At 49.4% G+C, this 60,948-nt stretch overlaps 2 protein-coding genes and 1 long non-coding RNA gene across 7 annotated transcripts; 2 read left to right on the forward strand and 1 right to left on the reverse strand.

The window, feature by feature from the left end:
• The first annotated feature begins 19,081 nt into the window (after window positions 1-19,081).
• On the forward strand, window positions 19,082-20,360 carry LOC134395514 (uncharacterized). The gene is made up of 2 exons (XM_063121679.1): window positions 19,082-19,562; window positions 19,861-20,360. Exons 1-2 carry the CDS (start codon window positions 19,082-19,084, stop codon window positions 20,358-20,360), a joined length of 981 nt encoding a protein of 326 aa, XP_062977749.1.
• Window positions 20,361-33,852: 13,492 nt separating this feature from the next.
• CCHCR1 (coiled-coil alpha-helical rod protein 1) lies at window positions 33,853-59,974 on the forward strand. 4 transcript variants are annotated; one of them, XM_063122292.1, is made up of 18 exons: window positions 33,853-33,932; window positions 35,748-35,834; window positions 36,409-36,613; window positions 38,702-39,212; window positions 39,934-40,076; window positions 40,329-40,449; window positions 40,583-40,693; window positions 42,534-42,683; window positions 44,031-44,141; window positions 44,424-44,530; window positions 46,652-46,764; window positions 49,057-49,135; window positions 50,576-50,706; window positions 51,377-51,586; window positions 52,525-52,626; window positions 53,362-53,513; window positions 53,596-53,707; window positions 59,790-59,974. In XM_063122292.1, exons 2-18 carry the CDS (start codon window positions 35,765-35,767, stop codon window positions 59,888-59,890), a joined length of 2,529 nt encoding a protein of 842 aa, XP_062978362.1. In that variant the 5' UTR covers window positions 33,853-33,932; window positions 35,748-35,764; the 3' UTR covers window positions 59,891-59,974. The 4 variants fall into 4 exon arrangements, with proteins under 4 accessions (XP_062978362.1, XP_062978366.1, XP_062978364.1 ...); XM_063122296.1 differs by having other exon boundaries at window positions 38,702-39,161; XM_063122294.1 differs by having other exon boundaries at window positions 33,866-33,917.
• Window positions 54,082-57,468, reverse strand: LOC134395993 (uncharacterized). 2 transcript variants are annotated; one of them, XR_010025241.1, is made up of 3 exons: window positions 57,292-57,468; window positions 56,764-56,871; window positions 54,082-54,117 (listed from the first exon to the last, which is right to left on the reverse strand). It is a non-coding gene; the product is annotated as an uncharacterized LOC134395993 (long non-coding RNA). The 2 variants fall into 2 exon arrangements; XR_010025240.1 differs by lacking the exon at window positions 54,082-54,117 and adding an exon at window positions 56,487-56,679.
• Window positions 59,975-60,948: the final 974 nt, after the last annotated feature.

A 60,948-nucleotide genomic window follows, 5' to 3' on the forward strand; every position in this document is an offset into this window, starting at 1 on the left:
TGGTGGTGCAGAATGAAATCCTTTCCCCTCCTCCACTCCAATCAGGTTCTTTAAGGTGGCGGGGGAATAACGTACTTTCTGCAGGACTCAGAAAGCTGCTTCCCCCCCCACACACACTAGGTGTCCTCTTTTTTGGTTTCCCAAATATGGTCACCCTAATACTAGAGTGACCAGATTTAAAAGAGGGCAGGGCACCTGCAGCTTTAACTGTTGTGATGAAGAGAAAATTTCACCAGTTTTTCCATATGTACAAATGATACCTGCAGAAATTGCTTTTTCAATACAACTGTTAAAGATACAGGAACCCTGTCCTCCTTTTCATATGGTCACCCTACAACAGCGTGGCTTTGAGGGGCCAAACACGCTCAAGGGTACTCTGTCCTGATATCACTGTTTTTGCAGAATCTGGGGGAAGCAAGAGCATAGCCTTCACCCTTAAGAGGGAGGGAGGAAGGGGAGGCATTCTGCACATGCCCAGAAACAGACCCGACAAAGGGGAGGAAGTGCCTGGCCCAGCCCTTCAGTACAGGCTCCTGATGGAGCACTTGGTGGGTGAGAAGTGAAGACCGAGGCAGTCTCAGCAGGACTTGGCTGGAGCCGGGCACGTCCACTGACAGCCGCTTATCTCCCCTCCTTTGAGATGCTATCCCTCGACACTCTATTGAGGAGCAGTATCGGGAACAAGAGGATGTCTCAGAGGACTCGGCTACCTACGGGCTGCCATAGGCATGCTGGGAGGTGTAGTACTGGTATGTAGAGTTGCAAATTTAAAATGAAGTATGGATGAGCAAACCAGGTCACTGTCTCTCAATCCTAACTCAGCTCCCACTTTCCTGACCTCTCACTAACTGTCTTTCTCCAACTGCCACAAACTCCACCCACCATTCCATTCTAGTCTCAGCTGTCACTCACTCCTCCATTCACTCTTCTGTTTCAGTGGTATAGTCAGGCTTTTACATAAAAATCATAAACTTTATTCAGTAATTCCTGCATCTGTCTTGGAATGTTGTGGTATAGTTATAACCGGGGGACGGGGGGGGGGGGGGGAATGCAGCATAAAAAATCTCATCAAGTTAAAAGGCCTTGGGAAATAATAATAATAATAATAATAATAATAATAATAATAATAATAATAATAATAAAAAATCACTTGGCACTAGAAAGCCATTAATGAAATCACTAGGCAAGCCTGCCTGGGAAAAAGAAATCCGTAAGTAGGGTGCCACAACTAAGAAGGCCCACTCTCCAATTGTCTCCCACCACACCTCAGATGGTGTTCAAAGATTAACGTGTTATTGAGGGAGCTAGGCTTGCACCTACAACTCCCAGCATGCCTTGGGTGGGAGGAAAGATTTAACAGCCTTTGGCAGCCATCATCTGGAAGTGGCTTGCCATCCTGGGCCTGAAGGGAAGTGCCTGAGGCCGGCTGCCTCAGTCACTAGGCACCTTCAGGAGCGAGAGGGTGCAGCTCCAGCCCTGTTGCCAACAGCAACGACCGAGCTAACAGTCAGCTGGCTGGCTCCCTCATGTAGGGTGACCATATGAAAAGGAGGACAGGCCTCCTGTATCTTTAACAGTTTCATAGAAAAGGGAATTTCTGCAGGTGTCATTTGTATATATGAAGAACCTGGTGAAATTCCCTCTTCATCACCACAGTTAAAGCTGCAGGTGCCCTGCCCTCTTTTAAATCTTGTCACTCTAGTATAGCTCCTGCAGCTTTAACTGTGGTGATGAAGAGGGGATTTCACCAGGTTCTCCATATATACAAATGACACCTGCTGAAATTCCCTTTTCTATGAAACTGTTAAAGATACAGGAGCCCTGTCCTCCTTTTCATATGGTCACCCTACCTCATGGCCTACCTATGAGCACCAATTGTGCAGTGCAGCATGGACTGGCTTGGCCAGACTTGCCGGCCCAGGTGCTTCAGTTCAGCCTTCTGCTGGAGCACTTGGTGGGCGAGAAGCACAGGCTGAGGCAAGCACAGGGTTTCAACCCAGCCACCCTCAGAGGCTTCCCAGCACCTGCCAAGAGCCCTGAGCAAAAGATGGTCAAGCGGTCCATGGAGAGCTGTGGCTTTAAGGCATCCCTGGCCTGCATCGGGGGTGAGAGAAAGAGAAAAAAGAAACTAATTTAATCTGTTTTAAAGTTACCTCACAGGCCTAGGACTGGCCTACCTTGTGGGGTTGTCGTCAGGGTGAGAGAGGGGAAAAAGAAATGAATTTAATGTGTTTCAAGGTTAACTCACAGGCCTAGCACCAGCCTATTATAAGATGATTACCTCATAGACTTATCTTAGGGGCCCTGAGCATCGCCGGCTATATCAGCTAGTTCCCTTCAACACCAAGCAGAATGCCTATTTCCTCCACTAGAAGGCAGCAGGTTGGCATGTATTTCCTCTAATTTTCCATACACGCAAGAATACAGAGCCGCTGCAATTTCTGTATGCTTATGGGTTTTTGTATGTTTGTTGTTGTTTTAACTAACATACAAATCATAGGTTATTGTGTATGATGTTTTCAACGTGGTGATGCAGGCTCTTTAGGCTATGACTTAATTGCCAAATTCTCTTGGTTCTTGCCTAGGGTGACCATATAAAAAGGAGGACTGGGCTCCTGTATCTTTAACAGTCGCAAAGAAAAGGGAATTTCAGCACGTGTATACCTAGAGTAAACAGATACAAAAGAGGGCAGGGCTCCTGCAGTTTTAATTGTTGTGATGAAGAGGGAATTTCACCAGGTGCTGCATGCATACAAATGACACCTGCTGAAATTCCCTTTTCTATCCAACTGTTAAAGATACAGGAGCCCAGTCCTCCTTTTTATATGGTCACCCTAACAAATCACACACAATATTTGGGGTGTTTCTTCATGGCTTACAGAAACTTGCTTTCCTCTTCCAGGCTGAGCTCCTTCAGGTGTGGCTCAGCAGCACTCCCATTTGCAGGCAACAGTGCTCTCATCTCCCTTTCAATGGCCTCTGCTCTGGCCTCCAGACCTTGCTCAAACTCCATCTTCTTCACCAGCACCAGCTCCTTCACTGCTTCCCGGGCCGCATCACAGCCTTCCGCTAATGCAGCTCGTTCGGTAGCCAAGCTGGGTTGGTCAGCTTCCATGGCGAGGAGGCGTCCTAAGCTGCTCACACGCTCCATCAAGTACTTCTCTGACACCAACGTGTAAGTCTCAGAGATCATGGCCACCAGCTGGGCCATGCTGGCAGCATTAAAAACATGTCCATAAACTAGATCTGCTGTGAAGGCTTTGGATGAGTAGGTGGTGATTTTCTGGGCACCGTCCACTGTATCGGCAAATTCTTTCACGCTCCAGACCAAGCAGGAGTCGATTAAGTTGGAGATCATTTGGAAAAACCTCACCATCTTCTCCCACTGCTCCTTCACCCGCCCCAGGGCTTCCAGCCCCTTTATGAGCATTTTCCGGGCGGTGTCAAAATCCACCTCCTTGACCTGGTAACCTCTCATGGTGCACAGGATCTCAGTCAGCTCCTCGTTTTGCTTCTTGAAATTCTCAAAGCTCCTCTGATACTCCTCCCTTGTGGACTTCAGTGCCTCCCGGCTCTGCTGCACTTTTAGATGAGCATTTTCCACACCTGAGCATGTCGCTTCTCCCATCTTGGACATGTTGGGCGGTTTGGGGGAAAAGGCTGGAGACCGAGTGTAGCTCTTGCTGTAAGAGTCAAACTCTGAGGCCTTCTTATGGAGTTGGTGTATCCCATCCAGAAAGCTCTTCCCCACCTTGCCAATGCCACCCACTGATAAGGCCATTTTCTCCAACTGCTGGCAAATATCCAATCCAGCCTGACAAATCTCTTGGGCTTTAACTTTGGGGTCACACCCTTCTTCTTTTTCAATGGAGTCCCTCAGCCTCTGCAAGTTCTTCTTCACCCAGTCTGTTTTGACCTCACCACTCTTCTCATCGAGGACCATGGAGGCCTTGAGGCCTCCATGTTCATCCAAGAGGTTCTTCAAGCTGGTGGCAAAGGTTAAAAGCTCGGCTGACTTGGAACATATGACACTAGCTGAGATAAATGGAATCATCCCTGCCAGTCCCTCCCCACCGCCCACACAGGCTACTTCTCCCAGTCTCCCCTGCTTCCCTGATAGCATCCGGGTAAACTCAACAGAGAAAGTACCCAGGGTCTGGGTGAGGGTGGTGACCAGCTCCATCCCCACTGCATCCCACCCTGTAGGTATGGATGCCATGGCTTCTTTATACTGTTGGAAGGACTCTTCTACCTGCTCCTTCATCTGGTGGTGGTACCGTTCAGCCATCTCCTTAGCCTCCTTAGCTGACTTTTCTCGGATCTTGGCCTGATCCAGAGCTATTCGCACCTCCGCCAGCTCCTTCTCATAGCCCTGTTTGGCATTGAGGCAAGCCTCAAGGAGTTCCTGGATGAGGTTGATCACATCAGTGAACTTGGCCCTCACTGCCTTTGCCAGCCCGCTGCACTGCTCTGTCACCAACTGGAGGTTCTTGAGCTGGTTAGGAAGCAAGGCTGTGACCACCTCAGCCTCCTGGATAAGAGTCCGTACAATCGTTTTCATCTGTTCTGGGATGCCGTTGGCAAGCAGCCTGATTTGGTCCATGTTGACATGGGCCTCATTGAAGGCCGTCCAACCTCGATTGCTCACTTGGCACAAAGAAGCCTTGAAGGACTCTGGGTACTTGAGGTGCTGGAAGCCACCCTCAGGTGGAAGCATGTTGATGGAGAAATCACCCTGCCCTGTTGAGATGAAGATCAGCTCGCCTAGGATAGCAATGGTGATGGGTGCCGGCATGAGAAACTCTTCCCAGTTGGCATAGGGTTTCATGAGAAGCTCAGTTTCTTTGCGTACGTCTTTTCCTTTACTGAGGGTCTCCACAGCCTTGACCAAAGCATGTGGTTTTCCTTCTGGTGCTGCCATATTGTGTAAACCTGAGTGATAATGAGGAGAGTGTCACATTAGAGAGTGGGCCCATCACATGCCATATTTTACTCACACATATTAACTAGCCTGACATATCCATACCTCAGAGCAGGGGTCCCCAACCCCCAGTCCACGGACTGGGACTGGTCCGTGGCCTGTTAGGAACTGGGCTGTGCAGGTGAGCTGCTTTCACCCACCCATCCCTACCCCCACCCCAGCATACCTGGGCGCGGGGTGCCATCTCACCTGCCCAGCTGAAGTGAAGCTAGGACACTGGGGTGGGGGTGGGTGGCTTCAGAACAGTGTGCCCAGCCAGAAGCCGCTCTGGGAGAGTGACTTCCAGGCGCGCCGTTCCGAAGCCGCCCGCCCGCGCCAGCGTCCTGGCTTCGCTTCAGCTGGGCGCCCACCCAGCTGAAGCAAAGTCCCGCCCGCCCTGCCCCCCACTCCAGCATCTCTCAGAGCCACTGTGGGAGAGCGGCTTCCGGGGGCGGCGGCGGGGGTGGGGAGGCTGCCGCATCTTCGCTCCTCCCTCTCGGGGACCAGGCGGGCGCGACCCTGGCTGCCACCGCCGCCACTTGCAGGCAGGATGGGCTGGAGGCACATGGCACCATCGGCACTCCGAACGTGGAGCAGGTTGCAGCTTGGGCTGATGCTTGGTGGGAGGAGGAGGAGGGTGGGAGGGTGGCTGCGGCTGGCAAGGAAAGGGGCGGCCCACCCCTTGGTGCCTCCCTAACCCCTCAACCCCCCCACCCCGGTCGGTGGAAAAATTGTCTTCCACAAAACCGGTCCTTGGTGCCAAAAAGGTTGGGGACCACTGCCTCAGAGCACCTGAAGGGATATGGATCTTTCACAAAAGGCAATCTTACCTTTTTGTAAACTGCCCAGAGAGCTTCAGCTATGGGGCGGTATATCAATGCAATAACTAAAATAACTAAATATAAATTAGCAGCCATATGTCAAATAAGATTAACAATTTCCTCTATTGCTCACCATGTGTACACTGTTGACAATGACTACAAAAGAAATATTGGTACTCTTCCCAAAAGGGAACAGACAGGACAAGATTTTTGAGTTCATTGTTGCTCACGTTCACCTGACGATGGAAGATGATAGCCCTTTTCACAATTCTTCTCCAAAAGCAAAGGCTAGAGGCGGAGTGACCTCTATTCAGAGAACCGGCACCATGAATGGATTTGTTGAACAAAACGCAGGCAGACATATTTTTGAGGTTGATAGGCACCATGCTGACAGGGTGGGGGTGGGATCTATATGAGGGGAAAGCCCGGGGGGCCTCCGCTGTGGCACTGTGTTGTTTATATGATGCAGCGTGTTATTTAAATTGTGGTGCCATCCCAGGGCTTTCCCCCCAAAGATCCGAAATTAAAAAGTCAAGGATTTACCCTGACTTTTTCCAATGTAGCAAGATGATGATGACGCATCTGTGGCTGAGCAGATAGTGACCCCTGATTGATCGCCACCTGCCCAGACAGGGGGGAGGTGAATGGCCACTGGAACACTTCCATGCTTCTCCAGCGTGGAAAGGTGAGAAAAGGTTTAAAAACAGGTTTTTAAAAGTTTTTTAAAAAGGCAAGGTGGGGCGCACGGACGCACAGCGGTGCCCATACAGCGATGCGCAGTTGTGCAGCGGTGGACGGGTGTGGTGGCGGCTCCTCCGGTGCAAGCCCCGCTCTCGCTCCTTAGCATGGGGACAACCCACAGTAGCGCAAGCAGGTTTTAGGGGCTTGCAATGCCAATGCGGCGTTGTGAAGACAGCCCCTGGGGCATGGTGGGAATTATACGACTGTTCTGTCTAAACATGCATAGGATTGCATCCAAAGTGACTTAAAGGACAGCAGACGAGGCAGGAAAGATTCCTAAATTCTCTTGGGAGTGGTTTGATGGGTTAAATCATAGCCAGCCGAGAGACAGGATTTCTGGATCCCCTGAAACGGGAGGATGATCTAGCAATCCATGGAAGGCAGGAATAGTTTTTAAACACACCAGATAGGTTTGTGCAATCTCTTCAGCAGACACAGTCCGGCATTTAGCTTGCAGAGGCTCCCTGCGGTTCGGTTGGAGGTCTGCTCCCTAGGAAAACGGTTACAACACAGTTTGCCATCCTCGCTTTTCGTTTATCCTTCATCAAAGATTGACAGCCCTGGATTGCTTTCGGATTTACAGAAACACACAAGCAGTTAATCAACCGCCCCTGGTCGTAACGAGCCAGGCCTGAGTTGGGAAAGGGCAGGGGGGACGCTGATAAGGGCTAACCATTAAGCATTTCAGTCCGGATGGGTTTATTAGTTCTTGCTTAACATCCCCTCATAAAGGCTAAGTCTAGAGGGCCTTCCTCCTCTGTTTTCAAGCTATAAAGATTTATCTTGCCAATGGGAACGGCCGCAAAAAATCGGGCCTAGTCAGTTAAAGGCCATATGTAACCATGGATGTCATTAACACTCCGGTGAGGTGTCCTCTCCACAGCCAAGAACTTCCAGCCCATTATTAATAATGGGGAAAGGTGCACCTATTTGCAGGGTTGAGAATTCACTTCCCACAAAATTCTTATCGATATGTCAAGCCCCTGTTCCCAACACACACACGCTGCCTCCCAGGTTGTAGGAATTCATATGACTGGCATCGGGGGCACAGCGTCCTATTTGTGGTCTTCCCACAGGCAGTTGCTTGGCCACTGTGTGTGTGAACAGAATGCTGGACTGGATTGGTCTAACACAGTGTGGCTCTTCTTAGGTTCACACTACAGTGGGGAAAGGTTAGACCCCCCCTCCATGTTGCAGCCTTAATCCTAATCTCACACATTCACAGCAGATACCTGCAAGTGCGTGTACAAAATGGGGACAGCCCAAAAATAATGGTATGGTTTCTACATACTCAAAGGACTCCTTAGGCATGTAGAAGCATTTAAGTTTTAAGGTGAAAGCAAATAAAGGCCCTGTTCAGAAGACACCTTAAACCACTGGGGTTAAGACTTTTTTGTTAACAAAAAAAGCCTTAACCGCTATAGTTAAAGCCTTAACCACGGAGGTTTAAGTTGTCTTCTGAACAGGGCCAAAATTAAAAACAAAAACAAAATGGCCTGAGAAACACATGTGAGCTTTGAGGGAAAATACTAGATCTTCCAGGTTCATATTGAGACCTTAGCTAGACCTAAGGTTTATCCCGGGATTGTCCTGGGGTCATCCCTGTGCATCTAAATGACACACAGGGGATTCCAGGATGATCCCGGGATAAACCTTAGGTCTACCTAAGGCCTCTGTCAATTTACCCTGAGGGATTTTCCAGGTTCATGCTGAATGCCAAAGCCAGGAACCCCTGCCTACTATTACCTTTTGGGGAGGAGGGGTATGGACACACACACTGCTGTCCAATAACAACTATGGCAGTTTTCACTTCTGTCCCAGGTCATAGAGTAACCCAGTAAAAAAGAGGATGGATTTCCTGCACCTTAAATAGTAATGCAGAAGAGGGAATTTCAGCACATATAGCTTGGCAAGCAAGCTACAGCGGCTGAAATTCCCTCTTTAAGACAACCACAAGAAACTTTTTGCCCGGAGTAACCCTACCCTGGGGCAAGACCAACAAAAGAATCTAAAGGAATGAGACGTTTTGGCAGACTAGCACACAGTTCGTATGATCACGATGGCTGAAACTGGCCGTTGCGGCTTGTTGCAGCCACTGCGCATGCTGGCTGGATTTCCCTAATTACCCACGATGGCACAGCTTGCCCTGTCATCTAAACCCAGGCGGCATGGCTTGTTTGGAGTGGGAAGCAACCCTCAAATAACCTAACAACAGCCCATGGGTTATTTGAGGGTTGCTGCCCACCCCAAACAAGCCATGCTGCCTGGGTTTGGACGATTTGGCAAACCATGTGTTTAATTAGAGAAATTTGGCTGGCTTGCAACTGGGATACACAGTGGCTGCAACAAGCCAAGGTGGCTTGATTCAGCCACAGTGATCATGCGAATCAGGCCTGACTGCTTCCAGACAAGGCTTTTCACCACCATCTCCCACTTGTAACATCTTCCACTTATAAGGCGCCTGTGTTTTCCCACTGCTTCCATCTTTTTTCTTACCATGGAAAATCTTTTAAGGAAAAAAAAAGAGATGGAATAGCTGCACAATGCCTCTTGACGGTTAGCGCTAGGAGCCCTCTGTCTGGAAGCCCCCTATATGAATGGTTCGATTTAATATATGATTGAGCGCATCTGAGACATCGAACGCTAGGGTGTCATTGGGGTGGGGGGAAGAAAATGAAAAGCAGCAGTCAGAGGAAAATGACCTGCTTAATCTTCTAAAAGCTTAAAGCAAGTATGGTTGGAGGGGGAAATTAAGTTTGGAGGATGCCTGCATGAAGGAAGGGTGCCATCCGGTTAAACTCTGCACTATAAAAGGATGTTTCAGCAGAAAGGAAGAAGAGAATTTATTTATTTATTTATTTATTTATTACATTTTTATACCACCCAATAGCTGAAGCTCTCTGGGTGGTTCACAAAAATTAAAACCATGAAAAGCATAATATTTATTTATTGCATTACTATTATTTATTTATTTATTTATTTATTTATTTATTTATTACATTTCTATACTGCCCAATAGCCGGAGCTCTCTGGGCGGTTCACAAAAATTACTAAAACAACCAACAGTCTAAACACAAATACAAAATACAATATAAAAAGCACAACCAGGATAAAGCCACACAGCAGAAATTGATATAGATTAAAACACGGAATTAAAACAGCAAAGTTTAAATTTAAGTTAAATTAGGTGTTAAAATACTGAGAAAATAAAAAGGTCTTCAGCTGGCGACAGAAGGATACAGTGTAGGCGCCAGGCGAACCTCTCTGGGGAGCTCGTTCCACAGCCGGGAAGAGAAACACCTCAGGTTTAGGACTGGCAGCCAGGAACAAACCTGACTCCTCTAACGCTACATGCCACAACAGGGGAGGTCCCCAAAGGAGATGAGAAAGCAAAAAAAGAGGTCCTTTCCCCACTTTTCTCTCTCTCAATCTCCTGCCCAGACAGAATTATAAAGCTCCTTTTCCAGCCTGGCTAAGACCTGAGCAGGAGTGCTGCTAGCATGGGGAATGGGAGCATGGGTCATCATCAGCGCAGGGAACCTGCAAGGCACTTAGGCCTGCTGGCAGTTGTACAATGGTGCCGACCCCTGAGGCTCAGGCACTTTCCCAGGGCAAAATCCTAGCATATGTCTGCAGAGCTGCATAATGTATATTTCCTTTTACATAAACTAGGTATGGCAGCTGCTAAGTCCTCAGCCCACTAAATACCAAGTGATGGTACTGGCATATACGTGTGTGTGTGTGTGTGTGTGTGTGTGTGTGTGTGTGTGTGTGTGTGTGTGAGAGAGAGAGAGAGAGAGAGAGAGAGAGAGAGATCACATTAACGTTCCTATCCTAAAGTTATTTTCTCTGATGTAAGTCCTGTTGATTTTGATGCAGTTAAAATTCAAGAAAGCATGCTAAGGAGTGCTTTTCCTTCAAGTAGCAACACAACTTCAAGTAGCAATGGACAAGCTTTTTGCATGTGGGGGAGGAAAGTCCCCTCACACAGCCATCTGGCACCACCTCCTGTATATAAATCCCTTTCTCCTTCTCCAGAGTCCAAGTTCCCTGGCTATCAGCCCCTTCCTTAACTAGTCTCACTATAATCCACTTCCTTTCCTATGCAAACCAGGAATCCCCTCACCCCATTAAATCTTCATTCCTTTCCCAGAGATTCTAGGGGAGCATACGCAATCTAAAGTTTAATAATGTTGATTATTCAAAAAGCACCTCAAAGACGGCCCCACCCCAGCGTTTCACACTAGATTGATATGTCCAGATGTACTGCTACCTGCCCCTGCTATTTCTGTACACCGATTTGCATCCTCTATTCCCCTTCTGTACTCACACATGCACTGGAAGCAGGGCCGGCCCTCTCATGAGGCAAGGACCTGCTGCTGTCACATGCGACCAACCCAGCCACCCTTTTGCCCCCAGTGCGTCTCCCCTGCCCATGTATCCCCAGTGCCACCATGCACTCTGCAGATCCCCTCAGAGCAAGCGTTAGGCAGATGACCTCTCTGACGATCGTGATCTAGGCAATCTCCAGAGACAGCACCAGATCTCCCTCCACCTTAGGCGGAAAAGCACACACGTGCCACTGCCGTTACCCTCATTGCCTCCACGTCTGTCCCCCTCCCTCTCCCACACCCATCACCACTGTCTCCCTCCGTCTTCCCCTGTTTGTGTCTGTCTTCCTTGCTCCCTCCCAGCCCACCCATCATGTCTCCCTCCCTCTGCCTATCCTCCTTCCTCCCCCACTGTTGCTGCCATGACCATTCACTTTGCAGATCCTCTCAGAGCGAGTGGTGGGCAGGCAAGCTAGAAAATAAACTGATGCAGTTGTTCTGAGAACCGGCCACATCCAAATGCCTAGCTCGGAGGGGTCCTTTCTCAAAGCCAAGCATTGTGGGAGGGGTATCCCTGGAGATAGCCTGTACCACAATATTCAGAGAGGTCGCCTACCTGCTCACTGCTTGCTCTGAGAGGATCTACGGACAGGGCAGTGGTGGCAATGGGGTAAGGAAGGGTGGGAGACACAGTGGTGGCAGCAGCACTGGCAGGACCTCCTGGAAGGCGGGAGTGTGCACATTGCCACTCCACCACCTGAGGAAGGGCATTCACCCCACCTCATGAGAGGGCCGGCCCTGTCCAAGGCCACCCCTGCCACAACGCCTGGCTCTGAGGCAGGACCCATCAGAACCAGGCATTTGGGCCCTGCTGGTTCTCAGAAAAGCTGCCTTGGTCGCTTTTCTGGCGTAGGCAGGGAGACGGGGAGGAAGGACACTGGAGGGAGGGAAGTGTAGCAGGCAGGCAGGGAGATACAACAAGGTGAGGGAAGGAGGGAGATGTGATGTGGGGAAGGAGACAGACACGTTGGCAATCGGGATTATGGTGGCAGCAATAGTGGCTGGCAGCTGAGCATGCGTGCTCTTTCACCTCTGGCTAATAGGAAGTGAAGAGCTAGAGATGTCAAACTTGGCCATGGTAACACAGGCCTTAGTTACATCCCGATTGGTTTACTGTAACACACTCTACATGGGGCTGCCTTTCAAGAGTGTTCGGAAACTTCAGCTGGTTCAAAGGGCTGCAGCCAGAGTGTTGACCGGGGCTGGTTACAGGGAGCAGACAACTCCCCTATTAAAACAGCTCCACTAGCTTCCAGTTTGTTTCCGGGCACAATTCAAAGTGCTGGTTATGACCCATAAAGCCCTATATGGCTTGGGTCCAGGTTATCTGAAAGACCGTATTCTCCCTTACAAGCCTGCCCATGCTTTAAGACCTTCAGGGGAAGCCCTTCTCTCAGTCCCACCACCATCACAGGCACGTCTGGTGGGAACACGGGGGAGGGCCTTCTCGGTGGCTGCTCCAGTGCTCTGGAACTCTCTTCCCAGGGAAGCTAGACTGGCTCCCTCCTTGATGTGCTTTCGGAGGCAGGCAAAAACCATTTTTGTTCCGGCAGGCCTTTGCTGAATGAACTGGACCTCCGTCCGTGCCAAGGACTTTTAAAATTGTCATTTTAAATGTTCAAATGTTTTAATATTGGAATATATTTAATATATTTTTAATTTTTGTATATTTCTATTTATAGGTTTTAAATGTATGTTTTAAATTTTGTAATGCCGCCTTGAGGCCCAGCATTGAGCAAAAGGCGGGATATAATAATAATAATAATAATAATAATAATAATAATAATAATAATAATAATACCATTTTGACCACTCACCTGGTGAGTACAAAATTTTGTTCTTTCAAGTGTACTTCACCCCATTACTGCAGGATGGCTTAGGTTATTATTTACATCCCCCCCTAGTTTATCCAACCTTTTTCTTGCCCACCCTACAGCAATCCTGATTATTGGCATCTTCCTTGCCTGTGGACACTTCATAAGAACCCAGAAATCCTGATTCTGTCATGTCTCTCTAATTCTTATGCTTGGAATGGAGCCTGGGATCCTATCAGGGCTAAAATCCTTGGGTGTCAACTCTCCCCATGCATCGAAGTCCACTCACCTTTTGTGGAGCCAAAAACCAAGGATGCAGTGGGCTGAGGTCTTGCTGCAGGGCCCCATATATAGAGGATAGGAGTGGCAGCTCCCCCCCCCCCCCGCATTTCGAAATACCTGGCTGCACAAGGGATGACATATACATTCTAGTTCCTCCCAGGTTGATGTCTAAACCCTGGGTGGGGGGTGGGGGGGGAAGAATTCTACTTCAGAGACTCTCCACAGACACCCGTGCTTTAAGATCCGATTGGCTGCCCGTCAGCAACCCTGTCATTTATCAGTGACCCTGGAAAGTAAAGTGTAGAGTTGGAAACACTGATGAGATCCAGAGCAAGCTAAGTTTATGCACTCCAGGATTCCAGTAGGGTAAGTCTTTGTAGCCAACAGGGTGGTCAATAGCTTCTGATACCAAAGAATAGGCATAAATGTTTATATGCCAGATGTTACATTCTTGCAGCAATTGAAGTTTGTATGCAAATGTAATCGGGCAAGGGCCATGGTTCAGCGGTAGAGCAAATGTTTTGCATGCAGAAAGTCTCAGGTTCAATCCTGGCTATCTCCAGTTGAAAAATGGAACAAACAGAATTTATCAGGCGTGAAAGACCAGACAATGCAGAACAAAATGGACAAATAACCTGACCTCATAAGACAGCTTCCTATGTTTCCTGTGCAAGTTTCCAAATAATACAGGGCTCCTTGTCAGGCAGGAAAGAAATACACCCCACCCCCCAAATGTGTATGTAAAGTACTAGATCTTTTTGTGATGGCATGATAAGGGATTTAGAAAATGAATTGTGATTGTGTGATAACAGGAAAGGTGGAAATGTTAATTGGATTTGTTTAGCCTACAAAAAGAAGATAGAGAATATATCCACAATTTGTACATATTTAAAAGAATGTTGAAAATGCTGTTTTCATTTGAAAAGCAAGGATTGTACAATCTCTATACTGCATGGTAAAGATTACAGATAGGACCTAGGGATGTCAGAGAAAATTGCAACAGAATCAAATGAATTCGGGTTTCTATGAATCTGACATGCAGATTCCACATTAGAAGGTGCTAATCAAAGGATTAGTGCTAATCAAAGGATTAATTAAAAACGAGAACATAAGAAGAGCCATGCCTGCAATTAAAGTCTCTAGATTTTCCGATAGCTTTCGGCTCATAAAATTAACCCATAGGGAAGAAAAATATCTGACAGAAATTACCACCCCTGGCCTTCGCAAAGTGCTTACTAGCCTGTGATTCCAGACAATGCCATCCAACTTTAGAGAGGGGAGATTCAAAAACATCCCTAGAGAACAACGTTTATGTATTTGTGGTGACCAAGCAGTAGAGGATACAGTCCATTATGTTCTATACTGTAAACTATACAACACCCCTAGGGATAAACATCTAGCGAGATTTCTGGCTTCAATTACTCATTATACAGATCTGGATAAAATTGGCTACCTATTTACAAACACTGCGAAATCCATCTTGTTAAACCTGGCTTGCTTTGCAGTGAAAGCGGCAAAAATTAGGAAAGACTTAGTGTCCCCTGATGATAACTAAGATTGCTGGTAAAAATCCCAGCACTATATATGATGGTTTATATGTAAAAGTTCAATATTTGAAGTTTAATACAATGCTGTAATGTAATGTAATGTAATGTTTTTATATCATGACTCTTGTATCTGGCTAAAACCCATGCTGGGTTGCCTTAATAAAATTGGATTTGAAGAAGAGCCATGCTGGATTAGACCAAGAGTCCATCTAGTCCAGTACTCTGTTCACACAGTGGCCAAACACCTGTCAACCAGGGACTCACAAGCAGGACATAGGTGAAACAGCACCCTCCCGCCCATGTTCCCAGCAACTGGTGTATACAGGCTTACCAACTCTGATACTGGAGGTAGCACATAGCCATCAAGACTAGTAGCCATTGATTCTCCTCCCGGAATTTTTCCAACCCCCTTTTGAAGGCATCCAAATTGGTGGCCATCACTACATCTAGTGGTAGTGAGTTCCATAGTTTAACTATGCGCCATGTGAATAGTGGTGAAAAATAATAACAGGAAAAGTGTGTTGAGTTGTGATAAATTTACTAATTCTTTACTAATTCAATACATCACACTCTACACTTGGAAAAGATAGAAGAGTGGGGCCAAGACTGTCTAGCCATGCAGAGCTAGAACTACTGTTCCATTCTTGTTATTTATTTATTTATTTATTTATTACATTTCTATACCGCCCAATAGCCGGAGCTCTCTGGGCGGTTCACAAAAATTAAAAACATTCGAAGTATAAAACTATAGTACAAAATACAATATAAAAGCTCAACCAGATAAAAACAGCAGCAATGCAAAATTACAAATTTTAAACTCCAAGTTAAAATTTATTTATAGACTGTTAAAATATTGGGAGAATAAAAAGGTCTTCACCTGGCGTCTAAAAGCATATAATGTAGGTGCCAAGCGAACCTCCTTAGGGAGCTCATTCCACAGCCGGGGTGCCACAGCAGAGAAGGCCCTCCTCCTGGTAGCCACCTGCCTCACTTCCTTTGGCAGGGGCTCACGGAGAAGGGCCCCTGAGGATGACCTTAGGATCCGGGCAGGTACATATAGGAGGAGGCGTTCCTTCAAATAACCTGGCCCCAAGCTGTTTAGGGCTTTAAATGTTTATACCAGCACTTTGAATCGGGCCCGGACCTGGTCTGGCAGCCAATGAAGCTGGAAAAGGACTGGCGTGATGTGGTCTCGTCGACCAGTCCCTGTTAGTAAACGTGCTGCCCTGTTTTGTACCAGTTGAAGTTTCCGGACCGTTTTCAAAGGCAGCCCCACGTATAACACATTGCAGTAATCCAAACGAGAGGTTATCTGTTAGATTTTCTGTAGACAGAAAAGATGGAAGAATCACAGGGAAAACAGAGGACAATAATTTGATGATGCTCTGTAGATGCCCAGTGAAATGTGAAGGGAACGAAGTATGGGAATGCCACACTAACCATCTAATGAGGAAGCATCCCTTGTTGCTTGCATTCTTGTCGCCTGGCCACCGCTGGTGCTCATGGAACCCCAAAGAGTTATGTAAGACTGGGCTCCAAACTGAGATGAATTCTCCTCCAGTCCCCTCTTTCAAATCACATTTCAGAAAGACAGCTGTGGATTTGTTCACTTTAGACAAAACTTATAACTTCATACCTGATATATTTGGGGAACTAGCTTAAGCTTTCAGAATGGGGATGGTAAAAGAGCGCCTTTTCCTCTATCTGAGCAAATGTAACCCGACGGGTCTCCCCTGAGGACAGTCAAATGGTTTCTTCTGGGTTCATTAAACTTTTCCCTCCTTATAAATCCCATAGTCTTGGCACACAAAGCAAAGCTTATTTTAACCTATCAGAGCCCAGTCTCTCTCCTAGGTGACCTACTGGTCCAATTCTCCTCAAATAAATATACCCCCTTTGTTTTACAGTTGTGCCTCTCAGGGCTACTTTGGTTTATTCCTTATCAGCACTATTACAATTTGTATCTGTTACGTGACCAACCCAACCACAAAACCTTTTTGGAGGTAAAAGGAATGTGAAGGCTGCCTCACGGGTGGCTGACACATCTTTGCTGAGCTCAGGGGAATTTCTACTTGCATTCAGAAAGCAGTATCTCCTTCTCAACCATTGGGGAGGGAATTCCTTGGGGAATTCCCAACCATTGGGAATTCCCCGAGGAAGGGTGAGAGAAAACCTGAGGCCTCCCACATTCGTGAGACAGCAACAGTGGCTTTCATGGCTGGCAAAGTTGTGGAAGCTGGTATAATTGTCAAGATAATTTTAACGCGTTTACATTTGGCTCTTCCAAGGCCAATGGACAACACTGACACGGTTCGGGGCCTTAAGCTGCAATCCTAGACCCATTTACTTGGGAATAAGTTGAGCTCAATGGTCTTTATTTCTAAGCAGTATGTAAACCATGTCTCATCAATTTTGCAACCACTCAAGCTGTGCGTTGTCTTGACTCACGCTATTACAGGGTTATAAAACCACTTTTTGTTGACAAAGGGAGGCAAATCGGGGACGGGGATGTATATTTCTTAAAACATCAGTAAACAAATCTCCTGACAAAATTGTGGTTGCTTTACTCCACATATTATACTCCATCTGGGGAGCTATCTATACACTCTGGAAGCCCTGAGATGGCTCCGCGGTTGCACTGTGCGAATTATACGACGCAGCAGCCACCTCAAAGCCATAGCGGGGCCTTCCAGAGAAGCCCCACATTTTAAAAGACTGGGACTTATCCCAACTTTTCAGGATAGAGCATGGCAAACACGACCCTTCAGCCATCTAACCTCGCTCCATCCTCGATGCGGAGGCACAGCCAGGCAGATGGCGACCCGATTGGTCGCCATCTGCATGGGCAGAGGACGGGCTGGTGAGGCTGAATGACCATGCAATCTAGCAGGCAGGAGAATATTCTTTGCATGATCAGCATCATACACAGCCAAGCCCCGGGCTCTAATTAGGAACGCTTCATTAGAAAAAGCAAGGATTAGGGATAACAGACAAAGAGCAAGTAGCATTGAAAAGAAATAAAAACAGTATTCTACACTAATATAGCTGCTAAATCAGCCTTCCCCAACCCAGACCCTTCCAGATGTGTTGTACTTCAATTCCCATCATCCCCAGGCATCATCCATCACATCTAGAAGGCACCAAGTTGGGGAAGGCTACCCTAAAGAGAGGTTCGGTAACTTACATGTGAATAAATGTAATTCACATGTGTAATTACACATGTGTAAATGTACATGTGTACATATGTGTAATCCCATATGTACCTGCCCGGACCCTAAGGTCATCTTCAGGGGTCCTTCTCTGTGAGCCCCTGCCAAAGGAAGTGAGGCAAGTGGCTACCAGGAGGAGGGCCTTCTCTGCTGTGGCACCCCGGCTGTGGAATGAGCTCCCTAAGGAGGTTCGCTTGGCACCTACATTATATGCTTTTAGACGCCAGGTGAAGACCTTTTTATTCTCCCAACATTTTAACTATCTATAAATACATTTTAACATGGTGTTTTAAATTTGTAATTTTGTATTGCTGCTGTTTTTATCTGGTTGTGCTTTTTTATTGTATTTTATATTATGGTTTTATACTGTTGTTTTATATTATGAATGGTTTTAATTTTTGTGAACCGCCCAGAGAGCTCCGGCTATTGGGCGGTATAGAAATGTAATAAATAAATAAATAGAATAAATGGACCATCCCTGGTTCAGTTGAGACAAAATGCTCCATCAATCATGGTTCCCTACCGTTGTATTTCCATCCCCACTTTTGTTGCTCAATACTTCCTCTTTCTCACAGAGAAAAGGAAGTAAACAACTTCCGCATGGCCCATTCAGTGGGCCGTGGTTTTTTGCACTGCTTTTCCTGCACACCGCAGGAGATAGCAGCAAGTTCCATCTCTAAAAATAAATCTGACTTATCAGGGTCTTTTTTTGTAATGGGAAGAAGGCTAGAAGGGACGGGAGATGCATGGAAGGTGGACAACGTCATGAATAGGACCCACAAAAATCTACAAGTGCCCAGTAACGAGCATGCAACAAAATCCTTATCTGATGATGCTCAAAGTAAATGGACTTCATTTTATCTCTTAACCCAGGTATGAGCAGTCTTCAGGTTTGCAGGATCTAATTTTTCCCGGCAACCCTGAGATCCATCAACCAGAGCCTGGTACAAAAGTCATACACACAGAATTAAAGAATTCTGAGCTCAGGAATTTGTTCTGGTTAGCACTTCTTCATTTCAACAGTATAATGTAGGGCAGCAGGAGTACGTGTGTGTGTACGTGTGCCATTTTGTTGCCATTGATAAACAATTGGGATTCAGAAATCCTTACTCATCTACTGCAAAACGCCTAAAGATGCACTGTTGGATCCAGATTTATTTTCTCCCCATCCCAATTTTCTTTATATAATCTACCTACTTCTCACTCAACAGAATGTATGAATAGATTTTGGGACACAAAGCTTGCTATATGAGTGTGCTTAATTTTAATACATCTTCACCAATCTGTTTCTCCTTTTAGCTCCCAATCCCTTCACTATGGCCCTCTTGCAAGATGACAATTATCATTCATCCATCAAGGAACACTTGGCGGCAGGAATGCAGGAGCTTGTGTTCCTAACTGGGCTTATGCTCCTTCCATGGCCATACGAGGAGGAGACCTGCGCTAAAACCCGCGATCATGTCAGCAAAGCATTCCGCCATTTTTCCGAGGCAGAACAGAAGCTAGAATACCGACTGCAGCTAGTTGATTCCCAGGCGGAGGCCTTGATCACAGTGAAGAAACTCATACAAGATGATCTGCAGGAGAAGAAGGGGAATTTGGCAGACCTGAGGACCCAGATCATTGCTTTAAGGGAAGCCGAGAAGAAGTCCCAGGAGATGCTGGAAGCTGCAGAATTGCATCTAGAGAGCACAAGGGAGCAGCTGAGATTGGCTCACGAGGAAGTGGAAAAGAACCGGGTGGGGCGGGAAATTGGCATTCGTCTGATGGCCCTGCCAGGGCTTGGGACTCTCATTGGTAGGTTCGTTTTCCTCCTGAGACCATTAGTGGTACCTACAGGACAACAAAATATATTACCCTACTAGAGCAGCCTCCTCCAATCTGGTGTCCTCTAGCTGTATTGGACTGCAACTGCCAAGAGCCATGCTGGCTGAGAATGATGGGAGTTGTAGTCCAACATGTCTGGACGGCACCAGGTTTGGGAAGGCTGTACTAGAGAATCTCTCTCACACACTCCATTCTCTCTCACACACACCATTCTCTGAATACCCCAGAGAATTTTGACTTTGCTTTACTAATTTGTCTTCCCTTCTAGGAGCTGGCATGATTGTTGGTTACCAAGCAGCCCTGGACTCAGCTGAGAATCTAGTAGCTGAGGCAGAGCGGGCAGTCAACCTGTGCACAGCAGAAGTGGAGGGCTACAGCAACGAGATTGTGCGCTTCTCCCAACAGGCGCAGGAGGTGCAAGCTGGGATCAACTCCACGGAAGAGAAGATCCCCCAGATTCAATCCCAGTGTGATGAGCTGCTTGCTTTCCAGAAGAAGGTCACAACGCAGCAGTCTTGGATCAGAAAATGCCTTTCACTGTTGGATCTATTGGCGGGCAAGATTCATGCCGTTGAAGTCATGTCCAGCCTGGCCTGTGTTCCTGAATCTCTGGTGGACGTCTTAGATGAAATTGGCAGAGTGGTGGGAGGGAAGGATGGAGAAGCATTCCATGCTGATAAGGAAATCCAGACTTCAGTTCTGGAAATAAACAGAGCAGTGAAGTCTCTGAGAGCCAGAGCAGGAGAGAGCATGCCTATGGATTACTAATGTCTCTAAGGCCTGCCCCATCATACTGATTTTAATCAGCAGTGTGCCTGTTTTCTCATTCCATTTACCCATTTCTGAAGTCTACTAAACCTAATTCCTAAAAGAATTGTCTGCAGGTTTTGTTATGTATTCTGTTAACACAATATTGCATTGGAAACAGAGTCCAACAACTCAAACTTGGTAGTTCGCACTGCATTTTGAAAGGCGGATGATGCTCTAACGGTCACAGGCTGTACTTAAAGCGTTCCATTGCCTTTCTCCCCCACTTCGCACCCATGAGTACATACACAGTTGTCTGGTGAAGTGGGCTGTAGTCCACAAAAGTTTCTACCATAATAAAATTGGTGTTTTTAAGTTGCCACAATATTCTTTGTTGAAAATGTTGATGTTCTGAAATGTCTGGTTTCTGCAAGCATGCCATTTATTGCTTTTATCACCATGAGGCCACCTTTGGGGGACACAAAGTAGATGAAGGCTGGCAGAGTAATTAGCAGGAATAACCTTGTTGATATGTGCCCAAAGCAGAACCCCCTGTGTTACCTCTAACTGGAAATAGCAGCAAGGTTGCCCTCCACCAGGAGTTGGAACTCAGCTGTGCATGGAGACAGAGATGGGTAGGCGTTCTCCCTGCACACATCTTGCCCGAGTCCTCATTGCCAGACATCCCCGATGCCATCTCCAGTCTCAGAGGTAGCAGAAGGGATGAGATGCAGCAGGCTTAGGACTCAGCTATGCACGGGAACAACCTAGTGATCTTCCACACACGCAAGCAAGTCCCGACACCAATTTAGGAAGGAGATGACATCAAGGAGGCAGGACCACACTCCATGACATCACCCAGCATGAAGAGCAATCTGGACCTGCACCACTGCTATAAGAGGATATAGTAAAGTCCGATGAATGACATAATATGTGAGGGAGACAGGAGCAGGCAGAGACCATCAGAGCCTGCTTCAGTTGGACACCCCCCCCCCCACAGGGCTAACTGTCGTCTTCACCCTATGGGGAAGAAGAAACGAGGAGGACTGGAGCAGGCAGAGACCATCAGAGCCTGCTTCAGGTGGACACCCCCACCCCACAGGGCTAACTGTCATCTTCACCCTATGGGGTGGAAGGAGCGAGGGAGACAGGAGCAGGCAGAGACCATCAGAGCCTGCTTCAGTTGCACACACACCCCACAGGGCTAACTGTCGTCTTCACCCTATGGGGAAGAAGAAGCGAGGGAGACAGGAGCAGGCAGAGACCATCAGAGCCTGCTTCAGTTGCACACACACCCCACAGGGCTAACTGTCGTCTTCACCCTATGGGGAAGAAGAAGCAAGGGAGACAGGAGCAGGCAGAGACCATCAGAGCCTGCTTCAGTTGGACAACCCCACCCCACAGGGCTAAATGTCATCTTCACCCTATGGGGAAGAAGAAGCGAGGGAGACAGGAGCAGGCAGAGACCATCAGAGCCTGCTTCAGTTGGACAACCCCACCCCACAGGGCTAACTGTCGTCTTCACCCTATGGGGAAGAAGAAGCGAGGGAGACAGGAGCAGGCAGAGACCATCAGAGCCTGCTTCAGTTGCACACACACCCCACAGGGCTAACTGTCGTCTTCACCCTATGGGGAAGAAGAAGCAAGGGAGACAGGAATAGGCAGAGACCATCAGAGCCTGCTTCAGTTGCACACACACCCCCACAGGGCTAACTGTCGTCTTCACCCTATGGGGAAGAAGAAGCAAGGGAGACAGGAATAGGCAGAGACCATCAGAGCCTGCTTCAGTTGCACACACACCCCCACAGGGCTAACTGTCGTCTTCACCCTATGGGGAAGAAGAAGCAAGGGAGACAGGAATAGGCAGAGACCATCAGAGCCTGCTTCAGTTGCACACACACCCCACAGGGCTAACTGTCGTCTTCACCCTATGGGGAAGAAGAAGCAAGGGAGACAGGAATAGGCAGAGACCATCAGAGCCTGCTTCAGTTGCACACACACCCCACAGGGCTAACTGTCGTCTTCACCCTATGGGGAAGAAGAAGCAAGGGAGACAGGAATAGGCAGAGACCATCAGAGCCTGCTTCAGTTGGACACCGCCACCCCACAGGGCTAACTGTCGTCTTCACCCTATGGGGAAGAAGAAGCGAGGGAGACAGGAGCAGGCAGAGACCATCAGAGCCTGCTTCAGGTAGACACCCCCACCCCACAGGGCTAACTGTCATCTTCACCCTATGGGGAAGAAGACACGAGGGGGACAGGAGGAGGCAGAGACCATCAGAGCCTGCTTCAGGTGGACACCCCCCCCACAGGGCTAACTGTCGTCTTCACCCTATGGGGTGGAAGGAGCGAGGGAGACAGGAATAGGCAGAGACCATCAGAGCCTGCTTCAGTTGCACCCCCCCCCCACAGGGCTAACTGTCATCTTCACCCTATGGGGTGGAAGGAGCGAGGGAGACAGGAGCAGGCAGAGACCATCAGAGCCTGCTTCAGGTGGACACCCCCACCCCACAGGGCTAACTGTCATCTTCACCCTATGGGGTGGAAGGAGCGAGGGAGACAGGAGCAGGCAGAGACCATCAGAGCCTGCTTCAGTTGCACACACACCCCACAGGGCTAACTGTCGTCTTCACCCTATGGGGAAGAAGAAGCGAGGGAGACAGGAGCAGGCAGAGACCATCAGAGCCTGCTTCAGTTGGACACCCCCCCCCCCCACAGGGCTAACTGTCGTCTTCACCCTATGGGGAAGAAGAAGCAAGGGAGACAGGAATAGGCAGAGACCATCAGAGCCTGCTTCAGTTGCACACCCCCCCCCACAGGGCTAACTGTCGTCTTCACCCTATGGGGAAGAAGAAGCAAGGGAGACAGGAATAGGCAGAGACCATCAGAGCCTGCTTCAGTTGCACACACACCCCCACAGGGCTAACTGTCGTCTTCACCCTATGGGGAAGAAGAAGCAAGGGAGACAGGAATAGGCAGAGACCATCAGAGCCTGCTTCAGTTGCACACACACCCCACAGGGCTAACTGTCGTCTTCACCCTATGGGGAAGAAGAAGCAAGGGAGACAAGAATAGGCAGAGACCATCAGAGCCTGCTTCAGTTGCACACACACCCCACAGGGCTAACTGTCGTCTTCACCCTATGGGGAAGAAGAAGCAAGGGAGACAGGAATAGGCAGAGACCATCAGAGCCTGCTTCAGTTGGACACCGCCACCCCACAGGGCTAACTGTCGTCTTCACCCTATGGGGAAGAAGAAGCGAGGGAGACAGGAGCAGGCAGAGACCATCAGAGCCTGCTTCAGGTAGACACCCCCACCCCACAGGGCTAACTGTCATCTTCACCCTATGGGGAAGAAGACACGAGGGGGACAGGAGGAGGCAGAGACCATCAGAGCCTGCTTCAGGTGGACACCCCCCCCACAGGGCTAACTGTCGTCTTCACCCTATGGGGTGGAAGGAGCGAGGGAGACAGGAATAGGCAGAGACCATCAGAGCCTGCTTCAGTTGCACCCCCCCCCCCCACAGGGCTAACTGTCATCTTCACCCTATGGGGTGGAAGGAGCGAGGGAGACAGGAGCAGGCAGAGACCATCAGAGCCTGCTTCAGGTGGACACCCCCACCCCACAGGGCTAACTGTCATCTTCACCCTATGGGGTGGAAGGAGCGAGGGAGACAGGAGCAGGCAGAGACCATCAGAGCCTGCTTCAGTTGCACACACACCCCACAGGGCTAACTGTCGTCTTCACCCTATGGGGAAGAAGAAGCGAGGGAGACAGGAGCAGGCAGAGACCATCAGAGCCTGCTTCAGTTGGACACCCCCCCCCCCACAGGGCTAACTGTCGTCTTCACCCTATGGGGAAGAAGAAGCAAGGGAGACAGGAATAGGCAGAGACCATCAGAGCCTGCTTCAGTTGCACACCCCCCCCCACAGGGCTAACTGTCGTCTTCACCCTATGGGGAAGAAGAAGCAAGGGAGACAGGAATAGGCAGAGACCATCAGAGCCTGCTTCAGTTGGACACCGCCACCCCACAGGGCTAACTGTCGTCTTCACCCTATGGGGAAGAAGAAGCGAGGGAGACAGGAGCAGGCAGAGACCATCAGAGCCTGCTTCAGGTAGACACCCCCACCCCACAGGGCTAACTGTCATCTTCACCCTATGGGGAAGAAGACACGAGGGGGACAGGAGGAGGCAGAGACCATCAGAGCCTGCTTCAGGTGGACACCCCCCCCCCCACAGGGCTAACTGTCGTCTTCACCCTATGGGGTGGAAGGAGCGAGGGAGACAGGAAAAGGCAGAGACCATCAGAGCCTGCTTCAGTTGCACCCCCCCCACAGGGCTAACTGTCATCTTCACCCTATGGGGAAGAAGACACTAGGGGGACAGGAGGAGGCAGAGACCATCAGAGCCTGCTTCAGGTGGACACTTCCACCCCACAGGGCTAACTGTCATCTTCACCCTATGGGGAAGAAGAAACGAGGAGGACTGGAGCAGGCAGAGACCATCAGAGCCTGCTTCAGGTGGACACCTCCACCCCACAGGGCTAACTGTCATCTTCACCCTATGGGGAAGAAGAAGCGAGGGAGACAGGAATAGGCAGAGACCATCAGAGCCTGCTTCAGGTGGACACTTCCACCCCACAGGGCTAACTGTCATCTTCACCCTATGGGGTGGAAGGAGCGAGGGAGACAGGAATAGGCAGAGACCATCAGAGCCTGCTTCAGTTGGACACCCGCACCCCACAGGGCTAACTGTCGTCTTCACCCTATGGGGAAGAAGAAGCGAGGGAGACAGGAGCAGGCAGAGACCATCAGAGCCTGCTTCAGTTGGACAACCCCACCCCACAGGGCTAACTGTTGTCTTCACCCTATGGGGAAGAAGCAGCGAGGGAGACAGGAGCAGGCAGAGACCATCAGAGCCTGCTTCAGTTGGACACCCGCACCCCACAGGGCTAACTGTCGTCTTCACCCTATGGGGAAGAAGAAGCGAGGGAGACAGGAGCAGGCAGAGACCATCAGAGCCTGCTTCAGTTGGACAACCCCACCCCACAGGGCTAAATGTCATCTTCACCCTATGGGGAAGAAGAAGCGAGGGGGACAGGAGCAGGCAGAGACCATCAGAGCCTGCTTCAGTTGGACACCCGCACCCCACAGGGCTAACTGTTGTCTTCACCCTATGGGGAAGAAGAAGCGAGGGGGACTGGAGGAGGCAGAGACCATCAGAGCCTGCTTCAGGTGGACACCCCCACCCCACAGGGCTAAATGTCATCTTCACCCTATGGGGAAGAAGCAGCGAGGGAGACAGGAGGAGGCAGAGACCATCAGAGCCTGCTTCAGGTGGACACCCCCCCCCCACAGGGCTAACTGTCGTCTTCACCCTATGGGGAAGAAGACACGAGGGGGACAGGAGGAGGCAGAGACCATCAGAGCCTGCTTCAGGTGGACACCCCCACCCCACAGGGCTAACTGTCATCTTCACCCTATGGGGAAGAAGACACGAGGGAGACAGGAGCAGGCAGAGACCATCAGAGCCTGCTTCAGGTGGACACCCCCACCCCACAGGGCTAACTGTCGTCTTCACCCTATGGGGAAGAAGACACGAGGGGGACAGGAGGAGGCAGAGACCATCAGAGCCTGCTTCAGGTGGACACCCCCACCCCACAGGGCTAACTGTCATCTTCACCCTATGGGGAAGAAGAAACGAGGAGGACTGGAGAAGGCAGAGACCATCAGAGCCTGCTTCAGTTGCACACCCCCACCCCACAGGGCTAACTGTCATCTTCACCCTATGGGGTGGAAGGAGCGATGGAGACAGGAATAGGCAGAGACCATCAGAGCCTGCTTCAGTTGGACACCGCCACCCCACAGGGCTAACTGTCGTCTTCACCCTATGGGGAAGAAGAAGCGAGGGAGACAGGAGCAGGCAGAGACCATCAGAGCCTGCTTCAGGTAGACACCCCCACCCCACAGGGCTAACTGTCATCTTCACCCTATGGGGAAGAAGACACGAGGGGGACAGGAGGAGGCAGAGACCATCAGAGCCTGCTTCAGGTGGACACCCCCCCCCCCACAGGGCTAACTGTCGTCTTCACCCTATGGGGTGGAAGGAGCGAGGGAGACAGGAATAGGCAGAGACCATCAGAGCCTGCTTCAGTTGCACCCCCCCCCACAGGGCTAACTGTCATCTTCACCCTATGGGGAAGAAGACACTAGGGGGACAGGAGGAGGCAGAGACCATCAGAGCCTGCTTCAGGTGGACACTTCCACCCCACAGGGCTAACTGTCATCTTCACCCTATGGGGAAGAAGAAACGAGGAGGACTGGAGCAGGCAGAGACCATCAGAGCCTGCTTCAGGTGGACACCTCCACCCCACAGGGCTAACTGTCATCTTCACCCTATGGGGAAGAAGAAGCGAGGGAGACAGGAATAGGCAGAGACCATCAGAGCCTGCTTCAGGTGGACACTTCCACCCCACAGGGCTAACTGTCATCTTCACCCTATGGGGTGGAAGGAGCGAGGGAGACAGGAATAGGCAGAGACCATCAGAGCCTGCTTCAGTTGGACACCCGCACCCCACAGGGCTAACTGTCGTCTTCACCCTATGGGGAAGAAGAAGCGAGGGAGACAGGAGCAGGCAGAGACCATCAGAGCCTGCTTCAGTTGGACAACCCCACCCCACAGGGCTAACTGTTGTCTTCACCCTATGGGGAAGAAGCAGCGAGGGAGACAGGAGCAGGCAGAGACCATCAGAGCCTGCTTCAGTTGGACACCCGCACCCCACAGGGCTAACTGTCGTCTTCACCCTATGGGGAAGAAGAAGCGAGGGAGACAGGAGCAGGCAGAGACCATCAGAGCCTGCTTCAGTTGGACAACCCCACCCCACAGGGCTAAATGTCATCTTCACCCTATGGGGAAGAAGAAGCGAGGGGGACAGGAGCAGGCAGAGACCATCAGAGCCTGCTTCAGTTGGACACCCGCACCCCACAGGGCTAACTGTTGTCTTCACCCTATGGGGAAGAAGAAGCGAGGGGGACTGGAGGAGGCAGAGACCATCAGAGCCTGCTTCAGGTGGACACCCCCACCCCACAGGGCTAAATGTCATCTTCACCCTATGGGGAAGAAGCAGCGAGGGAGACAGGAGGAGGCAGAGACCATCAGAGCCTGCTTCAGGTGGACACCCCCCCCCACAGGGCTAACTGTCGTCTTCACCCTATGGGGAAGAAGACACGAGGGGGACAGGAGGAGGCAGAGACCATCAGAGCCTGCTTCAGGTGGACACCCCCACCCCACAGGGCTAACTGTCATCTTCACCCTATGGGGAAGAAGACACGAGGGAGACAGGAGCAGGCAGAGACCATCAGAGCCTGCTTCAGGTGGACACCCCCACCCCACAGGGCTAACTGTCGTCTTCACCCTATGGGGAAGAAGACACGAGGGGGACAGGAGGAGGCAGAGACCATCAGAGCCTGCTTCAGGTGGACACCCCCACCCCACAGGGCTAACTGTCATCTTCACCCTATGGGGAAGAAGAAACGAGGAGGACTGGAGAAGGCAGAGACCATCAGAGCCTGCTTCAGGTGGACACCCCCACCCCACAGGGCTAAATGTCATCTTCACCCTATGGGGAAGAAGCAGCGAGGGAGACAGGAGGAGGCAGAGACCATCAGAGCCTGCTTCAGGTGGACACCCCCCCCCACAGGGCTAACTGTCGTCTTCACCCTATGGGGAAGAAGACACGAGGGGGACAGGAGGAGGCAGAGACCATCAGAGCCTGCTTCAGGTGGACACCCCCACCCCACAGGGCTAACTGTCATCTTCACCCTATGGGGAAGAAGACACGAGGGAGACAGGAGCAGGCAGAGACCATCAGAGCCTGCTTCAGGTGGACACCCCCACCCCACAGGGCTAACTGTCGTCTTCACCCTATGGGGAAGAAGACACGAGGGGGACAGGAGGAGGCAGAGACCATCAGAGCCTGCTTCAGGTGGACACCCCCACCCCACAGGGCTAACTGTCATCTTCACCCTATGGGGAAGAAGAAACGAGGAGGACTGGAGAAGGCAGAGACCATCAGAGCCTGCTTCAGTTGCACACCCCCACCCCACAGGGCTAACTGTCATCTTCACCCTATGGGGTGGAAGGAGCGATGGAGACAGGAATAGGCAGAGACCATCAAAGCCTGCTTCAGGTGGACACCCCCACCCCACAGAGCTAACTGTCATCTTCACCCTATGGGGAAGAAGACACGAGGGGGACAGGAGGAGGCAGAGACCATCAGAGCCTGCTTCAGGTGGACACCCCCACCCCACAGGGCTAACTGTCATCTTCACCCTATGGGGTGGAAGGAGCGAGGGAGACAGGAATAGGCAGAGACCATCAGAGCCTGCTTCAGTTGGACACCCGCACCCCACAGGGCTAACTGTCGTCTTCACCCTATGGGGAAGAAGCAGCGAGGGAGACAGGAGCAGGCAGAGACCATCAGTGCCTGCTTCAGGTGGACACCCCCACCCCACAGGGCTAACTGTCATCTTCACCCTATGGGGAAGAAGACACGAGGGGGACAGGAGGAGGCAGAGACCATCAGAGCCTGCTTCAGTTGGACACCCCCACCCCACAGGGCTAACTGTCGTCTTCACCCTATGGGGAAGAAGAAGCGAGGGAGACAGGAGCAGGCAGAGACCATCAGAGCCTGCTTCAGTTGGACAACCCCACCCCACAGGGCTAAATGTCATCTTCACCCTATGGGGAAGAAGAAGCGAGGGGGACAGGAGCAGGCAGAGACCATCAGAGCCTGCTTCAGTTGGACACCCGCACCCCACAGGGCTAACTGTTGTCTTCACCCTATGGGGAAGAAGAAGCGAGGGGGACTGGAGGAGGCAGAGACCATCAGAGCCTGCTTCAGGTGGACACCCCCACCCCACAGGGCTAAATGTCATCTTCACCCTATGGGGAAGAAGCAGCGAGGGAGACAGGAGGAGGCAGAGACCATCAGAGCCTGCTTCAGGTGGACACCCCCACCCACAGGGCTAACTGTCGTCTTCACCCTATGGGGAAGAAGACACGAGGGGGACAGGAGGAGGCAGAGACCATCAGAGCCTGCTTCAGGTGGACACCCCCACCCCACAGGGCTAACTGTCATCTTCACCCTATGGGGAAGAAGACACGAGGGAGACAGGAGCAGGCAGAGACCATCAGAGCCTGCTTCAGGTGGACACCCCCACCCCACAGGGCTAACTGTCGTCTTCACCCTATGGGGAAGAAGACACGAGGGGGACAGGAGGAGGCAGAGACCATCAGAGCCTGCTTCAGGTGGACACCCCCACCCCACAGGGCTAACTGTCATCTTCACCCTATGGGGAAGAAGAAACGAGGAGGACTGGAGAAGGCAGAGACCATCAGAGCCTGCTTCAGTTGCACACCCCCACCCCACAGGGCTAACTGTCATCTTCACCCTATGGGGTGGAAGGAGCGATGGAGACAGGAATAGGCAGAGACCATCAAAGCCTGCTTCAGGTGGACACCCCCACCCCACAGAGCTAACTGTCATCTTCACCCTATGGGGAAGAAGACACGAGGGGGACAGGAGGAGGCAGAGACCATCAGAGCCTGCTTCAGGTGGACACCCCCACCCCACAGGGCTAACTGTCATCTTCACCCTATGGGGTGGAAGGAGCGAGGGAGACAGGAATAGGCAGAGACCATCAGAGCCTGCTTCAGTTGGACACCCGCACCCCACAGGGCTAACTGTCGTCTTCACCCTATGGGGAAGAAGCAGCGAGGGAGACAGGAGCAGGCAGAGACCATCAGTGCCTGCTTCAGGTGGACACCCCCACCCCACAGGGCTAACTGTCATCTTCACCCTATGGGGAAGAAGACACGAGGGGGACAGGAGGAGGCAGAGACCATCAGAGCCTGCTTCAGGTGGACACCCCCACCCCACAGGGCTAACTGTCGTCTTCACCCTATGGGGAAGAAGAAACGAGGAGGACTGGAGCAGGCAGAGACCATCAGAGCCTGCTTCAGTTGGACACCCGCACGCCACAGGGCTAACTGTCGTCTTCACCCTATGGGGAAGAAGAAGCGAGGGAGACAGGAGCAGGCAGAGACCATCAGAGCCTGCTTCAGGTGGACACCTCCACCCCACAGGGCTAACTGTCGTCTTCACCCTATGGGGTGGAAGGAGCGAGGGAGACAGGAATAGGCAGAGACCATCAGAGCCTGCTTCAGTTGGACACCCGCACCCCACAGGGAAGAAGAAGCGAGGGAGACAGGAATAGGCAGAGACCATCAGAGCCTGCTTCAGGTGGACACCCCCACCCCACAGGGCTAACTGTCGTCTTCACCCTATGGGGAAGAAGAAGCGAGGGAGACAGGAGCAGGCAGAGACCATCAGAGCCTGCTTCAGGTAGACACCCCCACCCCACAGGGCTAACTGTCATCTTCACCCTATGGGGAAGAAGACACGAGGGGGACAGGAGGAGGCAGAGACCATCAGAGCCTGCTTCAGGTGGACACCCCCCCCCACAGGGCTAACTGTCGTCTTCACCCTATGGGGAAGAAGACACGAGGGGGACAGGAGGAGGCAGAGACCATCAGAGCCTGCTTCAGGTGGACACCTCCACCCCACAGGGCTAACTGTCATCTTCACCCTATGGGGAAGAAGCAGCGAGGGAGACAGGAGCAGGCAGAGACCATCAGTGCCTGCTTCAGGTGGACACCCCCACCCCACAGGGCTAACTGTCATCTTCACCCTATGGGGAAGAAGACACGAGGGGGACAGGAGGAGGCAGAGACCATCAGAGCCTGCTTCAGGTGGACACCCCCACCCCACAGGGCTAACTGTCGTCTTCACCCTATGGGGAAGAAGAAACGAGGAGGACTGGAGCAGGCAGAGACCATCAGAGCCTGCTTCAGTTGGACACCCCCACCCCACAGGGCTAACTGTCGTCTTCACCCTATGGGGAAGAAGACACGAGGGGGACAGGAGGAGGCAGAGACCATCAGAGCCTGCTTCAGGTGGACACCCCCACCCCACAGGGCTAACTGTCGTCTTCACCCTATGGGGAAGAAGAAGCGAGGGAGACAGGAGCAGGCAGAGACCATCAGAGCCTGCTTCAGGTGGACACCTCCACCCCACAGGGCTAACTGTCGTCTTCACCCTATGGGGTGGAAGGAGCGAGGGAGACAGGAATAGGCAGAGACCATCAGAGCCTGCTTCAGTTGGACACCCGCACCCCACAGGGAAGAAGAAGCGAGGGAGACAGGAATAGGCAGAGACCATCAGAGCCTGCTTCAGGTAGACACCCCCACCCCACAGGGCTAACTGTCGTCTTCACCCTATGGGGAAGAAGAAGCGAGGGAGACAGGAGCAGGCAGAGACCATCAGAGCCTGCTTCAGGTAGACACCCCCACCCCACAGGGCTAACTGTCATCTTCACCCTATGGGGAAGAAGACACGAGGGGGACAGGAGGAGGCAGAGACCATCAGAGCCTGCTTCAGGTGGACACCCCCCCCACAGGGCTAACTGTCGTCTTCACCCTATGGGGTGGAAGGAGCGAGGGAGACAGGAATAGGCAGAGACCATCAGAGCCTGCTTCAGTTGCACCCCCCCCCCCCACAGGGCTAACTGTCGTCTTCACCCTATGGGGTGGAAGGAGCGAGGGAGACAGGAATAGGCAGAGACCATCAGAGCCTGCTTCAGTTGGACACCCGCACCCCACAGGGAAGAAGAAGCGAGGGAGACAGGAATAGGCAGAGACCATCAGAGCCTGCTTCACGTGGACACCCCCACCCCACAGGGCTAACTGTCGTCTTCACCCTATGGGGAAGAAGCAGCGAGGGAGACAGGAGGAGGCAGAGACCATCAGAGCCTGCTTCAGTTGGACACCCCCACCCCACAGGGCTAACTGTCATCTTCACCCTATGGGGAAGAAGCAGCGAGGGAGACAGGAGTAGGCAGAGACCATCAGAGCCTGCTTCAGTTGCCTCCCCCCCTTCCCCTCAGGGCTAACTGTTACCTTCACCCTATGGGGAAGAAGGAGTTGTTGGTCTGCCCCTCCATTGGGAGATGAGAGGGGGGAGCAGGGCCTTCCCACCAGCCTGAACAGCCTCTGTAATTTCTTTTTTTCTCCCTCTTCCCTCGCCAGCCTCTTTTCCTTGTGTGTCATGACTTTTTTTAGAATGTAAGCCTGAGGGCAGGGGCTGTCTTCTGTACTGATCAATTGTAAGCTGCTCCGGGAGCCTTTCTGGCTGAGATGCGGGATAAAAATACTCTAAATAAATAAATTAATTAATAAAATTGCCGTGGATATGTGTCAAAAATGTCCAAAGGACAGCTCCTACTGTTGACTCCTCAGGATAGAGTCCCTTTGTTTAAAGAAGGGATGGCTTAAACAAAGATATTGTTAGACTACAACTCCCATCATCCATCACGACTGATGGGAGCTGCTGTCCACCCCTGGTTTAGGAGCTGTGTTGCAGGCAGGCATTATATTACCCAGAGATGCAGCGACGGGGCAAACTTCACCTCCTGAAGTTTGTCTCAGGACTGACTTGGTGCAAAACTGTTAAACGCACCCAGCCTCCGGCAGAAAGAAATGCACATTAACAACCCAAATCCATTGCGATGGAAGGTAAAATTGCAACGTTTGACAGGATGAAGATAAGGGAGCCGAGGACCGGATTGGACGCATTCCAGAAAGGGGTTTTCGACCTTTGAGGAGCTGCAAAGAATAAAAAACAAACTTGCTACGCCTGAAGGTCAATGACCGGCCGAGCCGAGAAAACCCCCGAGCTTGCAGGGTTCGATGCAGAGGCCGATAAAGAGCTTTTGGAATGTTCATAAAGGCGCTCGAGCCACTCATGCAGCTGCCTGATTGGGTGGTTTAGAAAGGGGGCGTGTTCTCCTCCTTCGCGCTCCCCGACTAGTTGCGAGGTTTCAGGAGTTGGGGCAGGGAGGAGGGAGGGAGACGGTCTCTTCTATCCGGGATATTAGCCGTGGTTGCTTAGAAACGGAGAAGGGCGTTTCGCCTAACACAAAGCTCCGACAGCTGCTCCGTCAGCTTGGAGAAAAAGATTGGCTGAGTTCCGACGACACGCTAATCAACTGTGGGGAGGTAATAGGAACAGAATGGGAAACAACCGTTGATTAGCGTGTCGTCGGAACTCAGCCATTGAGTGGATCACGTGCCAGAGGCGGTGGCAACAGCAGCAAGAGGAAGAGCGCTAAAGCATCGTGCGGCCTCCTCTGGCCGGTGACCAACTCCTACAGCTCTGCCCCAAGCTGCCTCCCAACATTGGTTTAAGCGCAACGGTCAGCCAGTCTTCCACAACAGCCCTGTCACTTAATTATGGAGGCGTCTGATTGGGTGGTTGAAGGGGCGTGGTCGATCCACTTCCCCTTCAGCTTTCTTTTGTGGTCCCGCCCATCTCGCGCTGTCTATCTGTGCCTCCTTTCCCTTCTGATTGGTGAAGCGCTCGCGGGTAGGCGTGGCTACAGCACTCGCTTCCTCAGGAGCCCCGACTGCTTTCCGATGCCTGGCAAAATCGCGCCGCGCGCATGAGCGGTTTGGACTCCTGTCGGTTGATGGAACGTTAGTGACCGTTGGTCGAGCTTCGGGGATGGGGGCGCTGTGGGGGGGGGGCGAATTAGCGCGAGGCGGGTCCTGGGAGTTAACCAATGAGAAGAAACCGGGATCTCGGGAGCAGCTAATCAGGGGAAATGGGGTTCCTGCAGACAGCCGATAAAAAGAAAGCGAGGGGAGCAATGGATGATAACGAAGCCGATGTCAGTGGGGCGGGGGTTGTTTATAAAGGTTGCCAACTTTCTTGCCTGGCAGGGCTCCTGTGCCTTTAAGAATTGTGACAAGCAGAGGTTGGCCCAAAGGAGGTGTTTCCCCCCTTTCCCATGTTGTTAGAAGTTCAGAAGTTTCACCTGCTCACGTCCCTCGTGCCAGGCAGCTGTGAAATGCACAGGAGCCCTACCAGGGGAAAAAGATGACCACCCTAGGCTAGGCAGAGGGGCATTAGGGATGCCATTTTTCTCTCATGAAAGAGCAGGTGGTTCTGGAGTACAAAGTAGGGTGACCATATGAAAAGGAGGACAGGGCTCCTGTATCTTTAACAGTAGTACAGAAAAGAATTTCAGCAGGTGTCATTTGTATATATGGAGAACCTGGTGAAATTCCCTCTTCATCACACCAGTTAAAGCTGCAGGAGCTATACTAGAGTGGCCAGATTTAAAAGAGGGCAGGGCACCTGTAGCTTTAACTGCTGTGGTGAAGAGGAAATTTCACCAGGTTCCCCTTATATACAAATGATATCTGCTGAAATTTACTTTTCAATACGACTGTTAAAGATACAGGAGCCCTGTCCTCCTTTTCATATGGTCACCCTAGTACAAAGGATTAGCCAGGACTCACCAGTGAACGGAAGGCTAGATCAATGCAGGACTAGAAAATTAAGGGGTAAGCAGTGACGGGGAGGGTCAACCAATATTGAGAATTTCCACAACTCTGCCTTAGAAGGCTAAGAATTTCATTGCATCTCCTAGGACTTGCCTATGTGGCAGTCAGAGAGATCTAATGATGCATTTGGCTTCCTGGCTTTTGCCTCTTTCGTTAAACACAAGTGTTCTGGTGGACAACCTGCAGAGAGTGAACAGGTCCTGTGTTGATGATAATAGGCTGGAAATAGGTTCTAAACTCCTGCAGGCCCCGGCCAAGTCAGACTGCTCCATCCCCATCAGGACTCAGCTGGGACTAAAGACCTGCCAGCCCCAACCAAGAGGTGCCAGGGAATCCCCAGCTGATCTCTGATTGGACATAACGATGGGATTCCCCATTGTGCCCTCTGATGGAGGATGAGCTGCACAAAGGGGAATCCCTTTGGTATCTTAGATTGGAGATAGCATGGGGATTCCTCTCTCCCCAGGAGTAGGACTTCCCTGGGTGCCAGTGTGAGCTGGATTAGGCCGGAGGCCGGAGCTTGCCCTCCCCTGTACTAAAGAGTGGCCACGTTGACTACATAAAGCAATCAAAAGCGGTGTGTATCATCGTAGAGTATTTTTTATTTATTTCTCAGATGTCTTTTATATACTGACTCGCCACTTTCGTATGTTGCTGTATTATTACTCTTAAAACGGGGTGCCCAATTTGTGGCCCTCCAGATGTTGGTCTGCAAATCCCCATTGGTGATGCTGGCTAAGGCTGATGGGAGATGCAGTCCAACAACATCTGGAGGACCACAAGCTGCCCACCCCTGCAGTGGAACCTCAGAGAGCCATTATTCTAATCCTCTTTTATTATTCTATGGAATGTTGTGGATCTGCTGTTTTAGAACAAGGGAAGGGGATGCAAATCTGAATTCATCCAGTAGATATAAATAAACATTTTCTATGTATTTTGAAGGATTGTGACTTGGAACCATGGACAGAAGGAAAGATGCAGACAAGCAGCTGGACCCTCCTGCTGCGTTCAGAGCTCCAAGGCCAACAGGTAAAAAGGAGAGAGCAAACGTACTACCTCACTCCCATATACACTGACATTAATATTATTTTCTGTTTATTTGCAGAGCTGAGGGTATGTGTTTCAGAAATAGCATAACTACAGTTATCTAAGCCCTGGTAGCTTTTCGATTGGACTAATAGTGTAACGATGAGGGTACCTTTGAAGATTTCTCATAAACTGCAGTTAGTACAAATGCATCTGCTAGGTTACTGACTAAGGACCAGGACATACCTTGTCAGTTCTTAATCTAGCCTTCCCCAACCTGGTGCCCTCCAACGGTGTTGGAGTATAACTCTCATCATGCTGGCTGGGAATGGCATGGTCCATTTTAGCATAAGGAAAGCTTGCCAGTTTTTCAGCTGTTCTCTGAAGCCTCTAAGAGCAGCTTGATCTGCAAAATATTGTCAAGAGATAATATGTCCAATGAAAAGCTTCACCTGTAGATTTCTGCTGCTGTTAAATGCACAAGATCAAGCCAAGGCATCCTTCTTCTGGTCACTTGGCAATCCTAGTGTAAGGTGATGACGTCTTCAGGACTGTTCAGTTGTTGTGTCTTCCCTAGAACCAAGGAGATTGATCCCGCCTTCACATTTCAAGAGCCGGTCAACACCTCCTCTACCAGTGCCTACAGCAGTACCCTGGAGTGCCACAACTCTCCCTAACTGGGAGGCAGCTGAACTCAAGCGAGAAAACCAGCAATTGAAGGATGAACTCTATAGATTGGCCACAAAGGGAGATCAGTCAGAAGAAACTGGAAGCAGACCCAGGTGAATGGTCCTGTAATTCATTCATTTTTTTCTTAGCCGTTTAGCCCTGCATAGTCAGAGGTGTAGAGAGATTTTTTTAAAAACTTGAATAATGCACTACGCTATAAGAGCCATGCTAACACAGACCAATTGATCAATCTAGTTTAACATTCTGTTCACACAGTGGCCAACCAACTGCCTGTGGGAAGCCCACAAGTAGGACATGAAGACAATAGCACCCTCCCTGTGATGTTCCCCAACAAATGGTGTACATTGCCGTACTGCCTCTGATAGTAGTGGTAACATATAGCAGTCATGACTAGTAGCCATTTAGGAAAAGGAAAGGAACCTCTTGTGCAAGCACTGAGTCATTACTGACTCTTGGAGGGACGCCAGCTTTCGCTAACGTTTTCTTGGCAGGCCTTATAGCGGGGTGGTTTGCCGTTGCCTTCCCCAGCCATTATTACCTTTATTATTATTATTATTGTTATTAATTATTTATATAGCACCATCAATGTACATGGTGCTTTCCCCCAGCTAACTGGGTACTCATTTTACCGACCTCGGGAGGATGGAAGGCTGAGTCGACCTGAGCCGGCTGCCTGAAACCAGCTTCCGCTGGGATCGAACTCAGGCCGTGGGGAGAGTTTCAGCTGCAGAAACTGCTGCTTTACCGCTCTGCACCACACGCCATTTATCCTCCAGGAATTTGTCCAAACCGCTTTTAAAGCCATCCAAATTTCATTTCATGTCATTTATTACATTTCTATACCGCCTAATATCCAAGTCCTTCTGGGAGATTTACTAAGATTAAAAACTGTAAAAATACGATATTGTAACATAATATAAATCCCATTTACAAACAAATATACACACACATATAAATAATTTTAACAATCAAAATTAAGAAATCCCAGGACCCATTAAAAACCATAAATTGACAGCCATCTGGCAGGGATGCTTTAAGGTGGATTCCTGCATTGAGTAGGGTGTTGGAATCAGTGGCCTTATAGGCCCCTTCCAACTCTACTGTTCTATGATTCTATAAAATGCCTGACATTAGGGGAACGTTTTAGACTGGCACCAAAAAAGTGACAACTGGTAGCCATCACAGCATCTTGTGGTAGCAAATTTCATAATTTAACTTTGCACTGTAGGGAAGTACTTCCTTGTATCTGCCTGGAGCCTCCCACCATTCAGCTTCATGGGATGACCCCCTGGTTCTAGTATTATGAGAGAGGGAGGCAAACTTCTCCCTGTCTCTGTTGGGAATCTCAACGTAGCAGAGTTTAGAAAAACTTTGTTCAAAGAAATACTCACACCAGAGTCTCACTTCAGTACAAAACTTTACTGAGGTATAAAACAGCGTTTTCCAGTACATTCAGTTTCTTCATACACAACACAGCATATCACGACACGTACCTCTCCGAGTTCAGACATGATTAAAATTACAATTCTTTCTATACATTTTCATATCTACATGACTTGTGCAATTGTCCAGTTATTCAATTAGCTGAATCTTCACTTCTTATCTGTGACCTTTCCAGATTCTTCATGAGTCACCAGCACCTGTCATGGCTTTATGCCAAGGCCAAGTCCACCAGGGCTGTAACTAATCTGTGGATAAATTTTGGACCTCAACAGTCTCCCCATACCTTGAGCCTGTAGCGCTCAGTTGAAGAACTGAGAGTGCAATGAGAACTCAGAACAGCTCCCCTTAAGCATGTTGTACTCTTGCGTTGCACTTTGACTGTATCTCTATGGTGCTCTTCCCTATTTGCCTGGGGATGACTCTGCATCAGGGTTGAGGAATGTACGGCCCTCAAGATGTTACTGGACTGCAACTCCTATCGTTCCTCTCCATTGGCTGTGCTGGCTTGGGCTGATGGGAGTTGCAGTTCAACACTACCACTCATTCCGCACACCTGCGATAGATAGTGGACGTTAATCTGTGACCTGCCCACTGATGGCTTTCCTTGGTCGATGTGCCTCTTAGAGGGGAAACACGCTGGAGTCCACTGCCTGGACTCTGTAATGAAGAGGTCCAAGAACGGTATCCTCTGGAGATGGGAGGACCTTTTGACACCTTTCTCTCCCCTTCCCTCCCAGGTCCCTGGATCGAGAAGCGGAGCCCTCAAATGCGCGTCACACGCTCGTCGTGTCTCAACAGGCAGAGATCATCTCCCACCAGCTGCACGAGATCCAGCGACTGGAGGCCGAGCTTGCTGCCCTGCGGGTTGCCTCCGTCCAGCAGAAGGCAGCAGCGGCCGTTCGGGAGAATGCCCTCTCCTGCCTCCAAGGAGAACTGACAGAGCTCCAAAGTCAGAGCCTGGCCGAGGTTGCCGCCTTGAAAACAGAGCTGGAAGGGGTCAGGAGGAGCAGCAAAGTGGAAACGGAGGCTCTGAGGGAAGAGCTGGAGGAGCTGAGGAGTCGGAGTCGGTTGGAAGCCGATTCTCTGAGGGAGCAGCTAGAGGAGACCAAGGCAAGGCACGGGCAAGAAATGGGACTGGCCCGGGGAGAGCTGCAGGGGGTGCTCGAAGAGGCAGACGCTGAGCGGAAGAGGCAGGAGGTGAGGGGTCAGGAGAGCCGATGGGTGGCCCTCAAAGAGCACCAGACAGAGGTAAGTGCTGGAAGAGGAGTGTGGCGCCACCAGCCTCTGTGGCGTCTGTTTAAACCTCTCCTTCGCTGCCACCCCCTATTCTTTATCCTTTAAAAGAACGAGGGAACAAGAAACCTTTTAATCATTTATTTGCGTGTGAGTGTGTATTGTCCAACTGGAGTAACGCATAAGACTGAGCCGATGGGGTTGGAATAACAAAATAAGGCTGTACTTTATTCCTTAAAAGACACTTTTAAGTTTGTTTTGAGTTGCACACATAAGGGAATAATAACTACCTCCAAATCCTATAACCCCACTTTCCTAATCCTATCCTGATGCAAGCCTCTACTAAAACCCAACTCACTCCAACCCTCAGTAACTCCTAACTCTCTAACTAACTGCCAAACTGTCTCTCACTCCCCCTTTCTCTCTCTCTCTCTTTAAAATCAACCAACCAATCAGACAACACCATTCACACTGCTCACCATTCTAACTCCCCCTTCCCACTTACTTACCGTTTCCTGAGAAGAATTAGCCACATCAAATCCAACAACAAATATAAACAATAATGCAAAATACCATTTTGTCACAAGGAGCATTCTGGGAGACAAGATTATTTAGAAGAGCTGCAGAAAGAAAAAGACCCCATGGCAGACCCCTGGCTAGGGGAGCAATGCAATTCATTGTGCTATACAAAAAGAAGTGTGGGCCAAGACTCCAGCCCGTCCCTGTCTTCCCACAGTTATCTAGGATCTCTGAAGTCCACCAGGCTGAAGTGACCTCCCTGAAGCAACAGCTGTGTGCGCTCCAAGGAGATTTGGAAGCTCAGCATAAGGAGGCTGTCGAATTAAGAGAGAAGAATGATGCTCTCCAGAACCAGCTCAGGTATGATTTGTTCCTCCAGGCTCCTTTCTTGAATCCCCCCTCCCCCAAGAACAGATAGGGCAGCCTTCCTCAACCTGGGGCACTCCAGATGTGTTGGACTGCATTTCCCAGAATGCCACAGCCAGCAGAGCTGGCTGGGGCATTCTGGGAGTTGTAGTCCAACACATCTGGAGCGCCCCAGGTTGAGGAAGGCTGAGATAGGGCTTCTCTCCAGGCTTTGCTGAAGGCAAACTTCTGGTTTCTCTCCTCCAGCGTGGCTGAGGCAGAGCTGGCTTCCCAGAATGCTTTGGTGCTGCAGCTGAAGACCTATGTTGGGGAGCAGACATCAAGGCAGCCCAGCTCTGAGCAGGAGCATCTGATAAGTAGAGTTCAGGTGAGACTTGGAAAGAAAAGGATGCACACACTCAAACAGCTGGGCTCTTTTCCTTTTGCATGGATTTATGGGTATGCAGTAGTTTCCCACCTTCCCTCCAGTGCATAGCAAGTCCGTTTCCCTCCTGTTTCAGCAACTGGAAGATGAGAAGGATGCCTTGAAAATCACTGCTGAGTTTCTGCAGGTTCGTCTCACTTCCCTCAGTGATATCCTGACCCTACAGGAGACAGAGCTCAGCAAGAAGGTAATTTCCTTTGAGCAAGCTAGGGGGTGCTGTTTCCCGAGGATAAAAATTAGTGGGACCAGTAAGGCTACTATTGCTAGGGATTTCTGAGGTATCCATCTGGAGGTTGGGGGTGAAATGAAGCTCACTGGATTTTGATTAGCACGAGCCCCCGAACTTTGGCTCGCTTCCTCGCAACCTGGCCAGATTTGATTTTCCAGTTTGTTTGTTTGTTTTCAAATAGAAATTTGTGCAAATTGTGGCCAGAATCTGTGCAAATTAAGCCCTTACGGCTGAAATTTACGCCAATTGCACCTGCAATTTGTGTAAATTTCTATTTACGGAAATAAAATCCGAGCCAAAAAACGTTCTGGAGAACCCCCTGGCTCAGCCCGTCAATGCAAGCTAAGCCAGCCAGGCAGTGGGAATCCATTGGGCCCGAAAAGGGCCCGATTTTCAAACTACGGACATCCCTATCTGTTAGTTTCTAAGAACAGATGAACAAGAACAGATTATTACAAACTAATGAAGGTATCTTCTTTGTTGGACTTTTTTTTCTGTTGAGGCTTGCATTCCCTTAGGGGTAATCTGTCAGGGACCAGAGCCAGTGATGGGCAAGGCTGGGGTCATAAAAGTTAATTTGAAAAGCTAACAACTTTTGGTGTAAGTTTATGCCTTCCTTGCTTCCTTCCTTCCTTCTCTCTCTTTCTCCATGGGAGTTTTGAGGGGTTCTGAAGCATCCCATGCTTCATATGAATGTCAAATAGCTGTTTTGACCCATAGACACGAGCCATGTGGCTACCTGCCTCCAGGTTTCTCTTTCTCCAGTTCTTGCAGTGTCCACTTGAAGATCTCTCTTTTGCTCTCTCTCACCCTCTTTTGGCCTTGGGGTACGGAGGGGAGGAGGGATATTAAATGGAAGGTGGGTGCCCAATGCCCATGCAAGTTTGGAAGCCGGACCACGGAGTGCAGTCGCTAGAGTGGCATAGCATACTTTGGAAAGACGCTCTAGCTGATGCGCTCTCTAGTTAGGCCTCCAAGCTCACACCTGCCTGCTTGCCTCCCAGTGTGTCTCTCGTTCTCCTCACAGTAGCGGCTGGATTACTGCAGGCCAGGGAAGCTAAGAGAGCATGAACAAGAAATAGATCAATGCTATTTGGAGGTCTGTCCCTTACAATCACTGGATCATTAAAAGAAGTACCTTTTTTCTTTTCTTTTTTTGCATTTCCTCTGTTTGGGGAATCGGAACAGAAAATGGCTCTTTGGTTATGTTTACGCTCTCAACTAAAACTGATTTAAAATCCTTTTAACCACTGTAGCTCCCTGTAAACTTTGAAAAATGTTGTTCTCTGACAGAGCTACAATTCCAAGGGGTTCCATGGGGTAAAGTGATTACAATTCAATATTTTAATCCTGCACTTAGACTCGGGCCTAGCTTGCACAAAGAGCAAATGAGGTGGTAAACCTGCATCTTGACTGTGCCATTTCAGACTGCAGAGGAGGGCTTGCATGAGGCGAATGCCCTCCACCCCTGCACACAAATCTCTCACTAAGAAAACTAAGATGCTGGGGAGAAATGTTCTAGCCCAGCTTTCTCCTTGATGTGCTAGTTTTCCATGTGCGGGGATATTTTTCCCTTGGGGGAATATTCTATCTTCTGAGCCCTCACCTGCGATCTGAAGCAATATGGCCCAGACACAGGTTTATCTCTTGATCTGTTATTTCTGAGAACTAAACCTCAGTCTTTTCCATCTCTCACAAGTTGCACGTTTGCTCCTCCTTGTATCTCCAGTAACTTCCAGAGGAACTGCAAGGAGTAAGTGATGCTGAGTGCCTAGGTTTCATATTTTAATCTTCTCAGGTGCAACTCTGGGACCCTCTTCAGCCTGAGTCATTGCAGAAACATCAGGGCCTGCTGACCCGGTGGCGGGAGAAAGTCTTTTCTCTGCTGGTGCAGCTGAAATCTCAGGAGATTAGCCACAGGGATGCCTCTAAACTGCTAGAAAGGAAGGTATGTGCTTATATAGAGATAAAAGCTGAAAGCTGAAACTCCTGGGTTTTCTGAAAATGGAGTTCCTTAATCCCACAGGGCTTTATGGATTCTTTGTTTAGTTTGATTTGATTTATTAGGTGTAGATGGCTGCCCATCAAAACATATCCTCTGGGTGGCTTACAGGTGTTTTCCCAAGAGAACCAGGGGTGTCTATCCCAGGTAGAGCCTAAGGATTGTGATCCAGGACTCCTGGGTTCTGCAGAGGGGAATTACAGAAAGGGTATCTGGATTCTCTTGGAATAGAATGGGGGGCGATGTGTGGTGGGGAAGACTCTCTGTGAAAGGATGTAATTCAGGGGCGGGAATCTAATCATCTATATGTTTTTGGATTACAGTTCCCAGCAGCCCCCGCCAGCATGGCCAATAGTCCATAATGATGGAAGTTGTAGTCAAACTCTAGCTAGGTGGAAAGACGAAAGCACTGTCTCCATGGGAAGGATGTGGGGCCCATGGGTCAATGCAAGGATGAAACTGGAAATATACACAGATTAGAGTTGGTGTAGAGGTTGAGCTGTGAATCAAGAAGTTCCCAGTTGAAATCTTTTCTCTGTCACGACTTTGCTAGGCGGTCTTGGCAAGTTGCTCTCTCTCTCTCTTTCTCAGCCCCGCCCCACCCCGTTCTGAAATATGAAAGATAATAATACTGACTTCCCTTACAGGGTGGTTATAAGGATTACATGCCGATAATTTTATTTATTTGTTTATTTATTACATTTCTATACCGCCCAATAGATGAAGCTGTCTGGGCGGTTCACAAAAATTCAAACCTCAAAATACAGCATAAAATACAATATAAAATATAATGGCTTAAAACTGCAGTACAAAAATGCAATCACAGTAAAAACAAACAAAAAAACTAGCAGCAGTTGCATAGATTCAAAATGCAATAGCAGATTTAAAACAGCACAGCTAAAAACTGGAATGCTAAAAATGCCTGGGAACATAAAAAGGTCTTCAGCTGGCGCTGGAAAGAGCACAACATAGCTGCCATTCTATAAGTAGGGTGCCACGGCAGAAAAGGCCCTTTTCCTGATCGCCACCTGCTTCACTTCTTTTGACAGGAGCTCCCAGAGAAGGGCACTTGAAGATGACCTTAGGGTCCAGAAAGGGAGGAGACAATCCTTCAGGCAACCTGGACCCAAGCCGTTTTGAGCTTTGAATGTTAATACCAGCACTTTGAATTAGGCCCGGAAAGGGACTGGTAGCCAGTGTAGCTAGAAAAGTATTGCCTGTGAAGCACTTTGAACAATTGAGAGTGCTATACAAAAGTTCACCAGCGTTATGTCGGGCTTTATCTGCCTGTAGGTAAAAGACCTAGAAGAAGAAGTGGACTCTAGAGAACAGAAGGTGGCGCTTTTGTTCCACAGCCTAGAGGACAAGACTGCGGAAGTGAATGTGGAACGAGTGAGAAACAAGGTGATCTGTTCTTGTACACCCCAGACCTAGAATCTCTTCAGGGAGATGGAATAAACCTACTGAGGTTGTCTGCCTTGGATGGAGAGTGTCACTCCCGGTCCAAATGGAGGCTAGGTTGAGGAGGGCTCCATCTTTTACTCCCGACCTAGTTTCTGCAACAGGATAAAAAGCCTTTCTCTTACATGATTCTTGATTCTGAAGTGGTGAGTTCATTGGAACGGGCTTTTGGGCCCAGCCTGTTCAGGAAGTGGCATTCACTCGGAGTTTTCTTCTCCCTTCCAGACTCTGCAGGCCGAGGCATTGCGCTCAAACGAGCAAGCACAGAATCTGCGACAGAGGGCCGAGGCTGGGGAAAATGCCCTTCGAGGACTGTGGGATTTTGTCAGCAGGTAATGGGGAGCGACAAGGCAAGAATGGAGGGCTGGCCTCCAGTTCTGCACAAAGCTTTGCTTCACTTCATCATTTCATCGCTGTCATTGCCTCTTCCTGAACAACCTTCCCATCTCTTTGGGTCAAATCTCTTTTTTTCCCTTTTTCCCAAGGATAACTTTTTCCTCAATGACCTTGTTCAGACGACATGTTTAGACAGTGGTTAAGCATTTTGAGTTAAACTTTATGGCTTAGTGTGTGTGTTTTGTGAATCATGACTTAGTGTGTCATGTGAACCATTCCTAACCATGGTGACTACATCATCATCATCATCATATATAATTATTTCTTACCCGCCTCTCCCTTTGGATTGAGGCAGGGAACAACATTAGTACAAATCAAATACATAAAATTAATTAAAAGAGCATATAAAACCAATACAATATCAAAATAACAAGACATCTTAAAATTATTGGTTTAAAATTCATCTGGGTAGTCCTGCCGGAATAGGCTAGTTTTTTATAGTTGTCTTAAACTTGGAGAGTTAAGTTGACAAATCTCCTCCGGCAGGCCGTTCTAGTCTGGGGGCGACAGAAGAAAAGGTCCTCTGGTTAACAGTTGTCAGCCTAATTTTGGCTGACTGAAGTAAGTTCTCCCCAGAGGACCTGAGTGTGAAGGTCGGATTGTATGAAGGAAGTTGATCCCGCAGATAACCTGGACCCAAACCATATAGGGCTTTAAAGGTAATGACCAACACTTTGTACTTCGCCTGGAAACTAATTGGCAGCCAGTGGAGTGATTTTAATGTTGGGGTAATATGCTCACCCCAGATGTACCGGTATCCAACCTGGCTGCCATATTTTGAACTAATTGAAATTTCCAAACTAGGTACATAACCGTGGTTTGAGCACGCTCACTGACGATTTGCTGCAAAAGGGTTAGTGGCCTAACATCGCTTAGCGTGTTGTCTGAACAGGCCCAATGTCTCTTTCATGAACCACCCCATCTCACTGTCTCCTGGACTGGCACCAAACTCTTTCCTACACCATTTTACTGCTTGTTGACAGGTCTGTCCCTGTCCCTTCTCACCTATCTCTTCTTTGTCCCTCTGGGCAGAATTGCTGTAACGTCTGTATTATGTTCAGGGCCCCTGACGCTGGAGCTGTTCAATCAGAGGTTCAGAATTTCAGGCCTGGGGGCCAAATCCAGTCCTCCTGGTGTCCCATTCTGGCCCTCTGGGACTCCCCAGAAGGCCATGCTCCCTTCCCGCACCCAGCAGATACCAAGCATCGGATCCATAGCTTCACCTAAGGCAAAGAGCTTTTCTAAACAAGCAATTTATTGCACGCTCTATTGGCCACTCATGGAGGTTTGCAGGTGCTTTACACATCAACATCCAGGATGTCTCCTGCACTTTCCCCGGGGAAACTTGCTTTTTAAAACAACAACAGATAATGTAGTGTGATCTGGGATATTGCAGGATCTCTCAGCCACTAGATGGCGGAGTCCCATTAAACATAATGGGGCATTTCCGAGAAGGGAAGTTTTCAATTCAAAATCACATGGTCATGTGTAAAGGAGTGTGTCGTGATCGTGGGAATACTGCGAGGATGAAAGCCTCGGTTAGACTGGGATTTTTCCTGTGTGTAGAGAGACGCTCTATACAAATAAATATAATAATAATAACAATAACAATAATAATAATAATAATGGGTATTTTGGCTCTACCCATTTTGCCTTCTCCCCTGCCCACCAGTGCAATATGGCCCACAAGAGTTTCTCCAAAATGGAATTCATCCCTCAGGATGAAAGGGATTCAACACCCACTGAGTTAGATTGATCAACTAAAAAGTCCTTCCCAATTAATCGCACAACACGTTAGCAAAGCTTGATTTTAAATATAAGTTCCTATTTTAAAAAAAGGCAACCTTGCAGATTGCCTCTTCTAAGGTGCTGTCTTTGCGGAATGTAGTACGGGTGCTGAGACGGCCCTGGGGCCTTACGTTTGACACCTCTGTGACTTACGGAAATCTTCGTGCTCACTAGTTTTACAAAGCCCGGCTCTAGGTTGACTCTTACCTAGACATGTTTGCTCCTCGTGGTATAGTCCTTATTGAGACCCTGTGTCTTCTGTTCCGCAGGCTAAGAGAGCAGCTGGTAGAACAGGAAGAAGCATGGAAGGCAGCCGTGTCACGCCTGGGGGGACTGGGAAACCGAGTCGCTTTTGCAGCCAAGAGGGTCGACACCATCCAAGGTAAGTGTGCAAACCCTTTAGGCAATATGGGCATAAAGCAATCTCCCCCACTTCACACGAACCTTGATATTTTTATATTTTTTTTATTTTTATTTTATTTATTTAAGGATTTTTATGCCGCCATTCAGCCAAAAAAGGCTCTCACGGCGGCTTACAAAAGTATTTCTTGACATATATGGCCTATGTCATCCCAAGCCAGGCCCAGTTACTCTTATTTGTGTACTGAAGGTAAGTTGCCTATACATTGCACCCCCTTTGTGCTGTTTTTAAGCACATTTTTGCTCTCCTGGTTTAATGAAGAGTGTAGCGCCCAGGGTAGACAGTCTATACGTCTTTCATGGGTTATTTTTTAAAAATGTGTGCGGAGTTTTATAAGCACAAAACAAATGCTCATTTAGTCAGGGACAATTTCATTTATACTTTATTTATCGAATAAGATAATGTGTTTCACAGTGAGTAAAACACGTTCCTTTGCGTGCTAGCTGTTGCTCAATTGATGTAATGTTCCCTCCCAACATACCAGACATTCTTCGCATTATTCCTAGACAAACCCATCTCCTCTCCCTTCCCTCTCTTTTTCCCTCTGATGGCATATCTACATCCCCAGATTAACAATTCTATCCTGTGCTGTGCATATTTAAGTAGAAGTCAGTCCCACTAAGTTCGGTGGGGCTTATTTTCAAGTAACTTTGCATAGGATTCCACCCCCGAGCCCATTTTTTTTCATATGGGCTGCCATGGCTGTCTGAATTTTAGCCCACCATTGTAATCCTGCGCACACTTTTGAGTACGCCTCATTGAACTTCGTGGTGGGACTCTCTTCCCAGAATAAACGCACACGCAAGGCTGTTAAACTAGGCTGTTAAAAGTCATTCCCTCTATCCAGTAATTTGTAATTCTATGAGCAACGGTAGTAGGGTGACCATATGGAAAGGAGGACAGGGCTCCTGCAACTTTAACAGTTGTGTAGAAAAGGGAATTTCACCAGGTGCTGCATGCAGAAATTCCCTTTTCTATACCACTGTGAAAGATACAGGAGCCCTGTCCTCCTTTCCATATGGTCACTCTTAAACAGTAGGGACTTTTGAGTAGAGGTCTTGGCAGCTTTGCCAAGTTGCAATTTTATTTATTTATTTATTTATTTATTTATTTATTTATTTATTTGCTGGCTATGTATCCTGCTTTTCAGACAATTATTGTCTTCCAACATGGCTCACGTCAGTCAGGCCCCGCTCTCCAGTTTAGAAAGTAAAAAGACAAGGCACACAAAGGAAGGGCAGTGGGAGGAGAAGGGAGATCCATGTTTCAAGGCCAGAACAAGGTGGTGAGCTGTAAGCGGACATTTAAATGCAGCCAGACCTTCTCTTGCTGGTGTTCTTGCTTCAATGGCAGATGGTGGCTATTTGGCTGATGGACAGGGCTGAGCATTTGTTCTCTTTCCTTCTGGGAACCGGGCAAAGCGAGCTTCCCCAGTTCCCAGAATCCTTTGGGGAATGCCGTGATAGCTATACTGGTATAAAAGAGATACACGTTTGTAGTGTTCCATCAATCTCCCTTGTTTAGCCTCTCTTCAGCATCTCGCCCACCTGTCCTGCTCCTCCTATCACTTCTAGCAGGGTTCATTGCCAAAGAATGCAAAACTTTTTTTTTTTTTAAAAAAAAGTGGGATTCAGCACGAAGCATGCCTGAATCCTTTGCCAAAAACCCACCCCAGAATTATTTACATACCTTAATCCACGTACTTGTTTTGAGCACTTTTACTTCGGCTCTCCACTGCAGAGCATGAACTTACCTCTGTACTGGCACTCAAGGATTCAGGGCAGGGCACTTTTTTTCAGTCAAGGGCTGCATTCCCTTGGGGTAATTTTGGTGAGTGAGGCTGAAACCGGTTGGAGGGGTGAGCCCAAATGAGGTCAGTCACCTCTTCCTTTTCTGCCTCCCCCCCCCCTTTAAGGACAAGAAACTTGGTGTGCTATGTTGTTGTTTTTAATTAAAAGTTCAGATTTTTGGAATTCTGTACAAGCTTTGGGTTCTGCATTAAGTGTTGTTCTGCACTCTGTGGCATGACCATAATCATGCAGGCACCTGAGTTAAGACAACATGTTTCTACCAACACACAGAGAGAGAGTGTGTGTGTATGGCTGAGCAGTTTCCAGTTGGTAGAATATGTGTATAAGCAGCCACCTTCTAAAGTGAGTTTCTTCTTGCCTAGGTAGAATCTTTTATTGTGTGTTTTTTTTAAAGGAGACTTACATTCCTTTCAGTAGACAACTGAACCTTTTTATCTTCTAGGTCTGGTGTGCCAGAAAGTAGCACTAGCTAAACTTCAGCAAGTGGAGAAACCTAGCACTGTGAGATCAGACCAGGAGAAGTAAGTTCAAAACTCTAATCTGGGAACAGGCTGAAAGGTAGGACGGTTGAGGAATTGTTAATTACTTATTTTTCCTCCTTAAAGGACAGAATGGTTTGCAAAGTTCTGCCAATTGCTCTTTACAACAAAGCTGGGAGGTACAGATGACTGATTCCTGCTTTACATGCAGGAATTGAGACTAGAAGATGGGACATTGTCCATGGCCATCCACTGACTCAATGGGCTGGTTCGCATGATCACTGCAACTCAGCATGGCTTATTTAAGCCATGGTGGGTTGCTGTGCTTGCCAGCAGCTGTTTTGAATATTCAACCCCCAATTGGGGGTGGACGGGGTTGTTTGCCATGGTTTGTCTTGTCATCCAAACCCAAGTGACATGGATTGTTGTATGGGGGGAAAAACCTCCAAAACCCTACAACAGGCCATGGGTATTGGAGGGTTGGTCCCTACCTCCAACAAGCCATGCCAACCAGGTTCGGAAGCAGCTGGGGCTTGAATAGGCAATCTGGTGCTCATGGGTGCTGTACCTAATTGTGGCTTAAATAAGCTACAGTGGGCTATGATGATTGTGCGAACCAGGTCAGAGGCTGAAGTGACATTTGAGCTCCAGTCAAAATTCAACACTTGATCCTTTGGATAGCTCTGCTTCCAGTTAGGGCTCCCCTTACAGTGGATTCCAGCATGCAGTGGGTTACGTAAGAGAGAGAGAAAGCTGGGTTCTTGTACAAAGGCATTGTAGGATAGAGCTGGAAGCCAAGGTGTGAGTACGGTCCAGTCAACAGATGCATTCTTCTTTACCTGGTCCTAAAGTGTTGGACTAGGAGTCAGGAGATCCGGGTTCTAGTCCTCACTCAGCTATGGAAACTCACTGGGTGACTTTGGGCCAGTCACAGCCTCTCAGCCCGACCTACCTGACAGGGTTGTTGTTGTGAGGATAAAAATGGAGAAGAAGATTATGTGCACCACCTTGGGCTCCTTGGAGGAAAAAAGGGATATAATAATAAATAAATGTTGCAAAGACACAAGCACAATATGTACAGCAGAGATGTGGCAAACTCCATCATGCGGGTTTAGTCCAGCCACATCTGGCCCACCGAACCTCCTTTGGTTCCTCCATGAAGTAAGGGAGCGGGCACTCAGCCGGCACTGTGAAAAATCCCCCCATGGGGACGACACGCATCATGCAAAGCCAGGGCCTCAGCTGGTTCTAGAAAGAGCAGCTGCTCCATCCAGCGTCAACGAAGTCCTTTTCTCCATGCCTCTGTCTGCCCAGAGAAAGGCAAAATGGGCTGTGGGGAGGGGAGTGTGATGACACCCAGCCTGTGGGAGGCCTGGTGGGGGAGAGTTTGCCTTCCCCCCCCTCCCCACCATCATTCCAGTTCTGCACCGTTTACAGGGTTACTGCTGGACTTCAGACCTCTCTGGCCGCTTCTCCCCACAGGATTCAGCCATCTTACGAAGACCTGCAAGCTGAGTTGCAGATGCTGCACGAAGAACGGGACCACCTCTCAGCGGAGCTTAAACGCGGGGCTCAATTCATAGAGAAGAAGGTGGCTGACGCGAGAGAAAGAGGTGACCGACTTTGGGCCTAGTTCTCACCGAGGCAGCGAAGCGGTTTCTGCGTCACTTTAGAATGTAGGTTGTGGCATGGGTGAATGAATTCTCCTCCATATGATACAAAATTCCCTGCACACAGAAAGCTAGCAAGCTGAGGAAGACCGGTTTTTAGCCTTTTCTGCCTGACATGCTTGTTTTCTATGCGCAGGGAATTTCGTGTGGCATGGAGGAGAATTAATTCATGTTTAATCCATGTTTAGTCTGAAATAGTACAGGCCAGGCACAGCAAGGCTCCACTCTCTCACTGATGACACGCAAAGTTTGGCGTGGGGCACAGCTTCTTCATCGTGGTCTCTGTGCATCACACATATGGGCTCTGCGCCTGCGCGGAGCACGAATCGGAACTTCTAAAGCTGAGTAGTTTTGGCGGGAACCCCTCCCCCACCGTCCACTACGCATGTCCACGGGTTCCCGCCTATTCCCTCAGTTCTCTTCAGCCGCCTTCTAGCAAGGACATTCGTTAACCGACTTCTTCTGATACGTCTCATGTTAGACAAATTTACCTCAGCTGAGCCTTCTTTTTCTGTCCATAGTTCACACCTCTGGGGAGCTGACTGGGGAGGAGGGGGGGGTATTGGTTTGCTGTGTGCTGCCCTATGTATTGACTGTCCCCTCTCCCACACAGCGGAGTCAGACCTCAAGGAAATGAGGGAGGCCTTGCAGAGCCTGCAGGAGGCCCTCGGAGTGAAGGCAGCGGCAGAGCAGGCCCTGAGACAACAGCAGGAGGCTGCGGAGAGGCAGCTGGAGGCCGCATCCAGTGAGCTGCGGAGGAGTGAGGAGGCTGCAGAGACTTTGAGGCAGGAGCTGGGGCAGTTAAGAGAGGAGTATGACAGAGGTATGGCAGGGCATGCGCAGATACCCTTTCTGGCGAAAGAACGATGAGCTTTAGGGGCGAGGCATGAGCATCGGTTCTAGCTTTTTAGTTTTTTCCTGTACGGCTACCAGAAAAACAACAACGAAACTGCTGGACCCCAGTTACAACACACAGACACATACATAGGGATAGTCTGTATACCTAGGAAGTGAATATGAGTTGGAGTGACGTAGACACTGGCCTGGTTCAGGCAGCATGCTAAACCATGCTGCTTAACCACAAAACGGTTAAGGGAATGCATAATTCCCGGGTCATTGTACCACTGACACCTTGTGCATACAAGGTATCGGATTCCATGCCTGTAGATGAGCCTCATTGGTTTCTAGGGACAAGGTTCTTGCTTCTGGTCTGAAAGATTGCTGGTTTGAATATTGGATCGGTTCCTCCTTTCCTTGAAGTGTGGTAAGACGGAAAACCAGGACCTTACAAAAACTTTATTTTCTTGGCCTAACAAGGAAAGTTTGGGTTGCAGAGCCAGAAGGACCTAGTTTAAACCAGTCATCACCTGAGACTCAAAATATTCTTTTTATCAATTTGAAGTCCCTCTTGTGGCCAGCTTCTTTCTTTTCCCGCTTTCTGCCTTCAAAATTGGTTAGGTAAATTCTTCTTGTTGCCAGTTGATCATTGGATTTGATGACCTTTTTGATTTACATTACCAAGGATATAAATTGTCTTGACCCATTAACGTATTAATTCTGCTATATTGCTGCCACTAGCTCTTTTCTCCCAGGATCGTTTAGCACAGCAGAAGCGGGCAAGCAGTTCCCAAGCTGAACAATCCCAGCTGTTGTAACCTTCCCTCATAGGGGAGATGCTCCAGCCCCTTCATCATTTTAATTGCCCTTCTCTGCACTTTTTCCAGCTTGCCTTTAGCCATGGCTAATAACCTTTCTTCATAGCCCTGCAGGAGAAGGTAACCGAAGTTGAAACGCAGCTGCGCAAGGATCTGTCAGAAATGGAAAAAAGGCTCAACGAAGCACGCAGGGAGCACACCAAGGCAGGTGAGCAGCACAACGCCTGGGAAGCCCAAGATATTTTGGTGACGGGTAGAAAAATCCAAAAAGTGCCTTTTTCCCAGTGTGTTGCTCAAGCTCTGGTACCTGCTTCACTCTAAGGAGTCAGCACGGAGGACTGCAACTCAGTGGTAGAGCATAAACTTTTATGTAGAAGATCTCGGGTTCAGCCTCTTGTATTTCAATGTGAAAAAGACGCCCAGCAGCAGGTCTGGGCAAGGCCCGGCCTGACATCTGGGAGTCGCTGCCAGTCATCAAAACAGAGGAAGCTGCCTTATTGGATCAGACCATTGGTCCATATGGCTCTACTGGTTTTAATTTGTTAATGATTTAATACGTTTTTAGCTGTGTGTATTATTTATGTTTACATTGTTCTGATTTTATCTGTACGCCGCCCTGAGATCCCAGTGATATAGGGCGGGATACAAATGTTTAAAAATATTGTCAGTTATTAGCTGGCAGCAGTTCTCCAGGGTTCCAGGCAGGATTCCTTCTGAGCTCTACCTGGGGATGCCAGGGATTGAACCTGGAACTTTCTACATGCGAAGCTGGTTTTCTACCACTGTGCCACAGCCTTACCCAACGCAGTTTGACCCGTACCATCACAGTAGACCGTACGGATCAACCTGGGCCTCAGCCTTCTTCACTCCTAGCTCTGCCTCCTGCCCACCACTTTTGTGCACGTTTTCCGGTGCTCTCTCATCCTGACATGTGTCTCTGCAGTGGTTGCCCTACGCCAGGCCGAGCGACAGGCAGCGAGAGACAAAGCTCGCAGCGAGGAGCTGGCCAAGATGCAAGAATCTGCAACACAGCAAGAAATTGAACGCCTTGAAGGACATCTGCGGGAGCTTGAGAGGGACAAGAACCTGCTGATGGTATGTACGCGGAGCGAGTGGGGCGGCTGTCTCATTGTTGACCCTTGCGTGCATCAAGCTTTGTCTCTCCTTCCTTGCACAGGCCACCTTGAGGCAGGAAGGGCTCATGGCCCAGCATCGGCAGAATCGATTGGCAGTGGTCCGGTGCCCAACCGAGTCTGCTGGGAAGACGGAGACTAAGCCTCCCACTAAAGGTATAGAATCCTCCTCCCAGAATCCCTTGCTACTCCCATACAACCTACACTTGGCAGGGGAGCCGTCTCCCTGCCCACACCTCCTTGCCATTCTTACTATTTCCTCTTATGCTAGCATTCTGGTTCTTCTTCATGGTCTCTATGCATCACACATATGGGCTTTGCGCCTGCGCAGAGACCAGACCGGAACCTACTATAGCTGAGTGGAACGTTTTTGGCGGGAACCCCTCCCCCCATGCTACCGCGCATGTCCATGGGGTTCCCGCCCTTACCTCAGTTCTTCGTCGTCCGCCATCGTGCATAGACCATAGAACCAACCTCTTAGCGTTTGTGTCTTAAAAATCTCTCTTTTACTCTAATTCTTTCTCTTCTTTTCTCGCTTCGGCGTTTTTTCTTCTCCTTTATCTATCCTATATAGAAAAAAAAAAAAAAAAAATAATAGTTTTTGTAGTTTAGATTTTCCTCAGCGACTTCGTCGCTTGAGGCCTGTATGGCACTAAAAGCACCGTTTAGAAAGTGCGTAAAGTGCGGGGCTAAGCTCCCTCCATCGGACGGACACTCCCTTTGCATATTGTGCTTAGGTGAAGGGCACGTTGTCGAGACCTGCCATCATTGTATGGCCTTTACAAAACAGACCAGGAAACATCGAGCAGACCGACTCCGCTCGGTTCTTTGGGAGAAGGCTCTCAAGGCCGCTGAGGCCCCGACAATGGAGAAGACTGCGGCTCATAAGTCCGTGACTCATAAGACGGCACTTACTAAGACCGCACCGGTCAAATCATCAGACCAAAGCACTGAAGTGCAGACCAGAGCTCATAGGGCTGAGATACCCCTCACGCCTGGTCGGTCATTCTTGAGTTCAAAGGCTAAAAAGGACTCTAAAAAAGCCAGAACTCCAATTCCTTCTTCTGAGACTGAGAAGAAGAAGAAAAAGAAGAGAAAGAGGGATGCGGAGAGAACCTCCTTAGCATCGCCTCCTCCAGTAGAGCCGGTCAGGAGTCAATCTACTCCTCCCGCTGCTCCCACTGCCTCGGTATCGAAACTGCCCTTGGTATCTGCCGCCTCGATGTCGAGACCACCCTCGGTATCGAGACCACATTCGTTACCAGCGGTACCGACTCGTCCGCCTAGCCTCTCAGAAGGCGAACTGAGGGATTCGATGTCGGCAGCGTCTTCTCACCAGCCCCCTCGACCGCGAGAACTTCCATTGTTGCCATCTCCAAGGCTAACACCACGCCGTGATTGGGAGGCAACCTCTCACTACTCTGAACCTCAGGCGAGGGGTGACGAATACCAATGGGAGGGATACCGCCCCCAAAGGTATTTTCAGGAACAACAGTATCCGCGGGAGGATTACTATGCTCTTCCCCCGCCTACAACTAGGGTGTGTCGCTTTCCTTTGCCTCCATCACCAGCGCCTCAAAGATCATCGGTATCGACGCCTCGACAACAACCGTCGGCGTCGACTGTGGCGATTCCTGCGGTATCGACGGATGATTTACATTTAGTCACCGTATCATCACCCGAGGAACATTATCCTTCGGACTCGGAATCGGGTGTGTCGGCCGCTCCTTCTTTTCCGTCACCGGAGGATGAGGTCCAAGATAGAGACCCTTCCTCCCCATCAGACGACATGGTTAGGTTCTCGGACCATATTTTGCGAATGTCTAGAGCATTGGGGATAGAGACCCAGGAAGCTAATGAGGCTGTGGTAGATCGTATCTACGATGTGTTCCAGACTACCACGAACCAGAGGATAGCGATCCCTCTCCCTCACGCGCTAAAGCAGGCAGCGCAGTTGACTTGGAAGACACCGACGTCGACGCAGGCAACATCAAAACGCCTAGAGACTCTGTATAAAGTGCAGGAAGAGGGTGCACAATTTTTAGTTCAGCACCCTAAACCGAACTCAATAGTGGTTGAGTCAGCACAGGGCCAGTCCCAGAAAGCACATTCTGCTCCAGTGGATAGAGAGGGGAGAAAGCTAGACATGACGGGCAGAAGAGTCTATTCGTCATCCTCCTTGGGCATCAGGGCATCAGCCTATGAAGCAACTATGGCCCGTTATCAACTTTTTCTTTGGGAGAAGATTGGTAATCTGTGTGATCACCTCCCAGAGGATAAAAGAGAGGTGGCAAGAGTTCTTCAAAATGAAGCAACGGGTATAGCACGGCAGCAGTTGTCCACCGCTCGACACCAGGTGGACTGCCACTCAAAATCGATGATGGGGGCCATATCGTTAAGAAGGCATGCCTGGCTTAGATCCTCAAATCTAACCAACGAGACTAAGGCCAGGATAGAAAATATGCCGTTTGATGGAGAAGGTCTATTTAACAGCAAGACCGATGACACGCTGGACTCCATCTATAAAGCTCGGACGACTGCTAAAAAGATGGGGTTTACTTTTCCCTCGCAACCTCAATACCGTTCTAGAAAATGGAGACCTCCGATGCAGCAGCAACAGCATCGGCCCCAATACCAGCCGCAACCTCGGCAGCAACAACAACAGCTGCAGAGGAAGAGGCCTTACCAGGGCAGATACCAACATGACAAGAGGCAACCCGACTTCAGCAAGAAACAGCGGGTTTGACTCCTTAGATCCAGATCCACTCCCTTTTGCGAACCGCTTAGCACCCCAGTACCATCAATGGGAGTCAATTACAACAGACTCCTGGGTGCTCACTATCATCAACTCGGGCTATGCCATCGAGCTCGATGCCCTCCCTCCTTTTTCCGGCGTGAAAGTAACGACTCCATCCCCTCCTCTGCTGCTCGAGGTACAGACCTTACTATCGAAGGGAGCCATCTCTCCCGTACCTGCAGAGGAACTCAATCAGGGATTTTTCTCTCGTTACTTCACGGTCCCGAAGAAAGATGGAGGTCTTCGACCGATCATGGACTTAAGACAACTGAACAAGTTCATCACCCCGAGGAAGTTCCGTATGACAACGGTTACTTCAATTCTGCAGCTTCTACAGAAAGGAGTGTGGTTTGCAGTGGTGGATCTGAAGGATGCGTACTTCCACATTTCCATCAGGAAGTCGCATCAAGCTTACCTTCGGTTTTCGATCGGAGCGTCCCAGTACCAGTTCACCGTTCTTCCGTTCGGATTGGCCACGGCGCCGAGGGTCTTCACGAAGGTTATGGCGGTGGTATGCGCCCACCTAAGGCAGAAAGGCATTTACGTGTATCCGTACCTGGACGATTGGCTTCTCGTAGCGGACAGCAGCGAGGCGCTCCAGTCGGATATACTAACCACCCTCAACCTGTTGGACTCGTTGGGGCTGTGGGTCAACCACGAAAAGTCCATTTTGACTCCACAGCAGAGATTGGACTTCATAGGGGTAACTCTATCCTCTCGAGACGGGAGGGCATACTTACCGTCAACCAGGGCGAACACCTTACAGCAGTTAGCCATCGATACCGAGAGCCGCCGAAAGGTTTCGGCATGGACAATTCAGAGACTGTTAGGATTGATGGCAGCTACTACGGCAGTCATAAGATTTGCAAGACTCAGAATGAGGATATTGCAGGCCTGGTTTTTGAGGACTTTCGATCTCAGGCACAATGCTCGACGGACTTACCTTTCGATACCGAAGCAAGTGAGGGCATCTCTGAGATGGTGGTTCTCGATGTCGACTCTTCTCGAAGGCGTTCCATTCCAACAAGACGCGCCTTCGGTAACGATCACGACGGATGCATCTTTAGAAGGATGGGGAGCCCATTGCAGCTCTTTAACCTCTCAGGGTCGTTGGCCTCGATCACAGAGAGAACAGCACATCAATCACCTCGAACTCATGGCTGTAGAAAATGCAATAAGAGCATTTGCACAGTTGATCGAGGGCAAGAATGTCTTGATCGCGACGGACAATACTACCGTGGTGGCATACATCAACAGGCAGGGTGGAACAAGATCACACCCTCTGAACCGGTCTGCACTCAGGATACGGAACTGGTGCATAAAGAGAAGGACTTACCTGACGGCGATCCATGTAGCCGGCAAGGACAACGTTATTGCGGACTCCCTCAGCAGGTCCTTCCATGTCGACCACGAGTGGGAACTCGACGCCGAGGTGCGGGAAAGCCTTTTTCGGTACTGGGGCCACCCTGCTGTCGATGTCTTCGCTACCGAAGACAACACAGTTTGCGCCAAGTATTGCAGCAGGGCAGGAAGAGGAGATCAATCTTTAGGAGACGCTTTCACCAGGACTTGGAGAGGAAATCTCCTGTACATGTTTCCTCCCTTCCCACTATTGACAAGGGTGATAGCCAAGATCCAGATGGACAACTCCAATTGCATCCTCATCACTCCGTGGTGGCCTCGTCAGACGTGGTTCGCTCACGCCCTTCGGCTATCAAGAGGGGATTACATCAGGCTCCCGTCGACACCGAAGCTACTGTCTCGACACCAGGGCAGGGTTCGACACGCAGATCTGTCGACCCTCAAGATGACTGCATGGAGGATAACAACCACTCCTCCTCTGGAACTAGAACTTTGACTGTGGACCACATTATATTGGCAGCACTAAAGCCTTCCACAAGGAAAACTTATGCAGCAAAGTGGCAAAGATTTCGGAACTTTGCTTCAGGACAAGATCAAACACCAGAATCTTGCCACTTATCTTTCATCCTCAATTATTTATTGACACTATTCCAGCAGGGACTTAAGCTCGCATCTATCAGGGTTCACCTTGCTGCGATTACATCTTTTCATCAAGGTATAGATGGGTTTACACCTTTTACCCATCCAACAACAAAGAAATTTCTAAGAGGTCTGAAGAACACGATACCGACTGTGAAAAGTATCGTGCCGCCTTGGAGCCTGTCAGTTGTGCTGCAAGCACTGACACGCAAGCCCTTTGAGCCCATGGCGTCGACAGACCTTAGGCTTCTAACTTTAAAGACTGTCTTTTTAGTAGCCATCACATCGGCAAGACGTGCAAGTGAGCTCAAAGCTCTTAGGATAGATGTCCCGTACACTATCTTTCATAAGGATAAGGTTGTGCTACGCACAGACCCAGCCTTCCTGCCTAAGGTAGTGTCTACTTTTCATCTGTCCCAGCATATTACTTTACCTGCTTTCTTTCCTAATCCAACTACACCTCTTGAGTCTTCCTTGCATACTCTCGATGTAAGAAGGGCTCTTGCTTTTTACAAAGACAGAACAGAGACTTTAAGGAAAACAAAGCAATTGTTTATTTGTTATGGGGAGCCTTCTAAGGGACTCCCTGTCTCTTGCCAGCGGTTGTCACGCTGGATAGTGGAGACAATAGAATTGGCCTACTCTATTTCTAAATTAGAGTTAGTGAAACCTGTGACGGCTCATTCCACCAGAGCTGTTTCAACATCGGTGGCCTTCACCAGAGGTGTTCCCTTGGCAGACGTCTGTAGAGCCGCAACGTGGTCCACTCCATCCACGTTTGTCAAGCACTACAGTTTGGACACCCGTGCGAGGCAGGACTGCTCATTTGGGAGGACAGTGCTTTCAGAGATCTTCAGATGATGCACCAACCCACCTCCAAAGGTATGTCAGCTTGCTACTCACCCATATGTGTGATGCATAGAGACCACGAAGAAGAAATGCAGGTTGCTTACCTGTAACTGTAGTTCTTCGAGTGGTCATCTATGCATTCACACAACCCACCCACCATCCCCACTTGGTGGTGTGAGACTTATAAATGACACACTGTTTTTGTGGAATGTACTTTACTTTATTTACACTCATGTTTATGGGGGCACAATGTCGGACTCCTGTAAACTGAGGTAAGGGCGGGAACCCCATGGACATGCGCGGTAGCATGGGGGGAGGGGTTCCCGCCAAAAACGTTCCACTCAGCTATAGTAGGTTCCGGTCTGGTCTCTGCGCAGGCGCAAAGCCCATATGTGTGAATGCATAGATGACCACTCGAAGAACTACAGTTACAGGTAAGCAACCTGCATTTTCTTCCTTCCCAGATTCTTGTCTTGCCCTTCTCCTCCCCTCAGCAGGCTCCAGGCTGATAGTACCTCTTCTCCTTGTTGGCATCTTCCTGTGGTCCTTCTCACTGCATGTGCTTACCGTTTTCTCTCCCTCTTCCCACAGAGTCCCTTTTTTCTGTGCTGGATGACCTGCAGGTGCTAGGCGCTGCGATCTTAGGTGACGAGGAGGCAGACAAAGATGGAGACACCCATGCTGGCACCTAACCACAGTTTTTGAAGGAAAATCTACTTGGGGAAGCCAGGATGTGGGAGTGGATAGACTGATATTTGTAAATAAAAATTATTTAAATAGGCATGCAGGCATTTATTTGAAGTGTCCTTTTCTTCAAACCTCATTTAGGCTTTGATTTTCTTGGGGAGGCGATCATTAACTCTCACAGCTTGCTCTCTCTCTTTTCTGTTTTTGAGGGCGAGGGCAATCTTAGTTCAAAGCTTCTCTCTCAGAAATTGCGGACCTGCCTAGTAACACCATAAGGCAGCCTGACTTTAATCCCTTGCACGGCTTGTTAGCATTGTATCCGGTGTCTTCTGTCTCTCATATGGGAAGGTTGTGAAAGACCTCTGGCTACGCAATTGATCCAAGAGTTTTTCTCTGTTTACACAGAAGGCAGAAATTGCCTGCTTCTTGTGCTGAGGAGCACGTCTGAGGGAGTTTGAGAAGAGCAAGGAGTTGTTGATGCAAGCCAGCTACCGTTCATTAACTGAAGAGAACACATGCTGTTTATTTTTAAAGATATATACCTTAACTTTAAGTCTAAAAGATCAATAAATTATACAGTTCAGTTCAAAAGTATGTTGGTGGGGCAGTTAAGACAGGGAGGTAGCACATATCCATCAGGACTAGGAGCCATTGAGCAGCTGTCTAACTCTGGATTAGTGAGGTTTGGGGCCATTTTAACCTGATGAACAATTAGTTGACCCAATTCTCCTTACTGTACTGCCCAGAGAGTGAATCTACAAGCAAAGGCTCATGCTATTTCGCCGGGTTTTTGTGTGATCTGCCTTCTCTCTGCAGTACCGGTGTGTGTGTGTGTGCGCGCGCGCGTGCAAAGGCTTGTTGTGAAATGACAGATATCCTGGCAGTTTCTCATGATCAAAGCCACCAATGACATCTCTGCCCATGGCCTGTTTCCAGCCTCTTCTCCAAGCTAAGGATTTCTCCATGTTGTGGGCTGATCAAGGTGATCACACAGTCCTTGGATCAAACTTTGGGATGGAAAGTTGGCGTATCTTGAAAATGTTAATGAAAACACCCCCGTGCC

Source organism: Elgaria multicarinata, chromosome 3 (assembly GCF_023053635.1).
Source record: "Elgaria multicarinata webbii isolate HBS135686 ecotype San Diego chromosome 3, rElgMul1.1.pri, whole genome shotgun sequence".
In the NCBI taxonomy this organism is placed as follows: Eukaryota; Metazoa; Chordata; class Lepidosauria; order Squamata; family Anguidae; genus Elgaria; species Elgaria multicarinata.

What these genes read in the sequence shown, in the direction of transcription:
- LOC134395514 (XM_063121679.1), top strand. Translation starts at nt 19,082, where the DNA reads ATGGCCCTCTTGCAAGATGACAATTATCATTCATCCATCAAGGAACAC. An exon ending in AGGGCTTGGGACTCTCATTG is followed by an intron (nt 19,563 to 19,860) that starts GTAGGTTCGTTT and finishes CTTCCCTTCTAG; the next exon opens with GAGCTGGCATGATTGTTGGT.
- CCHCR1 (XM_063122292.1), top strand. Translation starts at nt 35,765, where the DNA reads ATGGACAGAAGGAAAGATGCAGACAAGCAGCTGGACCCTCCTGCTGCG. An exon ending in CAGAGCTCCAAGGCCAACAG is followed by an intron (nt 35,835 to 36,408) that starts GTAAAAAGGAGA and finishes TGTCTTCCCTAG; the next exon opens with AACCAAGGAGATTGATCCCG. An exon ending in GTGAGATCAGACCAGGAGAA is followed by an intron (nt 49,136 to 50,575) that starts GTAAGTTCAAAA and finishes TTCTCCCCACAG; the next exon opens with GATTCAGCCATCTTACGAAG.